The 70826-nt window shown below is 41.7% G+C and overlaps 6 protein-coding genes and 1 long non-coding RNA gene across 10 annotated transcripts in view; 3 read left to right on the top strand and 4 right to left on the bottom strand.

Annotated features, from left to right (window-relative positions):
- The window catches only part of ece2a (endothelin converting enzyme 2a), an 83839-nt gene extending 73911 nt beyond the window's left edge, over positions 1-9928 (top strand). Inside the window, exons 4-5 of one of the 2 annotated variants that reach the window (XR_004101854.2) lie at positions 8276-8634; positions 9683-9928. Coding sequence is in view for 1 of the 2 variants with exons in the window: in XM_031281246.2 (XP_031137106.1) it covers positions 8276-8572 (297 nt within the window). In the remaining variant the exon portion in view is untranslated. Of the gene's footprint in view, positions 1-8275; positions 8704-9682 lie in introns of those variants that run through there. The other variant, XM_031281246.2, reaches the window with a different exon arrangement.
- Positions 9929-19935: 10007 nt separating this feature from the next.
- On the bottom strand, positions 19936-23748 carry camk2n1a (calcium/calmodulin-dependent protein kinase II inhibitor 1a). Its single transcript, XM_031281264.2, has 2 exons — positions 23235-23748; positions 19936-22570 (listed from the first exon to the last, which is right to left on the bottom strand). The coding sequence occupies exons 1-2, from the start codon at positions 23401-23403 to the stop codon at positions 22500-22502; spliced, it is 240 nt and encodes a 79-aa protein (XP_031137124.1). The 5' UTR covers positions 23404-23748; the 3' UTR covers positions 19936-22499.
- A 5957-nt stretch (positions 23749-29705) lies between these two features.
- LOC118495884 lies at positions 29706-31274 on the bottom strand. Its single transcript, XR_004898324.1, has 2 exons — positions 31105-31274; positions 29706-31073 (listed from the first exon to the last, which is right to left on the bottom strand). It is a non-coding gene; the product is annotated as an uncharacterized LOC118495884 (long non-coding RNA).
- Positions 31275-31545: 271 nt separating this feature from the next.
- mul1a (mitochondrial E3 ubiquitin protein ligase 1a) lies at positions 31546-34038 on the bottom strand. The gene is given in 6 exon segments (XM_031281163.2): positions 31546-31813; positions 32274-32394; positions 32504-32591; positions 33155-33299; positions 33913-33936; positions 33938-34038. Coding segments are annotated over 6 exon segments (708 nt in total). The 5' UTR covers positions 34024-34038; the 3' UTR covers positions 31546-31569.
- On the top strand, positions 33969-38287 carry alg3 (ALG3 alpha-1,3- mannosyltransferase). Its single transcript, XM_031281162.1, has 9 exons — positions 33969-34245; positions 35026-35125; positions 35223-35370; positions 35479-35639; positions 35808-35928; positions 36049-36254; positions 36460-36536; positions 36723-36867; positions 37250-38287. The coding sequence occupies exons 1-9, from the start codon at positions 33984-33986 to the stop codon at positions 37428-37430; spliced, it is 1401 nt and encodes a 466-aa protein (XP_031137022.1). The 5' UTR covers positions 33969-33983; the 3' UTR covers positions 37431-38287.
- A 98-nt stretch (positions 38288-38385) lies between these two features.
- On the bottom strand, positions 38386-53270 carry vwa5b2 (von Willebrand factor A domain containing 5B2). Of its 2 annotated transcripts, XM_031281161.2 has the most exons (22): positions 53087-53270; positions 50835-51004; positions 49821-50036; positions 48645-48870; positions 48358-48515; positions 47461-47592; positions 47246-47370; positions 46945-47121; positions 46715-46825; positions 45852-46054; positions 44651-44765; positions 43925-44110; positions 43567-43783; positions 43129-43466; positions 42460-42697; positions 42022-42375; positions 41800-41937; positions 41147-41275; positions 41023-41073; positions 40502-40613; positions 40186-40309; positions 38386-39569 (listed from the first exon to the last, which is right to left on the bottom strand). In XM_031281161.2, the coding sequence occupies exons 2-22, from the start codon at positions 50971-50973 to the stop codon at positions 38814-38816; spliced, it is 4245 nt and encodes a 1414-aa protein (XP_031137021.2). In that variant the 5' UTR covers positions 50974-51004; positions 53087-53270; the 3' UTR covers positions 38386-38813. The 2 variants fall into 2 exon arrangements, with proteins under 2 accessions (XP_031137021.2, XP_035861156.1); XM_036005263.1 differs by lacking the exon at positions 41023-41073.
- A 14778-nt stretch (positions 53271-68048) lies between these two features.
- The window catches only part of prss56 (serine protease 56), a 7109-nt gene continuing 4331 nt past the window's right edge, over positions 68049-70826 (top strand). Inside the window, exons 1-3 of one of the 2 annotated variants that reach the window (XM_036005622.1) lie at positions 68049-68410; positions 70146-70304; positions 70425-70592. In XM_036005622.1, the coding sequence (XP_035861515.1) occupies positions 68308-68410; positions 70146-70304; positions 70425-70592 (430 nt within the window). In that variant the 5' untranslated portion in view covers positions 68049-68307. Of the gene's footprint in view, positions 68411-70145; positions 70305-70424; positions 70680-70826 lie in introns of both variants that reach the window. The other variant, XM_031281363.2, reaches the window with a different exon arrangement.

Here is a 70826-nt window from a genome sequence, read left to right as displayed (position 1 = left end):
ACGCTATACAGTAGCTTTAAAACAAGGAGAAACATGAGAAAGTGGAGACGCCGTGGTCTTCGAAAGCAAAGAGTTGAAGTTGAGATTAAGGCCGTGAAATGTGCTTTAAAGCTCAAATAAAAAGATGGTAAGTGAACCTTGAGTTATGATTTTTTATTTTTTTTTTACCTCCTCTAATACTTACTACCAAATTCCAGGTCATGAATGAACGCTCATGCTCAGTTTCTTATTAATGTTCTTTCTTTTTTTTCTCAAGCATCTGTGCCATTATGAATAGATCAGTGTTGATCAAACATACCTTTTCAATCTCAGATGAACCCAGATTGTGTAAACTGAAGGTCCTGCAGAGTGATATCACAGAGGAAGATGTGACCACCTGCCACCCTGTCCCTGTTGATAATCAGCCATCTCTCATGAACAGTATCCTGAGGCGAACCTGATCTCAGAGAGGAGAGAATGGAGATAAAAGAGGGATGAATATTATTATTGTAGTCCAGTGAGGACAGGAAGACAAAGCAATGAATAGGAGAAATTGAGGACACACACCTGGAGAATGAGAGCCTGCGGAGCAGAAGAAATGTCATTCTCCCTGGATCGACAACTTATCTTCTCTCCGAGTAAGGCGGAAAGGTCAGGCAGGGATTTGGACTGACATATACAAAGTTATTTCAAAGGTTTAGACAAGTTCATTTGTTTCTCCCTTGACAAAGACTGTTTTGGTCATGTCTACAAAATTAATTCTTAATGGGGTGATCACAAAAAGGGCTTGACATGAAGCTTACTTGTCCGAAATGGAAAATGTAGGCCTATTAAAAATAAATACAATCAACAGGGATTTGGACAATTATTATAATTGATTAATATACAAAACAATTACATAGCTTGGACGATTCTAAACAATATACAAAATGGACAATTAGCAGGTAACAATTACATAGCTGGGACAATTCTTACAACTTATTTCTTCAATTACTGGAGGAACAGGCACTTCTTGGCCTTTTCAGCTATTGTGCAGTGCTGGTGCCTTTTGCTGTTATCATGAGCCTCTAGAATGTTGTACTTTTACACCCCCCTCACCGACGAAAACTGTCTTGTTTAGTCTTTCCACTGTTCCAACAATCACTACCTCTGGTTTGGTCGAAATTAGTCTATATCCATAACATTCCACTTCGGGGATCGCTCCGTTGCCGTCGAAAATTCCTGCCGGATGTCCTTCTTTTCAGCCAGATGTCAGTTACCTTCCGTTTTCTTTGTGTTCTAATTTTAAACTCCGGTGGATTTATGAGGACTATGATCAACTGCTCCTCAGATCTCTGCAGGGTAAATCCAGACAGCTGTGTGGACTAGCCAGACCCCCCTCCAGAGTGCTGTGGAGGAAGGTCTGGCAAAGTTAGACAAGGTCAAAATTAACACGAAACTTGTCACTGCCAAGTGGGCAGTAATGCTAGATGCAGCGCCCTGGAACTTCCCATTTACCTGCCAGCATACAGTGGGGAAAATAAGTATTGAACAACCCAAGTAATCCACACATACAAGTAATCCACACATACATCAAAACAAATAAATCCATAAATTAAGTTGTGTGTAATAAAGTGAAATGACACAGGGGAAAAGTATTGAACACACTTGCTGAAATTAATTTAATACTTAGTAGAAAAGCCTTTGACAGCTTCAAGACGCCTCCTGTATGAAGAAACTAGTTGCACAAATGGCTCAGCTGTGATTTTTGCCCATTCTTCCACACAAACTGTTTTCAAATCTTGAAGGTTCCTGGGGCATCTTCTATGAACCTCTTCTTTCCAGAGGTTTTCAATTGGATTCAAGTCAGGATTGACTGGGCCATTCTAACAACTTGATTTTCTGTCTCTGAAACCAATAGAGTTTCCTTGGCTGTGTGTTTGGGATCATTGTCTTGCTGAAATGTCCACCCTCGTTTCATCTTCAGCATCCTTGTGGATGGCAGCAGATTCTTATCAAGAATGTCACGGTACATTTCTCCATTCATCCTTTCTTCAATTATATGAAGTCTGCCAGTGCCAGATGCTGAAAAACAGCCCAACACCATGATGCTCCCACCTCCAAACTTCACTGTTGGTATGGTGTTTTTTTAGGGTGATGTGCAGTGCCATTTCTCCTCCAAACATGGTGTACGCTATGACAGCCAAAGAGTTCAATTTTGGTCTCATCTGACCAGATTATATTCTCCCAGTATGTCATTGGCTTGTCCAGATGTTGTGCAGCAAACTTTAAGCGAGCTTCCACGTGTCTTTTCTTGAGCGGTGGTGTATAGAGGCCATGGCGGTTGAGTGCATTACTAATTGTTTTCTTTGAAACAACTGTACCTGCTTTTTCCAGGTCTTTCTGAAGATCTCTGTGAGTGGTCCTTGGTTCTTCGACAACTCTTCTAAGTATTCTATGGACTCCTCCGTCAGAAATCCTGCGAGGTGCACCTGGTCGTGGCCGGTTAATGGTGAAATGATGTTCTTTCCACTTCCAGATAATGGCCCCAACAGTGCTCACTGGAACTTTCAGAAGTTTAGATATTCGTCTGTAACCAATGCCATCCGTATGTTTTTCTACAATAAGCTTGCGAAGGTCTTGGGACAGCTCTTTGCTTTTACCCATCATGAAATGCTTCTTGAGTGACACCTTGGTAATGAGAAACCTTTTTATAGGCCATCAATTAGGAATAATCCAGTTGATATTAATTTGCACTAATAGGGGGCAGGATTGCTTCCTAAATACTGACAGATTTCAGCTGGTTTACTGGCTTCCCATGCCTTTTTACATCACTTTTTCTTCATGTGTTCAATATGTATTCCCATTATCATTCCACTTTATTACACATAACTTTTGTCATGGACATACATGTTTTGATTTCTTTGTATGTGTGGATTACTTGGGTTGTTACTGACATCTGGTGAAAATGGCATTCCAATAGCCCCATCGGAAATATATTTACTGGGAAAAATGTTAATATGTCAATGTCAATACTTATTTCCCCCGCTGTAAGTCCGCCGGATGGCACGCGTTGCAGACACAGAATTGGTTGACAAGTTTCCCTTTAACTCACTGCGTTAGATTTGAATAATTTGTGAATATATTCTGGCTCTACACGCTGTTTCCCCGTTGCCTTTCTCCTGTGCCGTTGCTGGCCTTTCTTTTTGTGCGACTAGGTTAGGACGCGTTACACGTCTGTCGCTGAGCAGCTGCTCTTACATTTATTTTTCACTTGTCCGATGGGACAACTGCATGAGGCATTCCACTTGCCCGAACACATAGTTTACTTGCCACAGGGCAAGCACTAATATCGAGCCCAGAAAAAGACAGGAGACAATATTCTGATAATTCACTAAAATCTTGATTGACCCATGGATTAATAGTATCACTCTTTCATATACAAATGAATAGAATGATTCATATCAAAATATTGTTAAACATCTTAAAATGGCAGTGGAATTACCTCAAATTCCTTGTGGGGGTCTGAACTCCAGATCTCTTTTTTTGTTTCAGTACACTCAAGACAGGTCAGCTCACTCTGACACCTGCTTCTGCCACGGCACTGAATAATTCAGGAGTGTGTGTGTGTGTGTGTGTGTGTGTGTGTGTGTGTGTGTGTGTGTGTGTGTGTGTGTGTGTGTGTGTGTGTGTGTGTGTGTGTGTGTGTGTGTGTGTGTGTGTGTGTGTGTGTGTGTGTGCGCGCGCGCGCGCGTGCGTGCGTGCGTGCGTGCATGTTGAGGAATGGTTTCAGTGGAGTGTGAGTGTGTGAAGATGGGCGCTAACAAAGTGGTTTCCTCTGTCATCTTGGAGAAGCCCTGTGGCCCACTTAGGATTGGCTTACAGATGTCAGACTCCGAGTGGATGTTGAAAACTGACTCAGTGTTTTGGGGATGCTGTTTCCTTACTCCAGTGTTTGGGTGTAACAGCCAGTGAGCCCTCCTCTACTTGTTGATTCAATTCAATTCAATTTTATTTATAGTATCAAATCATAACAAGAGTTTTCTCAGGACACTTTACAGATAGAGTAGGTCTAGACCACACTCTATTATTTACAAAGACCCAACAATTCCAGTAATTCCCCCAAGAGCAAGCATTTAGTGCGACAGTGGTGAGGAAAAACTCCTTTTAGGAAGAAACCTAGGGTGGTGAGAAAAACTTCCTTTTAGGGAGAAACCTCGGACAGACCCAGGCTCTTGGTAGGCGGTGTCTGACATTGGCAATTTTAGTCACAATAAAGATATGGAAAAATGACCAGAAATGATAGTTGTAGTCCTGGCATAGCAGGGCACTGCAGAGCGTTACAGGATGTAGTAGGGTACAGCAGAGCATAGCAGGGCGTAGCAGGACATAGCGGGGTATAACAGGGCATAGCAGGGCGCGGAGCAGGACCACTGGGACAGCTGCAACTATGATTTAGGTGCCACCCTAGTCCAGGGAAACATGCTGGGCAAAAGAAACACATAAGAACTCCGGGGAATAAGCTCCCCAGAGCTGCGTTAGTAACAAGCATTTTTTGGACAAGGATGCACACAGATGGAAAGAGAGAGGAAAGAGAAACTCAGTGTGTCAAAGGATGTCCCCCGACAGTCTAAAACTATAACAGCATAACTAGTCTGGCTAGAACTCTCTGATTCAGGTGAGAGACTCTACAATAGACACTAAATGAAACCCTTGTTTCAGAGCAGTGGGTGGAGGATTTACATCTGTTGTCGTAGTACGCCTGCTGATATACATTCAAAATGTGTATGAATATGACTCACCACACACAATGCATCATCCTCCTCCTCATGAGGATTTCCTGTGAAATGCATACATGCGTGCCCATGTTGAGCGTGAGAATCTCCGTCAGTAATGTATCCTGCAAACACACAAAGTGGGATGGGGTGATGTGTGACTCTGTGTCAGTTTGGTTAAAATGGTCTTAAGCATAACAGAATTTACAGTTCAAGCTGTCCTACAACGCCAGCCTAGCTTCCGAGCAGTCACGGCTATAGCCAAGCTGTTTGCTATACTTCAGCGTCGTCTTGGGTTGCAGTGACCTCAGTCCTCCGATCACCGGGGACATAAAGGCTCTGGAGTTACACTGCACCCATACATCTGAGTGTCATGAATAATGGCTGAAGGGGTGAAGTCAGAATGATGCACTTTGTTAGCTCCCACCCCTGCTTTACTCACTCACCAAAGCCTCCGGAGGGCTCCACCTGTAACCTTTCTTTGACTTTTTTAAGTTCCAGCAATCTGACATAAGACCTGGCCTTCTGAGGAAACTATCTTTTTTTTTTTTTTTTTTTAGGAAAAAGGGAACGATGCAATCACCTTTTTCATAGTTAGTTTTGAAATTGATGTGTTTTTTAACTGATATTGAAAAAAAAACTTAATGTAAGGGTAAAAAAAAAACAAGAAAAAGTCCCATCTATGCAGTTCTACTGAGCTACTAAGTATTTTGTTTTATAGCACAAATATGGTACTGGATGGTTTAATATAAAAAAGGGGGCAGTCCAGCACTTGTTTAGGCTACTTTAGCACAAACATTTGAAGTAGGGTAACACTTAGCCTAAAGCTGTCAAATAGAAAAGGAAAAGAAGGTATATGTACATATAGTTTCACTGTGGAGCTATTTCTTGACAAACAACACCTGGCTATATGATTTGGAACAGTAATCCGCTCCATTTTTTTGTGACTCATGGCTTCAACTCTTAATTCTTTCAACTCTGCCATGTTTTTGTCAGGTACTCCCTAATCTAAATCACCCAACGCCTTTTCCCACCATTGCTGTGCATTATATTACCCATTTCACCACACATTCACTGATCCCTCCACTCTTCCTCTTGCTTCTCCTCCATGTCACAGTGGAGAGTGAATAATTCATGTTCAGTCTACTTGCTGGTGGAGATGAATCATGTGAGAAGAGCCGAATACACGTGCTCGTCTCAGAGTGACTCCTCTCTCCAAAGACCCCAGGACAGTGTAGGGTGGAGGGGGGGGAGGGGCTTCACGGTACAGACCACAACTACTCTGTCCTGGCTGGATGAAATTACCATCCCAGCTTTCACCACAGTCACACGTGAGCTCAACACTAGTTCCCTTTGTGTTCAAAGCCCAGCCGTCCGTAGACACCATGCAGCAGCTTCTCATACATCCATGTCCTGTGTATGGCATTAGGGCCTCATGAATTAGCTTATAAATGATTACATTACATGTTATTTAGCTGACGCTTTTTATCCAAAGCGACTTACAATTGCTATGTATCAGAGATTGCATGCCTCTGGAGCAATTAGGGGTTAAGTGTCTTACTCAGGGACACATTGGTTGATGTATCACAGTGGGATTCGAACCCAGGTCTCCCACACTAAAGGCATGTGTCTTATCCACTGCACCATCAATGATGTCTCCAGAACAGTTTCTTACGTTTATATTTAGTTAACCGATCCCTTGGAACAATAATGTCGATATGGTGTTGATTGCTAATATAACATTTCAAAATTAAACAATCGCTTTGTTAGTCTCAAGTCTTAGCTGTAAAGTTCCAAGTCAAGTCCAACCAGTTCCAAGTCAAGTTCATTAGAAAACATTAGAAACATCTGATTTTAAAAGACAACATTTTCAGCTACCAAATCTTGAATACAACAATTTTTCTACCACAATAACAGTGTTGAAGGCTTATTCATTTTTTTTTTTTTTTATATTTTCAAATGGTACCACTAAATGCTACCTAATATTAGCTTAAGCCATAGCCGGTCAGAGAACATTGTTAGCCTCAACTCACATTGCCTCAAATGTTGAAAGTCATTACATCTTTGTCTGTGGTTTTTAAGCCGCACGTTGCCATATGTTTCTTTTTGTTGTCGGCCACAGTAAAGTAATTTTATCCGACCGTGATAATCCGAGGTATCACCTTTTGTCTCTCTGCTAATGTGCCCTGCCTGCCAATGACATCTGCAGTCATCCTCTAGCAATGCATTAGAACAATACGTTGATTCAGTTTGCATGTTTGAGGTATGAAATACAAAATATGTGTTGCTCACTGCTCTGCAAGACTCTGTCCCTTCACTCCCACACACACACACTTCTGTCTCTGGAGAAACTAAATGTGTCTCTGCATGCTTGTGTTTGTGTCAGTTTTCACATTGTGTGTGTGTGTGTGTGTGTATACTCTTGTTTGCCTGAGCACTGCATTCCTCTGAAGCTTATGTGTCCTGATGCACACGTGTATCTCACACGAAGGATCAACACACTGGAGTGTTAATGGACCCAAAACAACAATTATTCATATGAAGGGACCCTCACAGTTTTCGTGCTGTCAAACCGTGTTATCAGACTGCATGGCTGCACAGCCAGCTCTGTGGACTGAAAAGCTCGGTGCTTAACGTTTGCTCTGGCTTACAGTAATTCAATTCAATTTTATTTATAGTATCAAATCATAACGAGTTATCTCAGGACACTTTACAGGTAGAGTAGGTCTAGACCACACTTTATTATTTACAAAGACCCAACAATTTCAGTAATTCCCCCAAGAGCAAGCATTTAGTGCGACAGTGGCGAGGAAAAACTCCTTTTAGGAAGAAACCTCTGCGATGAGAAAAACTTCTTTTAGGGAGAAACCTCGGACAGACCCAGGCTCTTGGTCTGATGGTGCCGGTTGGGGGTGTGATAAACAGTGGCAATAATAGTCACAATAAAGATAATGGAACAATGACCAGAAATAGTAGTTGTAGTAGTTCATGGCATAGCAGGGTGTTACAGGACGTAGCAGGGCACAGCAGAGCATACCAGGACGTAGCAGGGCACTGCAGAGTGTAGCGGGGTATAACAGGGCATAGCAGGGCGTGGAGCAGGACCACCGGGACAGCTGCAGCTATGATTTAGGTGCCACCCTAAGCAAAGGAAACATGCTGGGCGAAAAAAATAAAAATTGGGGAGATGCCAATTTGAGAGAACTTGGTATTTGGCAGAAGTGTCCGTCTATCAGAGTTTTTGTGACTCAGATTTGGATTTAATTTGGAACATTGCATCTCCCACAGCACTGCCTTTCCTTAAGGAAAACTACCTAAAATGCCTAAAACCTTTGCTGCTGATGCGTTATCAGCTTTAAGTTATCAAGCGTATAATTGATCTTGGCGAAGATACTGTGATGATAACAAATGATTCAACAACTCTGGCTGCTCAGGTAGCGGTAGAAGTGGCTGCTATTGATGGTGGGAATTAAAATGGAGTGAGTCTTGGTGGTAAATACTTCTAATACTTTTCCTCTCCTAATTTCTTATTCTTCTCCCAGATCAGTCGCTGCCTGAAGCCTGGAGGACGGTTTGTCTCCGTAACCTTCGCCCAACCCTTCTTCAGGAAACGCCTCTATGCTCGCACAGAGTACAACTGGTCAATTAGGAAGTACAGCTATGGAGAAGGCTTTCAATATTTTGTGTATGTAATGACCAAAGGAGAGGAGCTTAGCCCAGAAGATGCAGCTCTGGAGAAAAAGCTACTGGAGGACACCAAATCCCCACCTACCAGGGTCGCCACAACACAAGATGATGATGATGAGGAAGACTTCCTGTCTAATATTGATTTAATTTAATAGTTAACTGGATTATCTGAAGGAATCTTAGGAATACACTAACCCTGAGATTTAAAAGTAAGCTCTATACTGCCAGAGGTGGAAAGTAACGAAATACATTTACTCACGTTGCAGTAGTTTTGTTGTGTATTTTGTATTTTTCAAGTAGTTTTTAAAATCGGTAATTTAAAATGTACTTGATTAAGTTTTGAGTGAAGTATTGTATTTCGCTACATTACAAATCCCGTCCGTTACTGAGTAAAAAAAACAACTTTGCCTAATGAAAACCAAAAGGAAGAAAAAAGATCGCGCCCGGAACCACTACAGTGACAAATAACCAGCATCTAGGCTGCCTACCAGGCGCCAAGTCTTTCTGTAGGAGAATGAGAACGAGATGGAGGTGGATCAGGCGAGCGACGACGGTTCAGAGACTGTTTCAGTAGAAATGCTAGCTGAAACATCGAATTCTGCTGCCCAAAACGACGACAATCCTTTGCCACATTTGAAAGACTGTTTTTCATTTAAATTCAAGAGGGCCAATAGTATTACCATGCAATGCCAGATGTTCCTGCCAAAGGTGACTGAACTGGCAGCATTCAATAACTCCACATCTAATCTGCGGAAGCATGTTTTGGAAAGTATTTGTGCATTGGTACTTCAAACAAATGACTAATAGCAAATTGCCAATTAGCAAAACAACATGTTTTGTGGCATTGCTAATTTTTGTCTAGCACTATCAACCCGTAGGACAATGTATGTAGGACACTGGCTGAATTAATTCACATACATCTAATGTCATGTGTGACGTGTGTTATGTTATTAAATGTGTATACATTTTTATAGATGTTTATACATTTGTATAGATTTTTCTTTAATTAAAAATAAAATAGTTTTGGATTTCTGACCCCTTGTCCTATTTTTACTACATGGGCGAGATCCCCTCGCCCCGTTTTACAGTTTTTTTTTTAATGTAACTAAGTAACTTTTACTTAAAGTACATTTTAAATGAATTACTTTTACTTGAGTAATTTTTCAGATAGGTAATTTCACTTGTACTTGAGTAATATTTCATCAAAGTATTGGTACTTTTACTTGAGTACAATATTTTAGTACTTTTTCCACCTCTGTATACTGCGATAATGACTTCAGAAACTCAAATTTCACCCTCGCGAATACAACAGAAACATCCCCTGTTACTCAAAATGTCTACTTCACCGTTTTTATGTGATTAGGTAAGAATTGGCTACTATGTATGTTATGGTTATGTTATGGTCTGGGCATAGATGTTCATTTAGGCTACGTTTACATTGCTACGTTTTGGTTTAAAAACGAATATCGGCGCCGGGGTGGCACACCTGGTGGAGAATATATATAGGTTTACTCCTTGACGCAGCAGCCGAGGGTTCGACTCCGACCTGCGGCCCTTTGCTGCATGTCATTCCCCCCATCTCTCTCCCCTTTCATGTCTTCAGCTGTCCTCTATAAATAAAGGCCTAAAAATGCCCAAAAAAAGAATCTAAAAAAAATAAAAACGAATATCTTTTGCTACGTTTACACCTCGCATTCACACTGCTCTGGAGTTTTAGAGCCCCTAAACCGGAGAAATTTGAAAACACTTCTGACCCGTTTTGGTTTGGAATCTCCGGGGTTGTGTTCAATTCAATTTTATTTATAGCGTCAAATCATAACAAGAGTTGTCTCAGGACACTTTACAGATAGAGTAGGTCTAGACCACACTCTATAATTTACAAAGACCCAACAATTCTAGTAATTCCCCCAAGGGCAAGCATTCAGTGCGACAGTGTTGCAGTCTCAACTGCCGCAGACGGAGACCTTTGGCAACACCGACATTAACGCCAATGTTTCGCTGCCTGATTGGGTCATGACGTCTCGTTCTCTGAGACTAAACTAATTACTAATGTTACCATGGCAACCACCAGTAACGGGCGGAGTATACATGCCCTCCTCCTGTTTACCCCGGCACGCGCATGCCCAGTATATGAGAATGTTAATGAGATATGCAGGTTAGGGGTGTTAGTTTAAACGGAGATTAGTTCTACTGGAGCTAAAGACACACAGATCGTTTTTTGGCTTGGTTAAAAAACCAAAACGTAGCAATGTAAATGTAGCCTTAGACCTCTTTGAGGAGTGATTATAGCAGATTTGTTTTAGAATGGATTTAGACTACGCACCACCAGGGACAATTACTACAAATAAAATCCAGAACGATATATATAATTTTCTGTCATGATATCAAAGAAGGTTGTTAATGTCTGTTTTTAACTTACCAGATGATTAAAAAATTCATGGTATGTCGCAATACTTGCAGTTGTTACATTCCCAAAGTAATACTTGAGACAGTAACGTACAACCTGGAACAAAATCATTTTTGAGACTAATCAAAAGAAAATGTGTGGTATTTATTTACATGAATAGACTATTTACAACATTGACATAGACACATTGTTTCTCTAAACAAGGGGGGGGAAGTGAACAAAGTGGTTGTGCCAAATAAAATAAATTAAGAAGACAAAACGTACCATACATAACCACATCTTTTGGAAAACAAAAAGTCAAGCAAAAGACCCATCTCACTTTTGCACTCTATTTAAAAAAAAAAACTATCTGTATTACAGTGGTGGCATCAGCCAATAATCCTAGTGTTTTTGACAAAAAGTCACCTACGTGTATGAAAATGTATAGATTACCCAAACTGGCCTGGTCCCTTTACCCACCACTTACCTCATAATGTTACAACAAAAAGGTCACTTCCAAAATACAGAGCCACGTCAACTCAACACAGAAAAATCTTACATAAACATTGTTTTCTATACGTTTTTATAGGATTGTATTAAAACAGTCAGTTTGTGATTGCAATGGAGTGATTTGTTGTCCTATTTAATTATGACTCATGTTTCTGTCTGTCATTTTCTGAAGCTGCTACTATTAGCTTCTGTTCTAGTGCAGTTCATATTAGAAACTTTCATCTTTTATAAATCAATTTTACACCCCAGTGTCCTTAACTGTTCTGTCTGACTGTATATCAGAAAGATTCAACAGTCTCACAAACTGGCATGTCTAGACAAGGTACACAACAGCAGCACTGGCCTGCATGTAAAATCAGTGTTAAAGTCTATTAATATGTCAGTCAGAGTCTTCCCTTCTGTTAGGGTTGTCTGCATCTGTCCCATGTGTGCTTTAGATTCCAGACAAAAGCTGCTAATGGAGATACGCATAGTTTGACACACCTGTCAAGCATGACTGCGCTGCGTGTGGGCACATACAGAGGCTTGCAAAAGTATTCATACCCCTTGAACTTTTCCACATTTTGTCACGTTACAACCACAAACGTACATGTATTTTATTGGGATTTAAGTGATAGACCAACACAAAGTGGCGCATAACTGTGAAGTGGAAGGAAAATGATACATGGTTTTCAAACTAAAAAAGTGTGGCATGCAAAAGTATTCAGCCCCCCTAAGTCAATACTTTGTAGAACCACCTTTCGCTGCAATTACAGCTGCAAGTCTCTTGGGGTATGTCTCTACCAGCTTTGCACATCTAGAGACTGAGACTTTTGCCCATTTTTCTTTGCAAAATAGCTCAAGCTCCGTTAGATTGGATGGATGAAGCGTCTGTGAACAGCAATTTTCAAGTCTTGCCAGAGATTCTCAATTGGATTTAGGTCTGGACTTTGACTGGGCCATTCTAACACATGAATATGCTTTGATCTAAACCATTCCATTGTAGCTCTGGCTGTATGTTTAAGGTCGTTGAACCTCCGCCCCAGTCTCAAGTCTTTTGCAGACTTCAACAGGTTTTTTTCTAAGATTGCCCTGTATTTGGCTCCATCCATCTTCCCATCAACCCAGCTTCCCTGTCCCTGCTGAAGAAAAGCATCCCCACAGCATGATGCTGCCACCACCATGTTTCAAGGTGGGGATGGTGTGTTCAGGGCGATGTACAGTGTTAGTTTTCCGCCACACATAGCGTTATGCATTTAGGCCAAAAACTTCAATTTTGGTCTCATCTGACCAGAGCACCTTCCTCCACATGTTTGCTGTGTCCCCCACATGGCTTGTGGCAAACTGCAAACGTGACTGCTTTGTTTCAACAATGGCTTTCTTCTTGCCACTATTCCATAAAGGACCGATTTGTGGAGTGCACAACTAATAGTTGTCCTGTGGACAGATTCTCCCACCTGAACTGTGGATCTCTGCAGCTCCTCCAGAGTTACCATGGGCCTCTTGGCTGCTTCTCTGATCAATGCTCTCCTTGCCCGGCCTGTCAGTTTAGGTGGACGGCCATGTCTTGGTAGGTTTACAGTTGTGCCATACTCTTTCCATTTTCGGATGATGGATTGAACAGTGCTCCGTAAAATGTTCAAAGCTTGGGATATTTTTTTATAACTTAACCCTGCTTTAAACTTCTCCACAACTTTATCTCTGACCTGTCTCATATGTTCCTTGGGCTACATGATGCTGTTTGTTCACTAATGTTCTCTAACAAACCTCTGAAGCCTTCACAGAACAGCTGTATTTATACTAAGATTAGCTCACACACAGGTGGACTCTATCTACTAATTAGGTGACTTCTGAAGGCAATTGGTTGCACTGGATTTTATTTAGGGGTATAAGAGTAAAGGGGGCTGAATACTTTTGCACGCCACCCTTTTCAGTTTTTTATTTGTAAAAAAAAATTGAAAACCATCAATCAAGTATCATTTTCCTTTCACTTCACAATAATGCACCGCTTTGTGTTGGTCTATCACATAAAATCCCAATGAAATACATTTACATTTGTGGTTGTAATGTGACAAAATGTGGAAAAGTTCAAGGGGTATGAATACTTTTGCAAGCCTCTGTACACATGTACATACAAGTAATAGCCCGCCCTGCGTGTTATTTGTTGAGGAAACATGAGATGAGTCTCGGGTCCTGTGCGTTCTGCTGCTTAAATTTAGACCAGAGAGAGAGAGAGAGAGAGAGCGAGCGCCAGGCATGCAGACAGGAAGGCTGGTGACTGGAGGGGGGGCACATTGATAAAGTAGAAATCATTTATTTTTAATTCTCCACTGAGATCTAATTACCGCCTATTTTTAAGACTTGGGGGGAAAAAAAGGTGTGTGATTTTTCAGATGGCTCTTCTTTCGTTCCATGATTGTCTGCTGGTGTAACGTGGTAGTTTGTTGAACTTGAACTTTGATGTTGACAAAAGTCACCACAAGCTCTATTTAGTAACTGTTCTGGAGCTTTTGACGTTTTCACATGGGCAGTTTTGTGGTGGGATTGTTTTATACTGGTTCCAAAGTCAAGAATGCACTTTTAATCTCAATCTGTTGTGCTCTAAACAATAGAATAATAAAAAAACAAACATTTTCAAATGTTCTTTTTGTGTCTTTTATACTTCGATCTAACTAAAAATCATGTGTGACATTACCGCACTCCTTTTGACTTTGACACGACTGACTGAAGCAATCGTATATTCTCCTGTTACGTAAAAATACACACTGCACATATTGAAATGTATCGCTATCAGACAGTGATGGTCTCAATCTCACCCACTCTGGCTATGATGTGGTTTCCATGGTGACAATTGGGTGCAATGCCCTGACTACCTGAACAAGAGGGTTAAAAACAGCCTGGCACCTATTTCAATATCGACAAAGGTGGTGCAGAACAGTTCCACTGCAGCAATGGGACATAAAAACATTTGATGGATGGAAGTTGGGTATGTCCCTGCACATGGAGAGAGTTATTTTGAGTGAGTTATTTTCCCCCCTCTTTTTCCTCAGTTGGACTTAGTTTAGTCCTGCATATTTTTCTGTCAATAACTGAGTATATTGAAATGTAGCAGCAGTTTTTATTTTGGTACATTTGGTTTTCAGCTCCCTTTGTCGGGCTGATTGACCTGCGATGGCAGAGCCTGACAGTGAGATTTGACTTGACTGGACTTAAGTTATATAACCACAGAGCAGGGCGTGGGCCTAATGCAGAGGTTTACTAATCATTCTCTCTTCAACACAAACCTTTTCGTCTTATGTGCAATTTTTTTGTTTCTTCAGCTGATTGACCTGAGTCATCCAGGTATCTGAAGCTATGACTTAATATAGAGTTGTGTGTGTGTGTGTGTGTGTGTGTGTGTGTGTGTGTGGCAGAGCCAAAATTTTCCCTCCTGCTGCTAATTGTCCTCCATGCTCTGTTGCCCAAGGGCAGCAACAACACTAATCTACTGCATGCTCAATGCCTTTCTCTCGGTTTTTCTGTCTCTTTTTCACTCTCTCAGTCACTCTTCTCACCACTCCACCACCCTGCCCTCTCTGTCTGCATCGATTGGCTCTGATGCTTTGATGTGTGGGTGTTTTGTGAGGGCACATGCAATTCAAAAGGTTTACTGCTTGCTTTAACCAAACATCTCTGGGTTTGATCTGCCTCATTGTGCTCTTGTTGAAACTGAATCACGACACAGAACTACTGCCTGTTTAAACCCAATTGAACTGCCTGCTATTCTGGTTTCTTACAACCAAGGTCCTGTTTTTGTAGTTTTGTTTTGTACTAACAAAGTTATTTTCAGAGATCTGGGAATGCAGCAATGTTAACTAGAATTATTGCCAACCAGTGAAGTTGCAGTTTACATCCATGTCTGTGCAGACTCGTTTAATATGTAGTGAAGACTACAGGCATATAAAGTGTATAATATATCATGTAAAAGGTATTAGGTGTATTTTCCTGTGAGATAGACTGGCGGACAACCCAAAAATATAATGCTATTACCGGCAAGTAGGCATAATAAAAACTAATCCCATGGGGCAAAAGAAATGAGCGTTCAGACGATTGTAGGTTTTAAACACCCCACTGGGTTGGTCAAACTTATTTGGAATATGAAACAAAGGCAAATGTAAAAATTATGAATCTGCGAGACACAAACTAAAGACTTGTGGCAAACTAATTTCCCTTGAAAATAGGACTGGTTATATACATTCGGAGTATTCATGAAAATAAAACTTACATTATTATACTTTATTTTAGGCCTGTCAATCGATTAAAAAAATTAATCTAATTAATTACAGACTCTGTGATTAATTAATCGAAATTAATCGCATACATAATTAACGGTGCCTGAACCGATACTTTTTAAGAAAGTAAAAAAAGAAAAGAAAACAAAGGGTACTAAACAACAGTTGGTGACATTAAAGAACAGCTTGTTTATTGTTAAGGCCATATGGTCAAAATTAAATGATTTAATAATAATGTATAACAATAACAATAACTTATTTCACTAGTAAATTGCTGTTGAACGACAAAAACAACCACCAGGACATTTACAATAACTTCAAATGCACCATGAAGCTGTAGTTTACCAGTTTCATTGAACGACGGCAGCTCGGCAGCTGCAGATTGTTACATCCCGCTGTTGAGTCACAGTCCTCTACCGTAAAACACAGTCAAACTTTACACTCTTCAGCGTTAGCTGTCAGCATTTTAACCGTGGTTAATCCAGCTACTAGCTAGCGGTAGGCTAACGTTAGCTGCTGTCGAGTATAGTGTTAACTAGCTAGCGGTAGGCTAATGTTAGCTGCTGTCGAGTATAGTGCTAACTAGCGTCACATGCAGTGGTGTTTGTGTTGCCTGTATCATCTTCAGAGCACCAGAGAGAAGAGCAGACATATCAGTGGCACCAGATTTCGGTAGCCAGGGTTGGCAGGAAGAAGATTTTTACAAGTAAATGTTCCCGTTAATGATTGAATGATGAATGGTGGCTAGAACGGCTCCGGGTCAAACGTCAATATGGAATGGATTAATCTGCGTTAATCTGCATTATTTTTTCTCAGATTAATTAATCGAAATTAACGCGTTATTTTGACAGCCCTATTATTAATAATTGTAAAATTTCACAAAGCCAATACCTGCAGTGATCAGGTGGCAGTCTACATGCTAGCAGATTAGCTCGCTAGCAGCGCTAATGCTAGCTTAGCTGCATTGGTCATTATGAGACCTTCACTTTGCAGGTTTTAACAGTTGGTCTCCCTCATCTTTACAAACCAGCTTCCTGGATCAACTTTAAACTAGCTCATTCAGTTTATTATTATTATTATTATTATTATTATTACCAGCATTCTAAGGTTGCTTGCTTTTAATTTTAACTCCAAACAAAGTGGTTTAGATCAATGGTCACCAACTTTATAAATCTGAGGTGATTAGGGAGAGAATGAAAAACCCTTCTTTTTTTGGGGGGGCATTTTAGGCCTTTAATTTCGCAGGACAGATGAAGACATGTAAGGGGAGAGTGAAAGGAAATGACATGCAGCAAAGGGCCGCAGGTCGGAGTCGAACCCGCGGCCACTGTGTCGAGGAGTAAACCTCTATATATGTGCGCCTGCACTACCAACTGAGCTAACCCGGCCACAAACCCATTTCTTGTACACAAATGTATGTTCACTTGTATGACTTTTCTCTAATAATTCCCTTTTCCTTGTTAAATACTACATACTTTAGGTTTACCCTTTCAGGTAGCCAAAAAATATGCAAATTTGAGATGGAAAAATAACTGCTGTAGAGATTTCGCTGCTTACTTAAGTACAACTTTATTGTAACAGATAAGAATAATGGAAGTAAGACCAAGCTGTAACCTACAGCCGGTGTAGCCAGGTGCTACAGACCAGCATAGATGGGATGGAGGGAATCAGCAGTTATTCTTGTCAGTGGAAACCAATCTGCAGTAGATTTAGTGAGAACTAAGAGAAAGCGCTGTATATCTGCCCATCTCCCTTGGGGCAGCATAATGGCATAATATACGGTATGGCAGGCTTATGTAACCAGAGGAGGAATATTAATGGACGTCCACTCGGGATCGGACAAAAGTGGAATCAGATCAAAGCTCTTTGTCCTCATTGCACACGCTCAGTTTGAACCTGTGCTGAGCGTTGCTGTGAGCTGTGTGTGTTTGTGTCTGTGAGAGATAACAGTACAATGGCACTTAGCATTTACGGTCTGCTTTAACATTTTGTTTGTCGTCCACATATCTATCATGCTTGTATTTCTATCCAGTCTTTTCAGTGACTGGGGAGGCATCTACAGCATGTCTGTGTTGGCCCAGTATGGCCTGTACTCCCAGCCCTTCTGCCAGGTCGGGACATAGAAGCCACCAGGGTTACATCTACAGCTCCAGCATACAGTCTACTCACCTCTGACCCTGGCATTTGCAAAATGATAGCTCATTAGTTGTTGCCTGAGATGTTTCAGTCAGACATCCCGCATTAGAATTTAAAATTCTGAAGTTACATTATCTTTGAAATATTGGTGACATTTTTTTGACTTTGTAGTTGAAGCCAAAGCCTGATACAGATGGGTGACAAATTAAAGGACAGATCTGAATAAATAAATTGTGAGTCATTACGTACAGTATGCAGATGCTAGTTTATTCTTCTTAGCTCCAACTAAATTTGCAAAGCAGTGTAAACACCAAACGGCATTCTTGAGATTCGTGTTCAGTGATGTCTGCCTGATACAGAGTTGCTCTCCAGAGATTGATAATGTGGTGGTGAAATTTGTTTTGATTACAATAGGGCCAATTTTCTTTTTTTTAAAGAATATAATATGCTGAGTTTAGTTGTAATGAATCAATATGTCATCCAATGCAATAGTCTTGTTTGTGGACAGCAGTGGAACACAGAGGCACTTTGGCAACACATACAATACCTGTCTGTAGGATAAATTGTTGCTGGTTTTGATCTCTTTAAGGGAGTTTTTTACCTCCACGCCGGCGTCAGTTTTCGGGCTGTATGTCCATCCGTCCCATTCTCGTGAATGCGATACTTTGGTGGTCAAACCATAACTCAAGAATTCCTTTGCTACTTATGACAAAGATTTCATACACATGTCTAACAGGATAAAATGAAGAAGTCATGACAACCAAAAGATCAAAGGTCAATCTCGCTGTGACACCATAATGCAAAAACGCTTTTCTGGCCATTTTTCAATACCATAACTCAGGAACAGAAGGGGAGATTGTGACCATATTTCACATTTGGTCGGATACTAAAATTGCTGACATTTATCATGGGTGCTCACCTTGAAACTGTGGTGATTGTACAGATCTTCTGTGCTGCCGGGTTTAAGATGTGTGTGAAGCATCCATGTTTAAAAATAAAACCAGAATTGTGACTTTAAATTAAAAAGTCAGAATTCTTAGATTGAAGTCAGAATTCAGAATTCTCTGACTCTGATGTTCCTATTGTTTGTCATCTTCCATTGACTTTAAACTCAGAATTGTGACTTTAATCTCAGAACTCAAATACATATTTCACATGTGGCCTTAATCCTCTTCCGTAGTTAAGCCTATTGTCTCTCAAATGTCTAGACATATTTTGGTTTAGGAATATCCTTAAGGATTCTTGAGCATAAGAAGATTTGAAAAATTGTAAAATACAATACAAATACAAATCAACTTGCAAAATGTATAACACAAGGGCGAGTAATGCTGCAGCATTATTGGTAGTAGGCCTTGAATGAATTAATTACTTTTAAGCTAACATGTACACAGTCACACTCATGACAGGAAGAGGCGTGGAGCAGAGCTTAAATAATTCAGTATTTGCCCAAAATATGTCGGCCCGGTTCCGGCCTTCCATTCACATTACTGTGAAAGGTGTAATTTTCCAGGACCGCAGACAGCCGCACACGCACACAGGCGACATCCACAACAACAACAACATGATCAATAGCACTATGTGTTCATTCAGTGCAATGCTGATGTTATCAGGACAGTCAATAATCTCTCTGATGGGAATGTGGTTGGTTAAACTGATGACGCTTTGTTGATGTTCTGTTATTAGAGTGAAGTGCAATCCAGATATAAGGATCAGTGTTAAGGCATTGTTGTCAGAACACGTACCTATTTATAGATGCATCCTGATACTGTACATGTTTTTTTTCCAAACGACAAACAAATTAGAGTGACTATCTGTCATATGTGTAGAGTGATTTCCAGGAAAATTCTCATAAGGAAATTAATTTCTATTGATGCTGTGCAGTTTTGTGTACAACCAGTGGAAGAGGCGGGGGGGGGGATATCAACTGACACCATTTTCTGACTGACACTGTTGGCAAATAGTGTAGTACAGTATTTATTTTCTTCACCTGACAGATTCACCTAATTTCACACATCTGTGGATGTAATGAACTAGTGATTTCTAGCCAGGGTACTTGCACCTCAGGGTTTTTTTTTTTTTTTTTTTTTCTGCAGTTACCAGCGGTTACTTGGAATGATTGTGGAGTCGCTCAGCTAATGTTAAAAAAAACTGAAATTGTGATTTGCTACAACAACAAAAAGATATAGCCACATATTTATGTTTAGAAAGATAGAATAACAAATGGCTGCAATGCTGATCTTTAGTAAGTTTATTGTCACAGAGACATATTACCTATAGGTACAGTATGTTAGTTTGACTGAAGTTTTCCATCGACCTGAATCGCTTAACACCTTCATACCATTTTTTTGTTTGATTGAGAGTATGTGGAAACTAGCGAGCAAAAAGCCAACAAAACGTCATAGAAAAATGGTTAAAATGTCCAGTTTCTGCCATTGTGTGTGGGTACGGTGGGCAAAACTTCACCACAGAACAGTTGATTTTTGTGCATGATATAGGTTTTTATGGCGAGAGTGTACAGGCCTGCTATAGGCTGTGTGTGAGAGCTACTGTATGAGAACACTGCACATGTAGACTTTGATAGATGACCATGTGGCCAGTTGTGGCTCCCCAGGGGTCTGTGGTTTAATACATTCACTAGTATAGGCCTGCATGGAGCTATTTAACAGCTTAACGGATGGATGACTGTTCCTTACCCGCTCTTTAATTAAGGATCAGTATTTACTGTCCCTGAGGTCATGGCTACCGAGTCCAAAAGCTGCAAATATATATATATATATATTTAAGACTTTTGCTTTCCAATGCTACATGTACAGTATGTTCTGTTGTTTCTCAATAAAAAAAAGGTATGCTACTCACAGTCACTGTGCTGAGGTGATGTGCTCTGTGTTGTTTTTTTTCTCCTTGACTTTTATTCACAGAACTAACTTTGATGTTCCAATTGTTTGTCATCTTCTATTGAATTGTTAATAAAAAAGAAATATCTTGGGACAAAAGCCATACCAAAGAATCACATTAACATGTTCTTTCACCATTTATTAATTCACCAAATACAGTGAAAATGGCATCATAATATACAATGACTCATTCTTAGAATGTCATGACATTTTTGCTGCTTTTTTGCTTCATAAAACGATGTTTCATTGTTGAAAATATTAAGGTTTCATGCACAACAAACCATATCCAGTTTCTTTAAAATAATGGTACAAAATAAACAAAATTAAAAAAAAAAAACTGTAATGTCCAAAATCGGTCAAATAACAACGTGTTATTTGAGGATACTCGTAAACAGTGCAATATACTCTAAAACTGCCATTTTCTAACAAATTCATCAACGAAGCTCAAGTCACAGTATACGATTTCTTAATAATAGTTTAACATTGATGTGTGCAAAAACCCCAGACACATTCAGTTAGTCTTTAAAAAACGCCCGACCTCTGATATAGAATGAAACCAGTCCACCAAAATCTTACGTAGCTTCGCCTCCATGAAGCCTCGTCTCATTCTGTATATCCTCTCTGAAGTAGAAATATTTTTGTTGATGAATTGTAAGACGATAGACTAGCATATCATTTAAATAACAAAGATTTAGATATAAAAATACAAATATGACTTTTGTTAAAAAGAAGCGTGCCAAGGTAAGAGAAGTGGCACCTGCGTTGGCACCGGAGTGAAAGTTCATGCAAAGAGATGGAGAAAAAAACGTATAGAGGACAAAACACGAATGATTGCAAAATTGAAATAACCAAATAATGGAAATATAATTTTTTCCCATCAATTTCATGACTATTATTTTAAACATTTACTATAATCTCCACAACTGTGCTGGCCTCTGTAGATATCTGAGCATTTGAAAATGCAAAAAAAAAATTTAAAAAAAGAAGAAATAGAGAGGGGGAAAAAAGACATGTGCAGGTGTAAATCAGCCACATGAAGGTGCCAAGCTGCACCTTTAACCCCACTGATGGGTAATGCAAGAAGAAGAAGAAGAAGAAGAATGTGGCCTGTGGTTCAGGTTTAATCTGTGGCCTAATGCTCTTTAAGGGCCAAAAACAAACAGGGCTTCTACTACAGAACATATTAACATTGCACCATCCTCGGATATATATGTTTTACATACAATGGGTCTCCTCTATTCAGCAGACTCAAGAGTTTGGTTGGTCTGTTTTTTGAAAAAGCGTTAGCAGCAACAGGAATGCATTGGACCAGTGCTGAAAGGACAGCTCCCTTGAATGCACCGTCGCTGACTGAATCAACAAAGCGAAGCCTAAAGGAAGGGGAAGGGGGGGCATCTGAGAGCTTAGCCTACCTACTGTACTGTACAACTTATTGAAATAGTGCTGGGATTTAGCTTCAGCCTCCAGTTGCAGTATGGTGTTGCTTACAGCGCTGTTGGAAAGGAACAAGAGATGGTCGTGAAGTAATGACAAGTTCATCCATCATTAAAGTCAGCAGAGGTTGAGATACAGAGCGGTGTCCGCCATCTCAACATCTTGCTGCGCAACAGTAGTTACAATCGGGATTCGTTTGGAGAATTGCCAGCAATCCCATGATAAATCTTGGTCTTTTCCAGAGTCTCTCTCTCTCCACTTCTTTCTTCATCACTTTCTTCCACATTTCTCTTCCATTAGCCTTCTCCATTTCCCCTCTTCGTTGCCTTTTTTTTTCGTTGCCTTTCGTCAGTCACCCCAGCTTCGCTTCGTGCCGTCGTTTCTCTCCTGCAATCCTCGAACATGCACAGCCGACAAGTGCTTCAAATCGGTCATCAAAATGAAAAAGTCCGCAAGGCGTCGGTCACGTTTAAACGCCGGGTGAAGACTTGTCTGTCATCCCCTTCAGGACCTCGTCTATTCGGTCATCCTCGATGACCACTGTGGAGAGACAAGCGGAGAGGGTGTTTACTGAGACCGGGACAGCAGGGCATTTCTATAGCCTAATATCCCAGTCAAATAGTGAGTTCATTGTGTTTTATTATAAGGTCAATTGATTCTTATGTATGGCCTATAGTAGAAGGGGAAATTGCGCACTAAATAAAGCTTTTGCAAGTGAGAGAAAATGTGACTGTAGTGCGGGTTGCAGGTGAATAAATTAATAAATTAAAGCACTATTGCAAATCCCCGACCTCGAGTACGCGCACTCATTCCCGGTAATGGCGACGAGCCAGGCTTTTCATCCTTACGGTTTAAACCTATTGTTTGGTTTGGATTGGTACAGCATGGGGTGTGTCCTTACATGGAGAACATGTCTCGTGAATGTATGTAAACAATTGAAATGTCGTCGTCGACAGCAAGACTCGTGTAATAAAGAAGTATCCTATCCTGTGGTGCATTTTCAAATATCAAAAATTGTGTATAATATTCTAGAAACATCACTATAAATGAAAAGATATTATATGAATAACAATGTGTAGAGCATCACAACAAACTCACTATAGTTCCCAAAATATTTAGCACATTTTCTATCACGTAAATCATTCTGCCCAATGTATCAGTTATTGTGACAACATGCCAAGTTCTTTATTTAACCATCCTTTACCTCGCTTGGCTCGGCCGATCTGTCCCAGCTTTGGGGGTCTTTTCGCCTGCGACGCAGCGAAAAAGGCGCTTGAGTCCTGCAGTCCGCAACTAAAGGACATCTGGCTGACCTCGCTGTCCGCCCCGTAGCCGCTCATTTTCCCCTCGTTGTATGGCAGCACCTCGGACATGGTGGCACGACGGAGAAGGATCACCAGCGTAGATTAAAAAGTAGATAAAAGTCTTCCTCAGTGGCTTTATATGCGCAATAAAGCCGTAGATCCCCTTTTTTGTGTGTGTGTGTGTGCAAGCTGCAGCGGTTGGTGTGTTGCTCCTGCTGGGATCCTTTAGGGGCCACCAGCGTCTCAGGTCCGGGTGTTGTTGGGGTCTCTCTGTGCTCTCTGGATGTGTTGCAGCTGCAGGGAGAGACGGCGTGTGAGCGAGAGAGAGGCGGAGAGTGTTGTGTTCGCCTGTGTTGCTGGCTGATGTCTGGTGAGGGAAGTGGGAGATCCCGGGATCATAAAGGAAACCCAGGCAGAACGGTGAAGTCATCCATCCGGGTTTGAAGCGCGCGCGCGTGTGTGTGTGTGTGTGTGTGTGTGTGTGTGTGTGTGTGTGTGTGTGTGTGTGTGTGTGTGTGTGTGTGTTGGGGGAGGGGGGGGGAGTGGTAGAGGAGCAAGAGTGACATCAACAGGCGAGAGATGAAATTACACAAGTGAAGGCCCCATACTGAGGCAGGTTTCAGGCTTGGCTGTTCTTTACGATTTCTAAGGAAAATGCACCATTATGTAGAAACGTGGTGTGTATGGTAAAATAAATGGATACCTCAGAGTTATATTTCCGATTGTAGCGTACAAAATAGCCCCATTATCATTTTCTTTCCAAGATATACCATAGGACTATAAAGTCAAGTCATAAACAGACTCTCAGGCTATTTCTTTGCATGGTACTGGTGTAAGTACGAAGTACATTTACCCAATACTGTACAATTTTCAGGTACTTGTACTAGAGTATTTCTATTTTATGTAACTTTATACTTGTTTTTTTAATATTGTACTTTTTACTTATCGTACAGCTACTTTACAGATTAAGGTTTTACAGACTAAACGTGATGATCTTATAAAATATGTACTTCTTCCACCATTGATAGTAGTACAGCATACAGACATGTGTAGGCTCAAACAGAATCAGAGACAAGGACACCAGTTACTGTCTATTTTATAAGATAAGATAACAAAATGTTAAAAAAATAAGATACGGTCAAATGTATGCAGGAAAGATAAAATAATACTTCATTAATCTCACACAGGAAAATTAAAGGGGTGCTCCACTCTACTGATTATGCACATAATGTACAGTAGAGGTCAGTTTACTAATGTTGAGTATGTAGTTGTATATAATGTCCTCTGTGGGTCTGGAGGAGCGTTCCAAAGTAAATTAACCCTGATGATGTCATTGTCTCAGTTTGGTTTTAGAAACTACAAAGTTGGCTGCATTATGGGAAACGTAAGATTTAGGCTTTTTAACTAAAACTTTTTAGCACCTTCCGAGTCTCCCAAACATTATGAAAGTGAAATACTAAATGACTGGAGTGGCCCTTCAAAGTGTCACAGCAGCGAAAGAACATGCAAGGACAGATGCATAATTGTATTGATAAGAGAAGTAACCCTCAAAAAATAGAGACATTAAAATACAATAGATCGATAGATTTTGATTATTTATTATACACAATAAGAAGCATGAAAAATAAACTTCCTAGATTTTACATTATGACACTAGAAAATAGAGAAATACTGTATATAATATGGTCCTGGTTGTGTCAGCAGAACATATGTGAATATCTCATTTCAGCACCATGGACAGAGCCAGTATAATTTATACATTAGCTGCACTTGAAATTACGTCATTCTTCCCTGCGTTAGTTTTGTTGCAGCCTGTGTTACATCCCTGCTCACAGCATATGGTGTCTCATAAAAATCTAAAACAATGAGCTGAGTGAAAGCCTATTTTTGGACCGAACCTGTTTTAACAACTCGGGCCAGCTGACCTGTCTATAAACATGTAATAACCTTGCCATTGAAGCAGTGTCCCTCTGCTTTAGCAGCAAGTCTGCATGGCTGACTGGTGAAAGCGACCAGCTGACAGTTTTTGAGATCAGTGCTGTTGGAAATGCTTTTGGATTTCCTGCGGTGATAAGATGCTGGGCGGACGCAGAGTCAAAGCGAAAGCCTGCTGGCTGGCTTCCCACAGAAACATGGCCCATACAACCCTCTGTAAAACACATTACTGAGTCTCGAGAGCCTTTCTGTGAACCACTAGTTTACTAGGAAGACAAGCATGTTGGCTGCATGTTTTATTTGGAGGCAGGTTGACCCAAAATGTTTGTTTCCATGCATGGAAAAAGCAGTCACAGAACTATTTCCAATTCAGATTTTTCTCTCATGGATCCACACTCAATGTATAAAGCTATATAATGCAATAGAGATCGTTAAATCTGCCTTTCTATCCAAATTTAATTCCCCAGGGCTTTTCACTCACAAAGCTCCTCCTGCCCAATAAACTGGAGCCTCTAGCTGTCAACAAGCGCAGCAGTTGATTCATGCAGTCGTTTCACATGACGTCATCAGTCAGCGACACAGTTGGAGGCTGTGGGGAAAAATCTGACCTGCTGCCCTACATGGTACCAGGTGCTGCTTCATGTTTACTATTTAGGAAAAAAAAATAAGCATGTGTTATACCAACTGGATGCCACTCTTTCTTACCCCTTCCCCTAACAATACAACGCCTCATACATAATGTTAAACCCAGTCCGCTTAAGTGCAAGGACTCCTCATTTTGTTGCCTCTGTTTAGTTCAATTGATCTCTCTCAGTCCACATGCTGTGATTTCTCCTTCTCTGTCCCATTCTTTCTCTTTCTCCATCTCTGCCTCTTTAGCAGGCAGCAGTTCTTAATGATCAGGCTCACTCAATCAGTCACATCATCTCTGACAAGGGCCCCCACCCTTAAGAAGAGTGTGTCTGTGTGTGTGTGTGTGTGTGTGTGTGTGTGCTCTCGAAGCACTGCCTCCAATTATAAATTAATCACTATGCTGAGTCACTCACCTTCTCCCCTCGAGCAGACCAGGCTCTGCTGAACTTAACACACACACACACACACACACACACACACACACACACACACACACACACACACATCGTGTAGGCTATACGCACTAGCTTAGGAAAAACCCAATAACAAGCGTAGAGCTAAACGTCAGGATCAATCCCCCTGAGTATTAGCTCTTAGGGTGTGTGTGTGTGTGTGTATGTGTGTGTGTCTGTGTGTGTGTGTGTCTGTGTGTGTGTGTGTGTGTGTGTGTGTGTGTGTGTATGTATTTCAGGAAAACTAAAAATGTAAGTGAGAGGGCAAAGAGAAAGAGGAGAGACACACACCATATGCAGTCATGGACTAAATAAAAGTACCGTGTAGGCCTATTATTTGCTCTCCATATCATGAACATGATGTTGTTTGTTCTCTTTCGCATAAACATCCTCCAATGGATTATGGAAACATTTGCAGAGCTCCTACCCTTGGACCAGTGAGCACACAGCTGAGATAGAAATGATCACAGCTGTAGTCTGCAGACCAGCGGGATCGCTGTACAGCCCGCCTCCCGCACCTCTGTCACAGGGGACGCCAAAGCTGGGATCATAGGTTGGTCAAAGTGTTCCGTGTTCTTTAATTAAAACTTGTCACCAAGTTCTGTTCTAAGAATCAAGTTCCTACATTTCTTAATTTGTTGTATTTGGAAGTGTAAGGACTGTTAAAGGATAGCTTTTACTCAAATACTGTATTTACAATGTTAAGGTAGCCTAGTTCTTTACTTTATATATTACTTTATACCTATACTTTACTACATTTTGGAGAGAATATTGTACATATTACCACTATTTTTCATACAAAACAATGATCAGTTTATAAAATGTAATGCATTGTTACAGTTTAAACTACACACATGTATCTGAAGCAGTTAATATTAGCTTCACCTTGATGAGCCACAACATTAAAAATCTGCTTACATGTTAATGCACAATAATAATTATCCAATAACATCATGATATAACGCTGACAGGCCATACTGCATAATGAGTACCTTTTACTTGACAATATGTCTGGATCTCTACTTAAGTGTCATTGCTGCTTTATCTTAAGTAAAGGATCTAAATCTGTGTCCATGTGTCCTAGATTTTATAGGTGTGAAGTGTAGGCTATTAAAAAAGAATGGAATAGAGTTGAAATACATCTTCTACCTTCTACCTACAATTTGGATGGGTTCCCTTTCTTCCGTTAGATTTACAGTACTGCTGTATTCAGAACCCTAGGTTGGGTGAATGAGCTCTGTAAAAACACTGCACCCTGCTCAAACTGAAGGGCCAAACAGATTTATTTTAATATCTAAGCAGGGTGTATTTCCGTATGATACCATCCATGTCTGCCTCTCCTCAGCGCTGGGTTTGTTGATGAGAGGAGAAGCACTGCAGTCACACTACTGTCACAAAGTAGGTCACTTATCCCACGTTTCACTGCATGCCCAAAGCAGATGGGTGACAGCGGTAATTGGCATCAGGGACTATAGCACGCTGGGATGGCTCTCTCTCCTGAGATGCCGCATCTCTACCTTTCCTCCTGCTGTCTGTCGAGTGTCTGCTAATGCCAAAGTTACAAAAGCCCCCTCCACTCCGCCGCTCCCTGTCAGGAGCACAAGCACAAAGGTCATGGTGTGTCAGAATTTCAAAGATTTATCAAAACTTTTTGTGCAGATCTGGAGCTATGCCATTTTCATTTTACACTCTATATCTGCTGTAGTTTGTCTGGGCTTACTGACGTAAGGCTTACTGAAGAAATAAATAAAGTACAATGAAATAAATTATAATATAACAATAAAAACAAAACAGGATAATACTACATTTGTACATTTTGTACCACAAAAAAATCAATTACTATTACTAAAACCATTGCTCCGTCTGACTACATAATTTGAGACAAAACTACAGATTCTACAACCATACTAGCAGCTCTATGAGGCTGTACAGTACTGTTAAATGCTAACACTAGTATGCTAACATGCTCACAATTACATGGTAAAGATGCTCATGTTTAGCATGTATGTTTACCATGTTCACCACTTTAGTTTAGCTTTTTAGCATGCACTTGATAATTAACACTAAACACGACTCAAATTTGACAATATAAAAATATGATAATTACTAGCCAATCTAATGCTGCCATTAAATCAATAAATACGATTTTACTGAAATTAACCACCTCTGCCTGCACCCTCATCACCACTAATCAGGGTCTACACCCATGAAGCACAGCCAATTAGAGAATAATCATATCATCTAAATTGTTTGTCAGCTTTCAGAATGGATTAAACAGGGTATCACAGTGCACATTAATTGCATGTGACTTAGAAACTGTCTACTGGAGCCAATGTCCTCCTTCACTGTCAGCCAGTACAGTGTGTATCTCACTACCTCAAGTGAAGAAAGATGGACACCTAGTGGTAGAGGCACCAATTTTTTTTATCATAATTCAGATCTACTGAAATAGGCTTAAATTAAGCCTAAAGTAATTGTGGCAATGGACAAAGACAGTGAAGGAAAAAACAATTACTTATATTTCAGAGCTTTTATCTCTATATGAACTGTGCATAAATTAGTTTTTTTCCCCATTGCACTCACTTTCTCCAAATGCCCATGTAAAATTATCTCTTGTGTCTTTTTACTCTCTCAATTATTAGTTAAACATATCAAATGCCCCCATGCCCTAAGAGGTCTGTGAGTGCTACAGTAATAGTCTGTTCCTCGAGAGCCACAGCTGCTGTTCTGCTGAGAGAGCTCATGAAGAATTTGTCAAAGTGAACCCTTGTGACAGCAGAGGAAGATTTATGACATCCGGTGTCCCCCACCTGCTCCTTTTTCACGCCCACTCAGGCCTTATGCCCCACTCTTCACCTTGCACCACCTCCCACACCTATTAGTTTTTCCCTTTCTGTGCTAAAGATTTCATCTATCCACCCTTCTCCATATCTCCTCACTGCTTGCTAGAGATGACACAAATAGTAAGCTTGATGACTAACTACACCCAAGTCTTTTCAGACCCCAGGTGCTGTCAACAAGGATTTGTGCCTATGGAAAAATAAGATCAATCATGAATTCATATCATCTTGAAAGTCCTGTGAAACGTGTATCTATTCAGACCTGAACTCCATTCCTAATGTTTTAAGAGGAGCAGCAGCCATTTGATGTAACAGCTGCAGTTCAGATGTCTGTGGATCATTAAGAGATGCTAAACCTTTGAATCATATAAGATCTGTACATACAGACCGATCATACCGCAGTATTTCATGATAGCCCCAACCAAATCTGTATTCTAACGTTTGAAGTTGTATTACCGCTCCATTTCTAAAAACAAAGTGGGTGATGTGAGTACAGCTATACATGACAAAATTGGTTCAAAGAGTGATGCTTTATTGTTTTGTTTCAACTATCCAACATTTCACACTCTCACCTGTTTTTAGTACATTAATAACTCGTTAATGAATCACTTCGTCTTGGCAATAAATGTATCTTTGCTTCAATAACTTCCTGTGACTCAAATATGTAACTGAAAGACGTTGAAATCTTCTGACCAGACTTAAGTTATTCAGATACACAGTTTAATCACACTAAGACAGTAGCAGCAATATAAATTACCATAAGGCACAGAACTAACAGGTAGGAAAATAAACATCTCTGTACACCTTTTTCTAATTACTTCATCTCCCTGTATTTCTTAAATACAATTACAGATAAAATACCTCACTGAAACTCTGTAGTGAACAAAGTGTTTGCACATTATCCTTACAATTCACATTATTTTATACATACAGTATGTTCTTGAAAGAAAATCTTTATTCTTTACAGCAGTAAGATTGCAGACTGGGTGGACCAAGCACCAGGATGCTACAGCCCAGGCGGATGAAAGCGACCAAAGTAAAAAGCCGGAATGGCCGGTGGTAGAGGCCAGTCTTTCTGGCTGTCCCATGCAGGGCTGTCCGCCTGACGACATCCCCTGCCTGTCCAGCTAGAGTGACAGAAGGCGGGGTCAGCAAAAACTCAACCTGCACCAAGTACCAGGAAGGTAACGTCAGAGGGCTTGAACTGTTTTCTATAGACCCAATCCATGGATGTATAATAATAAAAGAATCGCAATGTTTGTTTACAATACCTGCATCTACAGTATTCCATAGAATGACCAATCAGGGACGAGGAACAATTGGATGTTACTCATCTCATTCACCTAAAACGCATGTTTGATGCTTTCATATGTCAACACTAAACAAACAGTCAGTCTGACCGGCGGTGAGATGTTGCTGTTCGTGACGTTAGATTTGGTTTATCAAAGATGCTAGCAAAGCAACACAGTACAGAAAATAAACACATCAGAAACGTCAAACCTCCGTGTTTTACAATATATATCTTTAAATGTTACAGTTACGGTTGAAAATGACAACAGAAATAAACAAGTTTGCCGATTTCGCCTAAAAATTCAAATCAGCAGCCAGTTGTCTACTTGGAAGTGATTGATGTGTTTGCGCGACGTCACAGTGATTAGGTCTATAGAGACTGAGGGTGAGGACACTGGTTCTGACATGATGCAGAAATTGAGAAACCCTTCTATGTGTATGTAAAAGTTAAACGAGGAAAGGGCTACTGTAAAAATGGTAGTAGACAAAGGAGCAGCAGTATCTGTCGTATCAGAAAAAGCTGTACTGTAGGTTTGAGAAGGTTAAGTGAATGCCTACAAATTGTCTGTTGAAAAACCTACAGTAATCACTTAGACTGCAGGGGGAGAATTTCTCTAGACCTTTGAGGTGTAACGCTGGTACAGTTTGTATGGCGTTGAAGCCCCACAGGGGCCTTAGACGTGGTAGAGAGGCACCACTCTGCTGATATCCTGTCTGCATATAGGGCATCGGCGGTGTGGAAGAGCCTGGTAGCAGCTGTGGCAGCAGCACACATGCCCACAGTCTAACAGAAAAACACAGAAAAAAAGGGGAAAATTTGTAAAAATGTATCATTAAGATCCATTTCTGTTAATATTTGCCCTTGTGGTTTGCAAAAAAATGTTTATATTTTGTCAAAAGAAAATTAATAATTAATTAATAAAATCAATCATCCAATCATTTGTCACATGAAATCATATAAAATACAATTCCAGTGAAATGTTATCCTGTCAGTTCCTACATGCATTAAAACAGTAATAACAATAAATGTATATGTTTATGATGTTATAATTATAGAGCTATAGAAGTTAACATTAGTTTCTCATCTAAAAACTGACTTTGAGCATTTCCTCGGTCTCCAGTTGCCCTTTAAGCTTCTCCCCACTGAGGTATTGTCCTATGATGTCACCCAAGCCGTAGTTGACCTGGTGGAACTTCTCATGGGTAGTCTCCATGTGCACTCCAGAGGCCTGCAGAGGGCACAGGACTTTGACTGCGGTCTCATTTGATCCCACTAACACAAAGGGCACTGCATTCACTCTTTGGTGCAAGACTCGTTCACTGTCCGTCCTGCAACAGGTAAAGGGAGGAACAACGGGTCTTTTTAGTCCACAGATATGATGACAAAGACAAAATATCATATACGGTATATTGAAACTTTGGGGTTCGCCTCATTGTTTTATGTATACATAAATATACAAAACACCTGAGAAAACTAGTGACATAATTGAATATTTTTCACATTGAATAATCTCACACTGGGCTAACAGAAAGCCTGCATTACAAACTGCTTTGTGGAAGTTTGAAAGTTGAAGTCTGAAAGGGTCTAAAGCCCAGTCAGCCTATTCTACTTTAGTTCATGTAACTCTTATTTATTTATATCTGTTACTTTCTATACTTATCTGTATTTATCTCTAATGTTTCTGTTATACTGCTACAACAACCGATTCCCCCCTGCTGGGAATCAATAATGGTATATCTTATCTTATCATAATGCTACACTGTATTATTGTCTTGATAGAGTTCTCACCAAGTGCGTGAAAGCCCATTCCACACCAGCCTGTGTTCTCTCAACATGAATTTCTGCAACACCCCGACAAAGTCTTTTTGGAAGGGACTTGTCAGAGGCTCGCCTACTGGGTGCACAGCACCTACAGTATATATACACACGATAGAAAATGACATACCCATTTTTTAGTGAAAAAAAAATAACATGCTTTCAGATCTTGCCTGTATCAGACACAGTGAGATGCTGTTTACCTTCAATGACAGCATACTGTAGACACGCTCCTGGAGTAACTTTCAAAATGTCTTTGAGTTTTCCATCTATGGTGAAGTGTGGAGCATCCTGACAACACGAGACACAGACTGTTTGTATATGCTGTATACATACAGTAGTACTGCAGACAGCCTTCAGGTTTTACAATACTGCACAGTGCACAGCATACTGTAACTGTCACCTAAGGGTTCACAAGATGGGAAAGAAAAAGAAAAAAAAAGTGTTTCTGCCACATAAAATCCAGCTTATTTATGTTACTGTTCTCCAGCTTTTGCTTTTTCCTTCTGAACTTTTGCATGGTCTACTTCTTCAGTCCTCTAAAAAAATAATAGAAACACTCATGTAACTTGTGACAAGGGGTTGCAAGTAGACACTGCTTCAGTCACAAGCCCAATAGTTTGAAAACAACTGGACTAAAAGATTGGCCTCTGCTGTAAACACACGTAAAGAGGATTTCCAGCAGTATGTGAAAGCTGAAGATTGTTTACATGGTTGCATAACTAATCCTGCTCCTTTCAATGGCTTAGACAGCATTAAAAAAAAAAAAAAGAAAACAGAAAATGAGAAATTCCAAAATATAACAATGTAAAGTTATGTCATATTATGTTACTTGCACATGAATCTCAACTAACATCCAGTTTATCTAGTGTTGTCCGGCTCTTCCTATAGAGATAGTAGCAGATGCCTGAGAGGGTAAGGCTGGCCCCAAGACACACTGCCTCTGTCATCTTCACAGGAAATCCATCCATTCTCTCTGAGTCTCCTGTCACTGCAGACCTGCACAAACACATGATATGTAACAAGGTCAACAAATCAACTGTCGTGTTTTCTTTATATCAATAATGACAAAACAAGTGCATTTTGCTGTGCCTATTTAAAAAAAAAAGCGTCATCTCAGTGCTGTATAATTCTACTAAACTGACAGCACTTTATTGTGCTTTCAGAGTTTTGTACATTGTGTATGTTGTGTATGGAGTGGGTAAGCTGCAGATGAAGTTGTCTGCCGGTCATTTGTTTTTTATGAAAAATCGGATGCTTAGTTTTGCGACTCGAATGTACGTTGGATAATGTAATGATTATTCTGGCTTTGTTAATATCGCCATACAAAATGTGTAACAATATACTGAAAGCCAATTTTCTATCCTGTCAGCGTGCCACATAACCTATTTCAGTGAGATTATTTTCTTTAAAATATGAGTTAGCTAACGTTGGAAGTTAGCTGCTAGCCAGCTAACGTTGTTTAGGCAGCAGGGGAACCAGCAGTGACCTCTAAACGTTTTTCTTTAACAACATTAGCGTTAGCTAACTTTGTGAACAACTATAATTAATGTATACAAATATATATGTCTTAATTGTCAAGTACGATTAATAATAAATCTGTTTTTTTTACCTGTCAGAGAAAAGAATGCTCTCAAGTTGACATACTCGGTTGTTGAACAGTGTTGTCCACGTGACGTGGTGATGAAAACATTGCGTGATGACGTACAACGGCGCACGACATTGTCGGCCTCTTTCCGCTCTGTCAGTATACACGCAGCAAAGATGGCAGGAGGTGTGCGGAAAAAGTCTCCTGGTTCCCCGTCCCCACTGTGGGGGAAACTTCACACACTGTGGCAGGACAAACATTTGGTCCTGTTCAAGACGGAATACACGTTACTGGTCGTTTCAGTTTTGTGGTTCCTGGAGATCGGGATCAATGTGTGGGTCATACAGAAAGTAGCATGTAAGTAGCTGCGCGGCTAGTTAGCATGCTATGGTGCTTTGCCATTTTTTGAACGTATCTGAACGCTAAGTAGCTAGCATTAGCTAGCATACTAACTTACACTGCCACCTGTCAAAGGGAATTTGCTGCCCTTGCATGGCCATATACAATCGTCTGTTCTCTTCTAATGTTACATGACATGTCATTATTTTCAGCAACTGCTGGCTAAAACTTTATGCAGCTAAAGTTATGATTTTTACTGACAATACTCTCAACTTGTAGAGGCATGATGATAACGTGAACTGCCCACTGATAACGCAACTTATATTCCAAACATTAACTTTAGTATGTCATCCATGTTATTTTGACAAATCTACTTCTTTGTCTGATGTAAGGCTGTGGCAGTTGCCATTAAAAATAATGCAATCATCAATTAATGTTTCTGTTAGTTTTCTGATTGATCAATAAAGTGTTTATTCTATAAAATGACAGAAAATAGTGAAACATGCCCATCAACATCTTCCAAAGCCGAGTTGAGGTCTTCAGTTTTCTTTGTTTGTCTTACCAACCGTCCAAAAGCCTTAAGATATGGGTTTTTGGTTGTTGTGTCAAATAATCATAGGACACAACTTTAGACACAGAGAAGTTGTGATGGGAATTTGTTTTAGTTTTAATAATGTATAACATTAGACAAAGACGTTATTTACATTATTATCAGTTGAAACATTACATATATAATAGGATATACAAAGATAACCTTCCCCATCAATCATGATCACTAATTTATGCTCTTTATTGCAGACACTGAGATAGACTGGAAAGCTTACATGGATGAAGTAGAGGGAGTCATCAATGGTACCTACGACTACACCGAGCTTAAAGGAGACACCGGCCCCTTGGTGTGAGTTTTTTAAAAGGTTTTTGGTGATGTAGGTCTCTCCATCCTGTAGTTAGATGTAGTTTTCAGTGCAGGATGAATTAGCACCTTGTTGTTGCAGGTACCCGGCTGGCTTTGTCTACATCTTTACAGCTCTCTACTACATCACCAGCCGTGGGGTGAACATCCGTCTGGCCCAGTACCTTTTTGCTGTTTTTTACCTCATCACGCTGCTGCTCGTCTTCAGGATTTACAACCGCACTAAGAAGGTCAGTCTGTGTGACAAAAGCCTATGTTACTATGTGGCATTATAAAATGTAATAATAATAATTTCCCTTGACATAATTATATTTGTTTATTTCTTCTAATTTCTCCAGGTTCCTCCCTATGTGTTCTTCTTTGTGTGCTGTGCTTCTTATCGGATCCACTCCATCTTTGTGTTGCGTCTCTTTAATGATCCAGTGGCCATGATGCTGCTGTTTGCAGCTGTCAACCTCTTCATGGATGGATACTGGACTCTGGGCTGCGGCCTTTACAGGCAAGAATAGACTCCTTAACAGCAAAATGCAGATTTTCATCTGGCTTTTCATGTAATGGAGAAATATGTATTGTGTCATATGTATATTTGTAAAGTTACACCATATCAGTTTTTTTGCCATGCGTTACATGATGAAATTACAACTCAATCTTCCTCTCTTTCTGACAGTTTAGCAGTGTCTGTGAAAATGAATGTGCTCCTTTTTGCTCCGGGACTACTTTTCCTCCTCCTGTCTGAGTTTGGTCTAATCAGGACAATCCCCAAACTTTCTCTGTGTGCGGGCATACAGGTAAAATATTCCTTATAACATAAAACCAGGCACAGTTTTACTGGCATACTCACATATTTTTTCAATGTTGTCCAGTATTGCCAAGCATCGTGTCTAAATGATTCTGTCTTGATATTGCAGCTTTTGATGGGTCTGCCTTTCCTCCTGGAGAATCCCATGGGTTATATAAGCCGGGCGTTTGATCTTGGCCGCCAGTTTATGTTTAAGTGGACGGTCAACTGGCGCTTCCTGCCAGAATGGTTCTTCTTGAATCGGTACTTCCACTTACTCCTGCTGGCTGCCCACCTGCTCACCCTGCTGCTCTTTGCTCTCCGCCGTTGGAAGAGGTGAGACAGACTTTGGCTGTGCCAAGGTTACTGTTGGCATTATAGTTTGACATGAGCTGGAATAAAACAGGGGTTAAAGTCGTGCCAGCTTTTTTGTTCAACGAAACGGCAGGCGTTGGCTCAGTCAGTAGTTGAACTCATCTATATATTCCAGATATTAGAAGAAGCATGAGTATGAATAAGTAACTATTTTCTCTCTTACCAGGCCAGGAGAAAGCATCTTTGAACTCCTCAAAGAGCCAAGCAAGAGGAAAACCCCTGCTCAGAAAAACACTGTTGATCATATCCTTTTGTTCCATTTGAATCTACTCCTATCTGCAGAATACTGTTCCTTAAAGGACGAATTAGTATTGTCGGGAACACGATGACTTTTACTGCTAGGTGTCAAATATAAATTGGCTAAACACGTAAATGAATGATGTTCCTAGTATTCACCAGCTTTTGTGTCAAACCTTAACAGAATATCACAGATGGTGCTGATTCTCTTCACCTCTAACTTCATTGGCATGTGCTTCAGTCGTTCGTTGCACTACCAGTTCTACGTCTGGTACTTCCACACGCTGCCTTACCTGCTCTGGAGTGGAGGAGTCAAGAAGCTGGCCCACCTGCTCAGGTAAGAGGGAGTCTAAATACTAAACTATAAGTTATTTTATTGATTAGTTTCGTAAGTCTGACATTTATTTCATTTGTAAAGAAGTACATGACATGTATTTTTTGCATTTTCTGCTTTCGGCCTGTTTTGTTGGAAACAGATATGATGTAGTCGCCGTCAGCGGTACCGTATAAATAGAACATTTTTAGGTGATTCATTGGTAAAAATAAATAAATCAAAAATATCCATTCTAGGGGAAAGAATTGATTTTTAAAAAAAACGTCGCAAAAAAAAATCATGACACATACGGCTCCGCTCCCCCCTCACCCCTAGAAAATAGGGTGTAGGTTAAAAAAAAAAACCGAAATGACCCTTTAAGGCTATTTTTTCTCCTTGTGTTCAGGGTCCTGATCCTGGGTCTGGTCGAGCTTTCATGGAACACCTACCCTTCTACTAACAGCAGCTCAGCCGCCCTCCACGTCTGTCACCTCATCATCCTCCTGTGTCTGTGGCTGGCTCCACCGCTGCCTTCAGCCCCAGCAGAAACACAAGAACACACAACCGTCAAGGACAAAAGCCAGTGAGCCACAGCATGATTGAACCGGACGTTGTATTTTAGTCTAATCAGCTGCCGAACAGCCTCCATCACCCACCTCTCTTTGATCCTCACAACACCGGTGCAGAGGGAGGTCACTGGGATAGACTTGTTTTTTATGAGTGAATACAAGGAGCCATTTAATGCTTCTCATCTCAGCTCACTGCTAAAAGTGAAGGAAGCTAACGTGTGTGGGTGGAGTCTGCAGACAGATACCTACATGATGAAGTAGTCCCTTGCAGTTGAAGCGATAAAAAGAGAAAGAAAATATGGATTCTCAGGTTTCATTTTCAGATACAGTACATGATAGGAAGAGTAGCATGCTAGATGAAATTGTGAATATTATGCTGTTTTGAGAGCATTTGTTACATAGGCTATATTTCTCTATCTGCCCATATTTCAACTGGCCTAATCATTTACCCTTGCTTGATATTCTGATATTTTCAAAAACTAATTTAGTGGTGCACAAATTATCTTGTACATTGTGTTAAGAAGGCAGAATATTAAGGAATATCATTAATATGATACAGAACTTGGAACGCAGCACCAAAAGCTTTAAATAATTGCATATCTTTTAATACTCTGCGGTATTTCCACTTGTACAGTAGGTGCATTATTCTCCAATACAAAGCCAAAAATCTTTTCCAGTAGTTAGTATAATTCTACACAAATGTGTAAAACGAAGCTGCGGACAATCATGGCTATTTTTCTGATTTGTTACATAATTCATTCATCTTCTATTGTGAGTGGCTCACTATACTCATAAGCACATAAGTAATGTGAAAAGTTTGCAGTAGACTGAGACAGCAAAAGTGTTCATTTTATATTAAACAGAGATGCCACTTTGATGTTTTTTCTTCTTTTTGCATGTATGGTTTTGTTACACGTTACAACAAATGTCTAAGTTCCACTGTTTTATTTTTTTATTTTCCCAACAATAATTTCATTAATTAAAGTAAGGTTTATCAAATAATCATCCTGATAATCAAAATCATTCCCATTCAATACAGATTCAATGTGATTATACACTTGGCAAAGTAATTGACTATATACAGTATAGACTACGAAGAGCCCATTCAGGTGGTCAAGACATTCTTGTGATTGCATAAAGCAATATATAGATTTATGATAAAAGGCCACTTGGTATTTCTGTCACATACATATAAAGTCTTACATCAGTAGAAATTTGCATGTGCAACTTATTAAAATGAACTTGGCACTAGGTTATGTTATTAGTTGATCCTGCAGATAAAATACAGGATTTACTTTTCCATGTAAAGGTGTCACTACTTACAGTAGGAATCACTATCATTGGTAACAAGTGATTATGCTAATCAGTAGGTGTGGCTCAGTTTCCTTAGAGATCATTGTCTCACATATTATTGGGGTTATAGCACAGCATGTTGAGCTTGATGTTCTCGTCCCAGTGGCGCAGCAGCAGGAACAGCTGTCTGGCCGCTCCCTTCAGCCCTGCCAGGTCCACTCCCTCGGGCAGCTCCTGACCGCGCAGCCAGAAGTCTGCTTTTGCTGCCATCAGCTCCCACTCCATGAAGTAGCCGGCACAGCGGTGCTCGAGCCAGGCTAGAGCCACAGCTGTGGCCCAGCTAGTGCCCTCCAGGTCCTCTTGAGCCAACTGGCTGCTTCCCTGGAGGTCAGCTGGCTCTATTGAAGAGCCTTCACATACATCTGTCTCTGATCCACGACCACTGTCTGCCTGGCCGGGGATCTGGCTCTGAGAGGGGCCGACAGATAACTCCAGGGAGCCCTCCTCAGAGCTGGGGAGGTCAGGGGGCGAGGTGGCAGGGTCTCGGTCAGACAGGTGTCTTCGACGTGGTTCCAGCATCAGGGGAGTGTCGTCTGGAGTGTGGTGGAAGGGAGGAGCGGTTGGTTTGGCGAGGGAGCAGGAAGAAGGAGAAAAGGTAACATGGTGGCTACTGGTAGCACCGGGAGGCTTGGTAGAGGTGGATAAAGATGGAGCACTGGGATATGTGCAGCGGAAGGGTGGGCTGAGGCTGCGGCGGTGGAGGCTGTAGGGTGAAGCCCTCTTCAGGCGGTCCAGGGGGATCTGGACACAGTCAGAGTAGATCTCTGTCAGAAGAAAAGCTCCTGATGCCAGTTGCAGACGCACCTGATTAGACACCAAATATACACAAATTATTAGGGCTGGGACGATATGCTTTTGTCCTGATTTGATTCTTTCATGATACGTAGGTGCTGATTGGATTTGTATTGTCATTTTCTTTTATTGCAAATTCTAGAAGTATTGCCATTCGATAGCTTGGAGTATTGCGATTTTCTTTTCCTTCTTTAACAACAAGTACACTTGAATAATACACTTCTAGAGACAATATATCATGACACATTTCTAAAAACTAACTGCTTTCTAAGAAGAATGCACATCACGTGTCAGTCAGTCTGTGATTTATTTCATTTGTAAAGAAGTAGATAACATGTATTTTCTGCATTTTCTGCTTTCGCTCTGTTTTGCTGGAAACGCATATGATGTAGTCGCTGTCAGCTGTACCGTATAAACAGAAAATATTTAGGTGAATCATTGGCAAAATTAAATAAATGAAAAATATTGATTCTAGGGAAAAGAATCGATTTTTAAAATCGTCGCAAAGAAAATCACGATACATACGATTTTCGATTTTTCTTCCCCCCCCCTACAAATAATAATTGTGCATGCATGCTTGTGTGTAGTTAAGTATATACAGTATGTTGTAAGTGCCTGCACAGCTCACCAGGGGCAGGTAGTCTGGAGCTTCCGTTTCAGGTTGTTTCTCATTTTCTGCAGACAGACAGTGGGACTTGAGAGGAACCTGTTTTCCTGATGAAATAGAGGACCTGAGTCTGCCCAGTGGAGATCTGGAATTTACAAAAAAAGGTGGTTTTTGGGCCTTTGAATATCTATACATTTGGATGTAGACATAATACACACCCCTCACAGAAAAGAGGCTTACTCTCTGAAGTAACCTGAGCACAAACGCTGCTACAATGGTCCCCTTTACAGTGTAATGCCACCTTCACAAGAAATATAATTTAATGTAAAAGTCTTACCTGGCGCCAAAGAAGCTCTCCATTGACTTGCTCTCTATAGAACGCTGTGAACGAGTGCATGAGGCGCCTGTTATTGCTGGGGCTGTAGCAGAGTATGCACTGCCCCCTATACCTGAGACAGAATAAAACAAACAGTATTATGTCATCAGTACAGGGATAAAGTGATGTTTCTGACTGTGTTCAATGGCTCACTTCACCCTTTACATGACATAGAACAAATTGTTCTTGCTGTAAATTAATTTTCTGCCCAAAACATAGTCCCTTTTTTTTAGAGGGAAAAATGTTTTACGGTGTATTTTGTAGTAGTAGAGGCAGACATCTTTTTTCCTCTCGTAATTTTGGTGAATTGAACCTCAGGGGTTGCTTATGTGCAAAATCAAGTCAGGGGAGAGCAGTTCAGATTTTTCTCCTTCAATACAGACTCACCTTAAGTTTTGAACTGGCTTTCTGGTCAGACGCCTTTAACCTCGAGACTACACTGACTCTAGAATGTTTTCACTGATCGAGTCGACAATACTTACTAGAGTCCCAGGATGTAAGGCTACAGGGTGAGGCAGGGGTGTCATCTCTGTCTGAGAGATACAAAGATTGTTGATGACCTAAAGTCTTGACAACAGAAATGGGTGCTGGTATCATTCTGTCTACCTGTAGAGTTCCAGGTCTCCTCGATCTCTTCACTGTCTCTGCTGGTGCGCCGTCTGCCCAAACCAACAGAATACGCCCTCTGTCTGCGACTACCTGACTGGGAACTCCGCTTGTTCCCCAAATGGAACCCTACACACACACACACACACACACACACACACACACACACACCATAAATACAAAACTGGTCCACATCCCTGTACCGATATCTTAGTAAATGAAATTAAATCCGTATGTTCCTCATAACACATTGTAAGAACCGGCATGGCAAACTAACTAACTATAAATGATATTGTTTATATGGTGCTGGTTAAACTACAGTATGTACTTGTCCCCAATAAAATAAATATTAAAGGTGCACTCCAGTGATTTAGCATTATTATTATTATTATTATTATTATTATTATTATTATTATTATTATTATTATTATTATATCATTAAGATAGGGGAATCGCAAGGAACAGATTAAAAAAGAATTGTAAAAACTAAGCAAGAGTGAATGCCAACATCTTTCTTATTCTCAACTTATTTTGTCTGACATTATACAATTATTTTCACAGGCTGGATAGTACTCGTGTAAAATGAATGTGCCTTTCTAAAATATATGAAATAATTTTTGTCTGAGTGTGTGTGAGTTGGTAGTAAGCCACACCTGTGTTTTGGATCTCCGTGCTGTCTGGCAAGCCTTTGTTGGGGTTGCTATCAGTGGTAGTGAAGGCTGTGTACATGCAGATGATGTTACAATGCTTACTGGTCTGGATAGCCTTCATGCGGTATCGCTTAGCTGAACCTGAAAAAAAGTAAGTGTAGACAATACGTATACCGTATCACTTAAGATAATGTGAGATAAACGTTTGAAGTAGTTTAGCCTCACCATGTCCAATGTCGCTCTCCTTCTCTGCCATTTTCTCAAAGTCCCTGATAACTGAGCGAGCAGTCAGTTGGTGAATGATCTCCTCCCACGGTCCCTTTCCTTTTCCTTCCTCCCCTCCTCCTTTACCTCCTCCTCCACATCCCTCAACTCCTGGTGTCTCTTGGCCGTCAGGGGTCCAGAGGTGCCCCAGGTCCACAGTGACCTCCCAGGACACAGGTCTGCCGCTCAGCAGGCCGTGAATGAGCGAACGGCACTGACCTGGTGGAGGGTCCTCTGGTGCAACAGCAGTAAAGAGGTACTCTGGGTCTGTGAAGCTGTCCCAGTCCAGAGGGGAGGCGGGGAACAGGAGTCCATCTGAGGGTCAGAGTGAGAAAGAGAGAGATAAAAATGTGTTGGAGGTGAAATAGGAAGGCTGCTGTTCTAAGTACTATAGCTTACTGGAGTCAGTAAGGCTTCTGCGGGACAGTGTGCTTCCTGATGGGGGCTTTGTCTCCCCATCGCTTTCGTCCAGCCTCCCTCCCAGCGTTTGGTCGAAGGAGACCCTTTCCAGAGCTCTCCTCAGGCGATGCATCTCCAGCTCACCCTGGGGTGACGAGAAACTCCTTGCTGCCATGGTTGAGTGGGCCAGTGATTTGTGCCTCCTATGAGACTCCTCACCTCCATCCAGACGCCCACTCTGGTTGTGTAAGAGGGGAAATCAAACAGGTTCAAAAAGTTGGTTAGACTGCTGTGAGGGTTATCTGTTTGTACAGTATCTATTTGTGACACGTTGTACATTGCAGTACTTCTGTGGTGTGCCTACAGTACTTTTCCTCAAGTACTACATTGGTTAGGGATGTACAATCTTTTTCAGAACACCTTTCAATAACCCTCAAGTAAGAGCTAGAAAGCAAAACACAACATATTCTGGCTTTATTATATTCTGGTTTACTTTGTTGGTGGATAAATTAATTCATTTGATCAAGATTTGATTAAGATTTGTCACAAAGTAGTGGGTAGAGAGAGAAAAGAATTGTGGTAAAAGTATGTTTTCATGTCATGTTTTGCCAATAACTTACAGCACTACAGAAAACTGCTTTTAGGTGAATCACTTACAATCAATCGTACCTTTTCTGCCCGATTATCAGGGGCTTCCACTGAGAGGTTTCGCTGCCATGCAGAGTCTGCCCAGCGAGACAGTGATGATCTCTGTTCTGGAGTGGCCATCTTTTCAAGACCTTGGGGCAGAGACCCTGTATCCAGCACTAAACCAGTGGAGTGAGGGTCGGGCAGAAAGACCCCGCCTGCAGAGTCAGAGTTGGACGAGGTGTGTACGTGTGAGTGGGACTGTGTTTGTAGACTCCACTCACTACTGAGGGAGCAGCGAGTAAGGACATACTGCTCCTGGATATAAGATCTCTCCTGGATCCTCCTCATCACATCACTGGACCAGTCTAGCTCCACATCTAAAGTGGATAAAATCCCAACGTTAACCACTACAGTATGAGGTGTCCGGTCTTGATTTATATATCTATTCACTACAAGACACATTGATGAGTGACTGACCTGGGCTGGTTCCGAGATCTGTGTTTCTGGCACAGGAGAACTCAGAGGAGATTTCTCTGGAAATCTCCCTCAGTGCCTTCTCCAAGTCAGTGCCATCTGCACACGTCACCACAGGCATTAACTCGGACGCAGGGGGAGGTGAAAGCTCATCATTTGATTGTCCAAAAACTGAACCCGTGGAGCCACGATGTACACCTTTATAGCCCCGTCCTTGAGACTATAAAGTAGTTAGATTAGAGATCTGTTTTTCTATGTGCGCGCACACACACACACACACACACACACACACACACACACACACACACACACACACACACACACAGACAGATGTACTTTTAAAGAATGTAGTGATGTATACCTCTGTCTTTTTTGCTTTGAGATTCGTCATATCGTATAGAGTGCAATATCCAATTAGACGATTTCCAGGGTAGAGCGGAGGGATTTCATTGGGTGATAGAAAAGCCTCCATGTTTTCTGGCAGATACCAGTCAATCCGTACGTCAGTCAGCACAGGTTCAAAGGCCTTTTTCAGAGACTTTATTAACTGAGGAGATAGATTGATCACAATATTTCTAAATTCAAGGCTTTACAATTAACTTTTACAACTGAATAGTGGTGGAAGAAGTTGTCAGATTCTTTCCTTAAGTAAAAGTACCAATACATTCATGTAAAAATACTCCAGTCTAGCATTCAAAATCTTAATCAAGTAAAAGTACAGAAGTATTATTAGCTAAATGTACTGAAATTGCCCCTGTGATATTACGTTATTAATACTGATTCATCAGTGTACTAAAAGTAGTATTTTAATGCTGTAGCTGGTCGAGGTGGAACTGGTTTTAACTGCTTTATATACAGTTAGTTAGTCCCGTGGATCACAAGATAAATCTGACATAAAAAGAAAATGCTCAAGTAGAACATTTTACTTGAGTAAGGGTACTTGTCACCACTGCTAATGGCTTGTGATATGCAAATGTGAAGAACTAAAGCTATATGTATTTATCTCGTAAGAAAGTGAGATCATGCTTATAATTGTTCTGCAATTGATATTTTCTCCAATAGGTGGCAGTGTTGCAGTGCTGCTGACCTTGGGCTGGAGTCTCTCTTCATCATCCAAGAACTCTGTAGTCCCTCCTGTCAGTTTGGCAACGCCCTGCAGGAGTCTCCTGCAGGCTCGGGGACCAAGGCCCAGGCCAAAGCATCTGCAAAGAGATACAGTATTACATTTTTACCACATCCCCTGAGAAAATTAAATTATCATACCACAATTATTATGTGAGAATTGTCTTCACTTTCTACTATTACAGAGTGGTACATATACGTGCAATGTGTTCTGTCACCTGGTTTTCCCATCTGAACAAATTAACTACTAGCCTCTTGCAACAAATCAGACTTACGTAAGTATATATTTTTGAAACCCTAATGGCATACAGAGGCTTACATGTGTCTAAGGAAAGAGAAAATCTGGAGTCATCAAACAGACAGAGCTGTTATTTGGGCACACAGAGGGATCACAAGCCATTTGGCTAATTGAGAGTTTGAAAAGAGCAGGGGACAGAATAATTGAAAAGACTGAAATCTTGCTTGTGTGCTGTCTTTTAAAACAGCAAGTCTGTCTGCTTGGTTAGATACTGTTAGCACTACCAAAATTATATAAATACAATACCTATTTTTTAGGACTATGAATACAGATATTAGTTAGTTAGTTAGAGTTAGACTGGAATGTAATTAACATTCACTGAACTGAGATGTATTGGGAACAAAGAAATATTCACATAGTGTGCAAAGGGACATCCAAAATACAGTGTAGAAAGTCAGTCCAGCAGGAGAATACTAATGAAAGATAAATTTGTTTTGTGCATTGCTGAAGGGCCCAAGGAAAACCAGAGGGGCGTGACTCTTACTGCAGAGAAGAGCACTTAACGGGATTACTGGGCGGGACAGAAAAATACCTCAGCCCTTTCTTTTCTTTCTTTCGCAGTGCTTTGGTCTCAGTTCTTCAAGATCGCTGTTTGCATTGTCCCCTCTCTTCCTCTCTTTCCTCCCCCACATGGTGTCTCTGTCATTTTTATCACCTCATTCTGCCTGCACTCACTGCACTCCATTCCTATCGGCTTCCTTGTCACCCACAGTGATTTAATGTCCTATCACACAATAGCCATAGATTCAATCTTTGTTAGCGTTTTTGCCTCATATTGGATGTCCACTTGATACCTCTATGTACAATTCTTCACACATGATTCCCATGGGTTAAACATCTGATTGGCAGTTAAGTTTTAGTTCAGTACCTGCCAGCGCATGTGTTTCTGCGGACCAGCTCCAGCACTTTAGCCACATTGCTGATGGATCCATCTGTGATGATGAAGACCTGGCGAGGATATGAACGTTGCATGGGCTGCTGGTACATCCAGGACAGCGCCCCCAAAAGGTTGGTGCCTCGCATGTCGGCTCTCATCCTCTGGACGTACTCGTATGCCTGCATCAGAGTGACCTGTATGCATACGCAGGGACAAATAAAAGGAAAGATGTTATCAGAGAGTAAAGGTGGGAGAAGTGAGCATCAAACAACAACACCTGTCGAACTGCATGAAGTTGCCTGTGCAAACATCACCTACATTGTCGAGATAAATTCACAGTCTGATATCAGATTCCCCAATTACCCTGTAAGGGTGGCAAAGAATTGAATCGGCACATCTCTAATAAAGAGAGAGCAAACATACACACATTAGCACCTGCCTTAAAACCACTTCAACTCACACTGTGGACAAACATGCCTGACAGGAGAGGAGATGGAAGGACATCTTGTGCAAAATGCATGAAAGGTCACCATATGGTCGGTAGTATGTGCGAAGACTGTTAGTCCTTGCAGCCCCTGGTCTGGATAAAACCTGATACTCTGCTACTAAGGCAACCCAAGGAACTGACCTATTGCCTGATTAGAGAGTAGAGAAAATGGAACAGATAGTCCTATGTGGTCGAAAAACATCTGCTTTCAGGAAACATGATCCAAATGCTCCATGTATTGTATTTCACTGAAAATAATGTATATGTAATTAAGAATAATATATGATTTGTTTTACTTAAAAACGTAATTAACAAGACAGATTCAGATGAATGTCTAATTAAAGCAAGGTTATTGAGTAAAACTAACATCAGTGCAGAGCTTGCTGGAGGTGAACAGAGGCTTGATGGTGGTGCCGAAGCCCACAATGTTGAGCACTGTGCCAGAAGGGAGACTCTTCAATGCAACCACCATGGCATCCTGTGGAAACAAGAAGGGGCAGACAGGCATGGGCCAGATCAATGTATGTGCCTAAATCTAATAACTAAACTTTAGTTAGTTTCATGCATTCGTATGTTTTCATCCTGCCTGCAGCTCACCTTCACTCGATGGATGTTTGCACCACTCATGCTGCCACTGCGATCGACAAGGAACAGCAGTTCTCTGGTGGCTTTGTGCAGCTCCAGAGGTTCTCGCAGCAAGTTCGGACAGAAATTGAGCATCAAGACGGGGCTGCTCAGAATGTCCTTGTGGTGTCGCTTCCTCACAAACTCCAGCTGCAGGCCAAGTGGAACATCAGCATGGTTTTACGCAGTAACACAGTCCAGGTACATGAATTGGGACACATGTAAGATTTAAAAGGCAAATAAAGAGAGCAAAGCAGAGTGAGTAACTACCAACCTTCCTCTCAGGTTCTGAATCTTTTCGAGTGTAGCGAATGAAATCACGGCGGGAACAGATCTGCTGTTCATACTGGCTAAATGACAGCCTGCCTCTCTCTAATATGACCAATGGGCTGTGAGGTTCTGTGAAAGAGGTAATAGGAAATATCTGTTGGAAAAACTGACATAACAAAGAAAGAAAGAAAAAAATAGGGACAGTTTTCAACTGCTCACCACTGAGGTGCAGAATGATCTCTATGTGTCTGTCATATGGATGCTCCTGTGCCAGGGTGATGTAGGTTGCAGAGGCACTTTGGGCACTGGGGTCTGCATCTGCCCTGAGAGCGTGAGTGGGGCTCTCCAGTCCTACAAATCAGTTTAGGAAGAAATAAAGACTGGCAAATCATAGGTTTTAAAGCTATAGTGCGTGGTTTCTGACGCACCCATGAGGAATTCTAAGTAATGACAACAACACTGTCAGCGCATCCGCATGACACAAGCCTTCAGTGATCGCGCACCACCCCTCCTCTATGCAGTTGCTAGTAGGATTTACCCAGTCAAATCAAAGAGGACATGATGGACTCTTCAGAAGGGGTAATTATCATGTAATTTTTATGTCCTCTTCGTCTCCAAAGCTGAACATTGCTGTTGTCCTTTCTCACTCAAGCTGCTGTGTGTGAAAGATTACACCATTTTGTAAACATAGCCATACTGAGAAATCCAGAGAGAGTTTTGTGGAGCTGATAGGCTTAATAATCTTTGTATCAACTCATTTGACAATGGGTTGAATGTAACGGACGTTCATTAATATAAAATACTTGCACACTATGGCTTTAATGTGTTTTTGATAAGTAATGATTCCTTTTTTAAATTTAAGATATATAAACACCAGTCATGCATATTACATATTCATTTAAGTGTGCTTTTCTATTTCTACAGCACACACCAGTAGGGGAGATTAAGTCCTCTGTCTATATCCTTTGGATTTTGTGTTCTGGCTGTGTTTGGATTCAGGCCCTCTCTGTAAACCCATTCATTTTATGTGTAATAAGATTGCCCACTATTCCAATATTTCACAATGACTGAGTCAAGAACCACTGAATCAAAAATATTTGAGAAGAAAGGCAGTACCGGCCAGTAGGCAGGCCCCTCTGACCAAAAGCTGAAAGTTGAGTTCATAAGGTGCCAGGTTGGCAGCTGGATTGGTGAAGATGGCATGGGCACACTGCTGCTCCGAGTCTAGGGCCCGGTCTTGTTTTCCTGAGGTGGCACCGAAACAGCTGGTTGGTCTGAGGAGGAGTGAAAAGTAGAGTATTTAGGAAAACAAAATACAGCAGTCAGTTACATGTAATTCATTGAGATGTACTGCACAATGTTTGGTAAAATAGTGTTGCCACAGTTGTTTGCGACATGAATACCCAGTTTCTTCAGATTTCCCCCCATTTTCACTCTTGCTTGGAGTCATCTGGCCAGTGACGATCGGAGTAAGCAATGTGGGGTAGACGATGCGGATTGCTCCATTTTCTAATGTGGGGAGTTCTAGTGTGGTGCTTATGATAACGGACACTATGTCCATTGGGCCAATGACGCCTGTACCCACAATGAAGGTGGATCTTTCAAGGTCTTCATCCAGGATGAGATGTCCTAAAGCAGAAATACAGCAGTTACTCACATCATACAACAATTCAAACAGACATAGTGGACTGGGATGGGGAGGGACAGCTGGATCTCATCTTTGATTTTATAAAAAAGAATAACAAGGCCCTCCCGTTATCAATATTTTTTGGATCCTCTTCTTGACACTGTAATGCTCTCTCCCAATATCTCAAAAATAATAAATGTATGGCAAACACATCAACAAAACATATCATAATCAAAATATCAAAAGGCATTTGCTACAGGCGGCTCTTCTAAAAAGCACACTGTTAAATACCAAAAATCGCATTAATTACCTTGTTAATTACTTTACTATGTAAATTAAAGTCCAGTTCTCACTGACATGGATCTTTTATCAAATGAATCCCACCAGAGATAAATGAAATAAAATGTAAATCTGGGATAAGAAAAGTTAAAAGGACCCTACGCTGCTCGCCAAATGTTTTTGACTACCCTCCCTTCAATAAAAAAAACTAATAAATAAAAAACCTAACCTGCTTTTCTGAACCCCTAATCATTTTTGTACAGTCCCAAATATAAAATCATTCATCATTGAAATCAAAATAATCTAAAGTCTGCAAAAGGTTACTTGAATTTGTGTGGTGTTGGCTGTATTAAGAGAAATTATTCTGTGCACATGATATCACCGTTTCCAATAAAATACTACACACTTCAAGTTGATTTATGTTTGTACTAAGTAAACGCCATTTCACCATTAGGCAGGCAGCCAAATCTATTTGCCTCCCTCCTTGTCTGTCCTTGGTCTATCCTCACAGAGGCTAAAACAAGACAGAGAAGGGACTTACTGTGGCCATATTTGTATTCATGCAGAAACCAGATCATTACAGCAGTGAGCCACAACGAGACACACTACATTATAGTACAAATGACCATTTTTATCTTTAAGTAAAATACAGGAAGTCTCCTCCCCTCCTCACCGTTGGTGCATTGCATGTCGAGGCTGGAGCTCCCACAGCAGCCCCACTCCCGGCCATTCCCACAGTGGCCTTGAAGACAAGATCCAGGGCAGCAATCCAAACAGCAGTCCTTCAGCTTCCCTCGGCTCTGGATCTGGACCCCCATCAACCGACCTGCAATCACTGCCTCAAAGCCCACCACAACCTCCTTTTCCCCGAGAGGGTACACAAACACACCTAGATGACCAAAAAATGTTTGACAAACAAACAATGATTTCAGACTTTTGCATCAATTTAGAAAGCAATTACACTACAAAGTTTACACACCTTAACATTTAAAGTTTGTTTTCAAATCACTGATGAGTTTTCCTTGCTATTTGTCCTATATCAGACTGTCCTCCTCAGAAAGTTCCTGAGACTGAACGATTTTGGTACTGTTGGACTTATTTATTGGACTTGTAACTTTGAAGCATAGATTGACTTAAGGTGCTTTGCGCTTAATTTAAAAAGTGTTATTACTTCTACAATGCAACTTTTGTTGTTGAAGGAGACAGATCTTCATCTACAGTTCAAAATATCTGTGGTGTTCCTCAAGGGTCAATCCTTATCCCTCAACTGTTTTCTGTTTACAGCATATTTTTTCTCTGAGTCACAAAATTTGTTTTTGATGAATTTTGTTACTGCTACGCCGACAACACCCAATTGTATGTCTCAATAAAGCCACTAATGCTAAGCCCACATTAAATCCATGTCTCATGATGTCTTATACTAAAACCAGACATCACAACATTTTATGATGATAAATCTAAGTTCAGTCCATTTCAACCAATATTTATCTCGTCCTTTAACTGAGAAACATTGCAGTATATTAGAAAAAAATTGAGCTGGCTGCTAGAAATATTGAGCTGTTATTTGCTGTTTTGAGGCTTGAGTAAAGTAGGCTGTCTACTTATTTTTCTTCCAACTCGGAACAATCTTGTGTACTTCTTCTGGAGTCAAAATACAGTTTATTACTGATGCTAAGAGTGTACTCACCTTCTACAGACTCTATGTCAGCATTAGCGTAGGTAAGGTGTGCAGTGATGCCCAGGGAGCAGCCGTTGGCACAGGACTTGATGCAGGAGGCCTTGAGTAGCAATGGTTCCCATGTAGAGCAGTTTCTCAGTCCCACCATCTTTTCCAGGCAGCAACACGCCTCTGTTGTGCTGGATGCATGAAAACGCAGGTAAGTGAAATGGTGTGGGCAGTCAGGAAGAGGATATGTGAGTGTGCATTTAAATTCTCTCATTTTCCATTTATAGAGCAATCACAGTGATCAGATCAGATTTTTGCTGCATTGATTAAAAACATCTAAACTGTCTACTGGTTTCAAATGTTTCTATGTATATTCTATATGACTGCCAGATATCTATTTATGTACAACATATCAGCTCTTAGACATGTAACCAAGCTATCTCCTCTCCTCAGGCTCCTAGCAACCAACTGTGATGGTTTAAGTGTAAGAGGCTTGGTTAATCATTAACGTTGCAGGTCAGTATACTACACTATGCATCACGCCTATCACATAATCAGTGGCCAACCTGTATGCAAATCCATGTAAATGTATGACTACTGTCTCACTCTTACTTAACGGCACGCTTAGCTAACTGCAAGGACTTGGATAGTAAGAGATGGTAGTCCATACTCTTCTTCTTTTTAACAGAAACTTGGTAATGAAGAGGGATAAAATATGACCTGGAATCCCCAGGCACTTAGGCCCCAGATTCTGATTCCAATTGCCTTACACTCTAAACTCTAAACCATCCCTCTTAAGCGTATTCGTTTTGATGATCACTTAACCAGTGGACTGAAATAAATTACTGAGACGATAGAATAAAGTCAACACTTCTTTAGTAACAGCATTTTCAGGCCTACATGCGGGTTACACAACTGACACCTCCCTGTGCCTCCCAGTTATGCGCAATAGTTACAAAGTTCCACTCCTTTTAATTCTCTCTGGGTGTAGTCCTTGCTCTGTGTCCTCAGCATGTGGGGGATGCTTCATACACCCCAGGATGGCAACTCCTCTCTCCCCGTCATGACCTTTTTGACCAAACGCCTGAACATGCATCTTTACTATTTCCTGCCATAAAACTCCTCATACAGAAACACACAATCTTTGGGTAAACTTTTTACCATATGGTACCCCCTGCAACCTTAAGTGTCCCTGCTTATATCATACCCCCAATTTATAAAAGCCTAAACTGAGTTTATGACTTAACAGCTGAACATTTTATGCAACAGAGTAGAATGACCATTCTAACTACTTCCTCAATGATTTGCTCACAGCTCTTTTGCAACATGGACAAATATAACTTTACCTGCTAATATTCTATAATCATGTCTACAATAATAGAAATATCTTTTCAGTAACACACCACCAACTAATCCCAATTCCTCAGAGTTTCCATTTATATGACTCAAGGTGTAAGCAATTCTTCATGACTGACCACTTAATAACTTTAAGTGCAGCAGTGCAGCAGGTGCAGAGACCAGTGTGCAGATTACAGTTTAGCGAATGGTAGACTGCACAAAACTCTGTGTGTGTGTGTGTGTGTGTGTGTGTGTGTGTGTGTGTGTGTGTGTGCAGTTGTGCGCGTGTGTGTTTGCTGTGGTCCAGGTAATGGTTTTTTCACATCTACCTTTCTAACAAGATCAACAGCCTCCATCTGGCTACCGTGCTCTCAGCTCATAACAGGCAAACAATAAATGCCCGGTTTGTTAAAGTAGGACAAACTGATGCTGTCACATTACACACAAAAATAAGTCTGTAGACTGCTGAGAGTCAGAGCTGTGGCAAAGCTGATAAATAAGCCTGACAGTCCGGTCAGCTTTATCAGTGGGGAAAAACCAGATAATGACGTATACATATTATGAGTTGGTGTGTGGTTTTAATGAAAGGGTATATAAACACATGGTACCGAATAAATTATGTAAACAGTACATACATGCAGCACATACTAACCTTGAAACTCAAATGCAAATATTTACCAAAAAAAATATTACATCCAGTAACACATTTGGCAAGTAGCTATAGCAACTGTTATCTTGTAAAATAAAGTGTTCTAAGTAAATCCAAATCTTACAATGTAAAAATTCTACATTATGTGAGGTTTAATTATTCTGTCTGGGTGTTTGCAGTAGCATACTGTAGCTGACCAAGAGTTGGCTCTCGGCGATACTGCAGTCCCCTTATGGCAGTTACAAGCTCCAGATAACAAGCAAATTAATCATCAAGGAACACTTACTGTACTGTTTAGTGCAGTGTCTGATAATCGGTCTCTGTATCCAGTGTCTGCATCACTCCACCATCTGCTCGCAGGTTTCCCAGTGATTCAAAGGTAGGAGTTTTCCTGGTAGCAGATACTGCTCTCTTCTCTTCCTCTCTCTCTCTCTTTCCCTCTCTCTCTCTTTCTTTCTCTCGGTCCACAAATCCACCAGTTGCCCTATAAGGAAACCATTCAGTTCACAGAGTAAAGTCAAATATAGTACAAAACAGTATGATATGAATATGAATATCATTTGTATGCACTAAACGGTTATTGCTTGTATAACCTACTATGAGACAAAAGTCAAAATCTGGAGTAACTACAGTATATAAAATGTACTTTCAGTACCGGGCAATCAGTTTATGTATGAATTAAAATGTCCCTTTCAGAAGACCTGGAATTCTCACTGCTGTAATTAATCACCAACACGCAGCTCTGCTCTAACCTACATTTCCTGTTAAGGGAAATGTCATCTGCTTACCTGCTGTGACCTCAACCACAGAGCTGATCAGAAACTATGATCCTTAACCTGCTGTTCAGTCACAATCTAACACACAACTGTAGGTGAAGCAGAGCCTGCTTTTCATCCAGACAATTGGCTGTGATGGTAGCAGCACCATTATTCATGGCTAATGGCTTGGCCAGAGAAGGGGGGGGGGCGATGATGTGTTTTGCCTCTTCCAACAGGTCAGTCAGACAGCAAAAGCAGGCGTGGGTAGGTGAGACCAAAGACTCAGCAGCTTTTTGTCTTCTTTTCTGCAGTTGGGTCCAATGCTACTTACTTGGAAAAAGAACAAACAGTAAAGTTACATTTTAAAAAGAAATATGGATAGAAATATGGAATGGCAAGCAAGTAATAGATACATAAGACCACAACAAAATAGTTTGCTGTGTTTATTTGTATCTATTTATTTCTTTTTTAAAGAAACAGCATAAAGCAAATATTTTTCTTATGTTATTGTTTGCTTCTTAATATCCATTATTTAATCTACTGTATATAGTCTTTATTATAGACCATTGATTGCAATATCAGAATAACAAGATTGAGAGATAGTAAGATTGTTTGTTCTTGTGTGTGTGTGTGTGTGTGTGTGTGTGTGTGTGTGTGTGTGAGTGAGTGAGTGAGTGAGTGAGAGAGAGAGAGAGAGGGGGGGGGGGGGGTTAGTCACCTTATTTCCATCCATCTGTGTCCCCTACTGCCTCCATGTGGCCTTTTCATTTTCTCCATCTCTAGTCTTGCATTGCCAGACATATCTCTACAGCGCTACTCTATCTCTATCTATTTATGTGGTCTCAATCTGGATTCTGGAGGAAGAAATTCAAGTCAATCACAGTCTCCACATTTTAAATAATGTCTCTGATGAAATGCTAAATTTCCCAAACATGCTCAAGTGGCTAGTAGCATATAACATAATCTTGTGTGTGTCAAACTCAGTCTATGGTCAAACTCCAGGTTGCACTTTTTGGCAATTTCATAAAGTTATTTCAAATTGGGTGGGGTGGTTTACTTGCTCTGCATGCTGAAAAGCCATTACAATAACGTTACCTGTGTTAAAAAGACCTATCGTTAATTATAAGTAACATTAATGTACAATTACTCATCATTTTTATTATTGTAGTTTAAACAATGTGCATTCCGCTAATAAAGTAACGTTAACTAGCCAGGCAAGTGTGGAAGACTAGGGTGAGCCCATTTTAAATTAGCTAACCTTAGCTAAATAACTAACTAACGTAACCATATTTTAGATTATAACCTGGTAACGTTAGTTAATTAGCTAGCTAGCGTTAGTTAGCTACCACGCTTCAGTAACGGTTTCCGACTACATTCGACTGAATTCAATTTGAACTGTTTCTCTGAATAGATACACAGAGTAGAATAAGCTATGTATTCCGGGGGTAGCTAACGTTACCTGTGTTTATTAACATTTGTGTTGTGTTGTGTAGCCATAAACTAGTTTAGTAGCTACTGTTGTTAGCTGTGCTACTGCTCCATTATAACCAAGTCTGGTTAATAAGCTAGTAATAGAACTAGAACTAGCTAACATTACTTTGTATGGAAGTCCATTCCCGCCAATGTGATGGGAAAAAAAGTTCTGTAAATCATTATTATGAGAGACTTTCTCAAAATAATGACTAAGTATCTCACAATAACTCATTCATTATTTTGAGATACTAACTTATTCTTTTGAGGTTTCTCATTAAAATGACTTACAGGATCTTTTTTCGTTACATTGATGAGAATGGACTTCCATGACTTAACATTAAAAAAAAAAAATCATATAGTACAAATACAGTTAAATTAGCCTACCACAGTTTAAATTCAGCAGACTGTGCAAGGGTCTAATAAAGGTTTTACTGATCTAGCAGAAGCAAAGCCAAGTAGAGAGCTTGAGCACATGTTGGAACCGAAGGTGTTATCCATAAAACCCCTGTTACCATTTTTACTTGAACATCCATGCTGCCAATCACTTGCTAATGTCAAGTCAACTTTATTTACTGTATATAGCACATTTAATACATAATAAAAATGCAACACAATGTGCTTTACATTAAAATGACATTAACTCATACACACACACACACACACACACACACACACACACACACACACACACACACACACACACACACAGCGCAAAAAAGTTAGCCATAGACTGTTTTGAAGAGAAATTTTTTAACCTGGTTTTAGTGTGGACTCCTCTCAGGTCCTCAGACAGGGCGTTCCATCTACTTGGGGCATAAATACAGAAGGCAGCCTCTCCTGCTTTAGAGTTAGTACGAGGGATGGTAAAAGACCTCTGCCTGTGGACCTGAAGGTTCTTGCTGGCTTGTATCTAATTGGCATGTTTTATATACTGAGGTGCAAGGCCATTTAGAGCTTTGTATACTACAGTAAATAGCAGAGTTTTATAATCAATTCTAGTGTTGACGGGGACCCAATGCAGAGATCTAAGAACAGGTGTAATGTACTCCTACGTTTTAGTTCCGGTAAGAACATGTGCAGCCGCATTTTGAATTAACTGTAGTAAGGTACAGCTGATTTTGGGAGGCCGGTGAATAGACCAATGCAGTAGTCTACTCTGCTTGTTATTAATGTATGTATTCTTTTTCCGGAGTCTGAGTCTATTAACCTCAAATAATGCAGAACATTGCAGTTCCAGCAGAGGAGAAGGATAACTGCCAGAATGAAATAAAAATAAGTTTCAATATTGTGACACTAGATGTCAGCCTTTTCAAGTCAGCTGTAACATGTCAGAAGTGGACTGAAATCAGTAGTTTCTTCTTTTTCTCCCTTTTTTTTTAGCTGTTTGGTGCTCCAAACAGGTGCTATATTCAACTTTTAGTTTTGTCTATGACACACACCAAGAACAACAGAGTGATTTTCATCTTTTCTCTGCTTACAATCTGCAGTTTCCTCTGTTAGACCAGAATTACAACTGTTTTCTGTTATTTGCAGCTTTCAAAGATGTGGAATTGCCAGCTTGGCTGTAAGGGTAGAACTACAAATAATGACATAATTTAATGTATTTCTCAGTACAGACATATTAACATATATATACTATTTATTTATAGTACATAAATTGATTTTACAGAAAGAGTTTTCACGCTTAAAATTCTTTCTACCTTTGCTTTTATACTGCCTAACCAGACTGTTCTCATGAAGTGACGTATGTATGACATGCCAATTGGTATGGCTTTATTGGGGTGTTATGAAGACGCTCACTCGCTTTTCAGCGTGTTTATCAACGCCGTTTGTCCTCCATTGACTTACATTACCTTGCGTTTGCGTGTGAATTGACGCCCCGCGCGTCCCGCGTGTGTTGTTTCCTTACCACGTTTTTCTTTTCCTAAACCCAACCCAGTTCTTCTTTTTCTAATTCTTTTCCCCCGCATGTGATGTTAAATCCAACCGTAGGCCACGTGGCTTTAGAAAGTGGTGTGTATGTTTACGCTGTATACAGCGTAGATATACGCGCGGATAGCTCAAAATGCGTACAGATAACACGCCACTTCACTTTAGGAAAGTGGCGTGTATGTTTACGCGAAGTCATGATGTCACATTGGCCTGACATACAAATTCTTTATTCTCAGGTTGTCCCATAATACATCTAACATATGACATGGAGCTGGTCAGTGTTTGGAAGCTGAGGGAATTGTTGAGTGGGTTGGTGTATGCTCATGGAAGCTGGACAAGGGAAAACAACAACTGGACATACTGTCATAGCAGGGACATTGCACCAGAGGGAACCCACAGGATCACACAATGTTAAACAGTATCTTTTCTTACCTAATCTCAATTTGCAGTTTGCACTTAATATTTAAGTAACACTATTTTTTCTGTACTTGTAGCATATTGTTGACTGGTTTTTAGTAGTAGACAATTTTAGTTGGCAATGCAACAGTGTTCCACAGTTAATTTGTTGCAATATAAAGTGTGATTATATATATTATATATTTGCGCACTGCAACCCTGCTATAAAGTACATCTGTGTATAACAAATAAATGGTTTCATGGTGACTTCAGTTTTCCATCCGTGATATTGTGCTTCAGTAGCTAGTTTAGCATAGCGTAGTTGTTTTTGCTCGTATGCCTCGTCCACTGAGTCCTCCCAGGGTACAGTGAGTTCGATGATGAAGACCTTCTTCAGAGAGGGGGACCAGAGAACTATGTCAGACCTAAGTGTGGTGATTGATGACTGATGGTGGTAGGGAGTTGGAAGCAGTCCGTTTGTTTTCCAGGGTGGCTGCGAGGATCTTAAGGACTTGGTTATGACGCCAGGTGTAACGGCCCTGGGTGAGGGTGAGGCTGACTCTACACCCGGTCAGCATGTGCTTGAGAGAACCTGGCCTAGAGCAGAGGGCACATCCTGGATCTTCACCCAACCACTGATGGAGATTGCTAGGTGTTGGAAGAACATTGTATGTAGCCCTGATGATGAAGCTGATTTGCTTCGCTTCCATGCTCCACAACTCCTTCCAGCTGATTCTCCTTCTCTCCACACTCTCCCAACGTGTCCACTGTCCCTGTTTACCAAGGGAAACTGCCTTGGCCCACCTTGCTGCTTCCTCCTGCCGGTGTATTTCCTCCACCACCAATTTTCTCCGTTCTGGTGCCGTGGGTGTATTCCAGGCTGGCAGCCTAGTTGTTAGCCCAAGGCCTCACCTTCCCTGCTGGACATGCCCCACTATGTCCGCAAGTCTGAGAGCGGCTGCTGCCTCCTCCACCACACTGGCTGGTCTCCATTTGCGGCCTGCCACCAAGGTTGGTGCGTTGTTACTCACCATTGCATCACAAGATTCAATCAGTGTTATCTGGAGTCTTACTTTAGCACACTTGAATGCACACTAGAGACTGGTGAGGGGCAGTTTGAGGGCACAATCTCCATAGAGGCCTATGGTGGCAAGGCATCGAGGCACTCCAAGCCATTTCTTGATGTAGCCTGTGATTCCTCTTTCCAACTTCTCCACTGTTGAGATTGGGACCTCAAAAAATGGTAAGGGGCCACAGCACTCGGCGAAGAAGGCCAAACTGTAAACACCAGGCCTTCAATCTTCCAGCCAGCTGAGTGTTGTCGATGGCCTGGAGCCCACTTCTGATTTCCTTCCACTGCTGTACTTGATCTTTATCCTTCAGGCTGGCATCATAGCACTGTCCGAGGCTCTTAACAGGCTGGTCCGGTGTATTTCCTCCACCACCAATTTTCTCCGTTCTGGTGCCGTGGGTGTATTCCAGGCTGGCAGCCTAGTTGTTAGCCCGAGGCCTCACCTTCCCTGCTGGACATGCCCCACTATGTCCGCAAGTCTGAGAGCGGCTGCTGCCTCCTCCACCACACTGGCTGGTCTCCATTTGCGGCCTGCCACCAAGGTTGGTGCGTTGTTACTCACCATTGCATCACAAGATTCAATCAGTGTTATCTGGAGTCTTACTTTAGCACACTTGAATGCACACTTGAGACTGGTGAGGGGCAGTTTGAGGGCACAATCTCCATAGAGGCCTATGGTGGCAAGGCATCGAGGCACTCCAAGCCATTTCTTGATGTAGCCTGTGATTCCTCTTTCCAACTTCTCCACTGTTGAGATTGGGACCTCAAAAAATGGTAAGGGGCCACAGCACTCGGCGAAGAAGGCCAAACTGTAAACACCAGGCCTTCAATCTTCCAGCCAGCTGAGTGTTGTCGATGGCCTGGAGCCCACTTCTGATTTCCTTCCACTGCTGTACTTGATCTTTATCCTTCAGGCTGGCATCATAGCACTGTCCGAGGCTCTTAACAGGCTGGTCTGGTGTATTTCCTCCACCACCAATTTTCTCCGTTCTGGTGCCGTGGGTGTATTCCAGGCTGGCAGCCTAGTTGTTAGCCCGAGGCCTCACCTTCCCTGCTGGACATGCCCCATTATGTCCGCAAGTCTGAGAGCGGCTGCTGCCTCCTCCACCACACTGGCTGGTCTCCATTTGCGGCCTGCCACCAAGGTTGGTGCGTTGTTACTCACCATTGCATCACAAGATTCAATCAGTGTTATCTGGAGTCTTACTTTAGCACACTTGAATGCACACTTGAGACTGGTGAGGGGCAGTTTGAGGGCACAATCTCCATAGAGGCCTATGGTGGCAAGGCATCGAGGCACTCCAAGCCATTTCTTGATGTAGCCTGTGATTCCTCTTTCCAACTTCTCCACTGTTGAGATTGGGACCTCAAAAAATGGTAAGGGGCCACAGCACTCGGCGAAGAAGGCCAAACTGTAAACACCAGGCCTTCAATCTTCCAGCCAGCTGAGTGTTGTCGATGGCCTGGAGCCCACTTCTGATTTCCTTCCACTGCTGTACTTGATCTTTATCCTTCAGGCTGGCATCATAGCACTGTCCGAGGCTCTTAACAGGCTGGTCCGGTGTATTTCCTCCACCACCAATTTTCTCCGTTCTGGTGCCGTGGGTGTATTCCAGGCTGGCAGCCTAGTTGTTAGCCCGAGGCCTCACCTTCCCTGCTGGACATGCCCCACTATGTCCGCAAGTCTGAGAGCGGCTGCTGCCTCCTCCACCACACTGGCTGGTCTCCATTTGCGGCCTGCCACCAAGGTTGGTGCGTTGTTACTCACCATTGCATCACAAGATTCAATCAGTGTTATCTGGAGTCTTACTTTAGCACACTTGAATGCACACTTGAGACTGGTGAGGGGCAGTTTGAGGGCACAATCTCCATAGAGGCCTATGGTGGCAAGGCATCGAGGCACTCCAAGCCATTTCTTGATGTAGCCTGTGATTCCTCTTTCCAACTTCTCCACTGTTGAGATTGGGACCTCAAAAAATGGTAAGGGGCCACAGCACTCGGCGAAGAAGGCCAAACTGTAAACACCAGGCCTTCAATCTTCCAGCCAGCTGAGTGTTGTCGATGGCCTGGAGCCCACTTCTGATTTCCTTCCACTGCTGTACTTGATCTTTATCCTTCAGGCTGGCATCATAGCACTGTCCGAGGCTCTTAACAGGCTGGTCTGGTGTATTTCCTCCACCACCAATTTTCTCCGTTCTGGTGCCGTGGGTGTATTCCAGGCTGGCAGCCTAGTTGTTAGCCCGAGGCCTCACCTTCCCTGCTGGACATGCCCCATTATGTCCGCAAGTCTGAGAGCGGCTGCTGCCTCCTCCACCACACTGGCTGGTCTCCATTTGCGGCCTGCCACCAAGGTTGGTGCGTTGTTACTCACCATTGCATCACAAGATTCAATCAGTGTTATCTGGAGTCTTACTTTAGCACACTTGAATGCACACTTGAGACTGGTGAGGGGCAGTTTGAGGGCACAATCTCCATAGAGGCCTATGGTGGCAAGGCATCGAGGCACTCCAAGCCATTTCTTGATGTAGCCTGTGATTCCTCTTTCCAACTTCTCCACTGTTGAGATTGGGACCTCAAAAAATGGTAAGGGGCCACAGCACTCGGCGAAGAAGGCCAAACTGTAAACACCAGGCCTTCAATCTTCCAGCCAGCTGAGTGTTGTCGATGGCCTGGAGCCCACTTCTGATTTCCTTCCACTGCTGTACTTGATCTTTATCCTTCAGGCTGGCATCATAGCACTGTCCGAGGCTCTTAACAGGCTGGTCCGGTGTATTTCCTCCACCACCAATTTTCTCCGTTCTGGTGCCGTGGGTGTATTCCAGGCTGGCAGCCTAGTTGTTAGCCCGAGGCCTCACCTTCCCTGCTGGACATGCCCCACTATGTCCGCAAGTCTGAGAGCGGCTGCTGCCTCCTCCACCACACTGGCTGGTCTCCATTTGCGGCCTGCCACCAAGGTTGGTGCGTTGTTACTCACCATTGCATCACAAGATTCAATCAGTGTTATCTGGAGTCTTACTTTAGCACACTTGAATGCACACTTGAGACTGGTGAGGGGCAGTTTGAGGGCACAATCTCCGTAGAGGCCTATGGTGGCAAGGCATCGAGGCACTCCAAGCCATTTCTTGATGTAGCCTGTGATTCCTCTTTCCAACTTCTCCACTGTTGAGATTGGGACCTCAAAAAATGGTAAGGGGCCACAGCACACGGCGAAGAAGGCCAAACTGTAAACACCAGGCCTTCAATCTTCCAGGCATCCTTCAGGCTGGCATCATAGCACTGTCCGAGGCTCTTAACAGGCTGGTCAGACACTGTTGGGATGGGCTCCTCTCCAATGAAGAATCTGCAGTCAGAGAGCACTCCCTTGACAATGGAGATGCTGCGTGACTTTGATGGCTTTATCTTCATGCGAGCCCAGCTGATGTTCTCCTCCAGTTTTTACGAGCAGTTTCCTGGTACATGGAGCAGTGGTGGTCAGAGTAGTGATGTCATCCATAAAGGCTCTGAGGGGAGGAAAGCGTGTGCCCGAATTAAGCCGCTGCCCACCCACTACCCATTTTGACGCCCGAATGATGACCTCCATTGCCATTGTAAAGGCCAGGGGTGAGATGGTGCATCCTGCCATGATGCCAACTTCCAAGGATTGCCAAGACGTGGTAAAATTAGCCGTGGTAAAGCAGAACTGCAGGTCTTGGAAGTGGGATTTAACCAGGGTTGTAATGGTGTGTAATGTGAAAGAAGGTGAAGAAGGCCCACAGGAGTTCATGGGGCACTGACCCAAAGGCATTGGCAAGGTCCAAAAAGACGACATGGAGGTCCTTTTTTCTCGCCTTTGTGGTCTGGATCTGGTGTCAGATCATGCTAGAGTGTTCCAAGCATCCAGAAAAACCTGAGAGTCCTGCTTTCTGTACCGATGTATCTATGTACTTATTTCTTTGAAGGTATTCGGACATCCTTTTAGCAATGACGCTGAAGAAGATTTTACCCTCTACATTTAGTAAGGATATTGGCTGAAACTGGCTGATGTTCTCTACCTTCTTCTCCTTTGGGATCAGGACCCCTCCTGCCCTACGCCACATTTTGGGCACCATCTTCCTCTGCCACACTGTTCTCATGAGCTTCCAAAGAAACCTCAGGACATCCGGTGCGTTCTTGTACACCTTGTATGGGACTCCATTAGGTCCTGAGGCTGATGCCGCCCCTGCCCGTTGTACTGCCTTTTCCACTTCTCTCCAGGTCGGAGAGAGGACCAGTCTCCATCTGATGATCTGGAGAGTTGATTGGTGGGATGTCTGGTGGAATGGTCATCTGTTCATGCCATCTTGGATCAGAGTGTGTCGCTTTCAGGTGATCTTCCAGGTCTTTCCTTGGTGCCTTCAGATATCCACTTTTCACAAACTTGAAGGGGTCTTTGTAGAACTGTGTTCTAGATCTTTCTTTTTTTCTTCTGCGTTTCCGTAGGTTTTCTGCTCTGCAGAGGGATGCCAATCGGTTTTTGATGTCAGCTTGAGGCACCTCAATGCCTTCCTTTTCCCCCTGCAAGGCTTTCTTCCACTGCTCCCGAAGTTGCCTCCTCTGTTGGATGAGGCACTTGATCGCTTGTTGCCTTCTGGAGGTTGGCGCAGATGGAGACTTTTTCTGGCCTTTCCCTTCTTGTATACCAAAGCGTTCTGCTCCATACCGGTGGATGATGTCCCCCATACTCTCCAACTTCTTTTCCGTTGTGCCTTTACGTTGCTCTAGGGTCAGGGACAAATTGCTGTTGATTGCTTCCCACTGTTTCTTGTCGGCAGCAGCTCACCATTTCACATGTAGTCTGTGCCCGACCTGTTTCCTCTCGATCGCGGGTCTGGAAAGTTGGGTGGGATTCTCTGATGTTGCCATCTCTGTGCTTGAGGGTACTTCCTCCATGACAGTGGTGCTGACGCACTGCAAGCTGTGGTTTAGGTCCAGTTGCTGTGCTTCATTCGACTGACTTGACTCCTTTGGCAGAAGGTAGTCAATGCGAGGCCCCTGTCTCTGGTTTCCCAAACACTTTCTCTCCCCCTGATTAATCCTCAACCCATGGTATGACGTAACTTTCCTCCATCCGCAGGCACATAGCTGAAGTGTGCGGTGCGCTGCTGCAGATGTAGCTACGACAGTTCTTGTGGTGCTCTCCTGGTCTGCGCTTTTTCTACTCGTAGTCGATTCCGGTCCAGGGTCTGTTACCATAGTGTCAGCCGATGAGTCTTCTTGCGCCCTCGCTCTCGCAGACTTTTTGGGTATTCTCTTCTGTTGTGTTTTCGTAGCCATAGGGGGTGTTTCTATATGCTAAAAAGCTCTGGAAACTGCAGCCATGGGTAGCTAGCCCATGACCGTCCCCATGGGGTCTGTTCCCTCCTGCCAGCTGTCTCTCCATGCCGTGCTTTTATTTAATAAAAAATATGACATTGAATGACAATTTTGTTTTTAAATTATATTTGCCTTTTTAAATGTATTTTTTTTGTTTTAACTGTAAGGTGTCCTTGAGTGCTATGAAAGGCGCCCATAAATAAAATGCATTATTATTGTATTATAAGGGGGGCCTACAAAGGGCCTGTGTAATTTAATTATTATCAGGAAAAAAAAATATGAGCACTGTTTCCACATACACCAATCAACCACATCATCATTATCACTCCTATTTAGATAAAGTGGATATTTCATTATTGAACAGTTGGTGGTTAATATGCATTTAATGGCAGTTAATGTGATTGTTGAGGTCATAATAGATCTAATTAACAACATGTCTGACAATGACCCAACACAGGCCTGTTCAGACGAGCTGCTTCTGCTTGACTATTGTCAGGGGGTTCAAGTGTCTGTCTGTGTTGAAATGTTGGGAACCTCTTCTCCGTTGCGTACCCCACTGACCTAGATTTCAATTGTTTTCTGCCTGAGACAATGGGAGAAATGGTTTCATAATGGACACAATACCTGGGTGTTATTCAACACGATTGTTGTTAAGGTTCGCATTGTGGTGTGATTTTGTACTGAGCATTATGTGTTTTCTTTATGTAACCTGCTAAAGCAGCCAGCCAGTGAAGAGCCTGTGCACCCCACAGTAAATCACTTCTAGACGGTTCAACAGATGATTGTACGTTCACATGAATTTCTGCAGCCCAGCTAGTCCAATCACTGCTGTGTCAAACACAAACACACTTTTACTATTTTTTTAATTTATTTTTTGTCTTTCTTGCATAAAATCTTATGTTTCCAAGCAATTTGATACTGAACAGTTATAACCTGAGAGACAAATGAGTATTTTAGTGGCTCAGTAAAAATTGAGGACAAGCCAATAGACATCAAGTTAAGCCGTCACCTAGGCAAAAAACAAAATTATCTTTGGTATGAGTTTTTCATTCGTCACTGCCAACTTAATCTGGAATTGAGGATGAGTTTGTGCACCATGCTTAGACAGCAAAAAACATTTTCATTTACTGTTAAGCAATGCAATTGTAATTGTCTTACAAACCCTAAAAAGCTGTCTTTGCACCAGTTACACCTGTGTGCTTCACAGGACACTTTAATTCAAATGAAAGTAACACATTTCACAATTTCTTGCTTGCTGCTAGGCTCTGCAATTTTCAGTTTAGGCAGGGCAAGGCAACTTTATTTGTAAAGCACCTTTCAGACAAAGGGCAATTCAAAGTGCTTTACATTAGGCAAAACATACCTACTTACATTATGAGATGCCCTAAATTCAATAAAGGAAATAAAAGTACATTAGAGAAATGAATCAATCAAAGGCCCGGGAGAGGAGAGCAGAGGATTTATTAGATTTGGAATTGACTAAAGTTGGTCAGGAAGTTGGTTCCAACGATGTTCAGCACAGTAGCTAAAAGCAGCTTTACCCTCCTAAGGATCTAAGAGACCTGCTTGGTATATATTCATGTTTTTTTGGTACATGAGGTCCCTAAGTTAGTGCTTTATTAAAGGCAGATGCACTGGAAAACTCAACTAGTCACAGAAAAACATATAAACTGCCATTAATTAAAAGAACAAATTTATGTTGGTCCAGGTCCTGTTTGTTGCCACTTTATAAAAGTATCTTGATAGAGATCTAGCCCATTTCAAATAAAACAAGTGATTACCCAATCGATAATGCATCAAGTTTAGATCATATAATAAAGTATAAATTTAAAGTGTAAATCTTTTGACTAGCAGTATTAATGGTTGAATGTAGCCACCGTTGGACAAGGTAGAACATCACCATTTGTGGAGATAGAGATGGGCAGGCGGAGGAGAAAAAAGAGACAGAGTGCTCCATGCTTGGTGGATAGATGAAGGAAGAGTGAGCAAAAGGCAAATTAATCAAAGGACATCAAAGGCAAACGGATTGAGGGAGCGAAGGAATGAAAGAGTGCCGCCCGTTTGTCCCATGCTGTTCCCGCTTCGCTCCGCCTGAGCCTGCTCTCAGATCTCAGGGCCATTGTGTTGCACGGGTGCATGGAGGGGGCTGGGGCACAATGCACACAACAAAACATATGCACACACACGCACACACACACACACACACACACACACACACACACACACACACACACACACACACACACACACACATACATACACACACACACACACACACACACACACACACACACACACACACACACACACACACTAACAAACGTCTGAAAGCAAGGCTTGGAAAGGAAGAAACGAAGAACTCTGCCTCCTCACCCTCTTTTTTCTCCCTGAAGCCTGTTTTTGTTTCTTATCCTTGCATATGTGTTGGTTGCTTGCAGTTTCTTCACCATGAAAGTATTTGAATTAACCAGAGTTGGCTGCACAAACTTTGAGTGAAACATCAACACAGTCTCACACTCTCTAACACGTACTGTATGTTGTTGTCAGCGTGCACTCAGTGCTGGCTTGTGGCAGCAGTGGACTGCTCTCTTTGATAATGTCCTGCTAGATTCGGCCGCCACTCTTTTTATCGTTCAGCCAGTTAGTTGGCTCAAAGTTGACTCCAATTTGTGCATCTTGTTTGGGTTTCTGGTCGGCAAAGACTCCTTTCTGTATCCATGTAGACTGTGACTGTGACCATGCCCCTGTCTGTTGACTGTAATGCACAAAACATTTTGTTGATATCAGTTTTATACTCAGATCACTCTATGGAAAAATGTTTACCGTCCAATGTGGTAGCATACTGTAACAGAAATATGTGCAGTGAATTCCTTAGAATTTAATAATAAGGATCACACCTGGTTTTTGTGTTGTGGAAGGGAAAAATGTGTCCTTAAATATGAAGATGCTTTAACGTACAGAGTTATAGTGGCAGGATCTGGACTAAGCAAACTTGTATGTCTGATTTTGACGCATTACGTATTGGCATATCTTGCATCCTCCAGCACAGACACACACACAACACACTGTTTTGGTTCAATAAACAGTGACTATACAAAATAAAAATAAATTGAGCTTCCTCAATGCAGAATTGCGCCTTGAATGCCCATAAGATTTAAAATATAAAGTTTTACTTTGTCTCTCCTCCTAAATCTCAATTTCTATAATATTTTTCCAGAGGTAGATCTATCTCACATAATGTTATTGTTTGAGCTGTAAAAAGATGACTAGCCACAGTAACTACACACCTTTATCTTTTTCAAATGTAAGGATTTAGACACATTATGAGATCATGTGTTCTGTGGCACTTTAACTTTTTCTATTAAAACTTTATAAATATGTTATTCAATCCGAAGGATATACTATATCTTCCTGATTAAATCAACATTTTGTCTGAAAGTCAGTATGTCAGTATTACTTGTGTTTCAACAGGTACAGTGACCAGACACAACCAAAACTTTTGACAATAAATGCAAGAAGCTGAAAATTTGTTCAATGAATGATTTCTTTTGGAATAAAAACACATCATGCTTATAATGCACTTTTTTTTTTTACTGTATCTTTATGTAACAAAAGTAAAGTTCAGCAGAGAAAGACAAAAGTGATGTGAACTGACAATATTTTAATGGGGGGGATAAAAGACTGTAAGTGATCAATGGAGGCGGCGGCCAAGTGATGCCCGGGGGACGGCTTTGATGTGGGCATCCTCAGAGGGACGCTGGGGACAATGCTCTCTTTGAGGGGCATGCAGAATGGCAGACACTTCCCTCTCTCTCTCTCTCTCGCTCTCTCACTCTCTTCTCTGTCACTCAACCTCTCTCCATCTCCTCCTCGCTCCGCTCACGCTGTGACTCTTCGGTTCAGACGTCTCTCTCGCTCTACATTCCTCTCCCCCAGTGTCACATCAGCCCATATCCTTATCTGCATAGCGTTCTCCCTCTTCCTCTCACATTAATTAATTCAAACAACACCCCCTTTCCTGCCGCCCAGCCAATCACTCCGCCTTCCCCTTCTCCCCCCCTCCCTATGTGCATCTCTCTCTCCCTCCCTCTGTCTCTTTTCATAGAACCAAACCTCTTTGTAATGTCCAGCCTTGGCAAGTTGCACCCGATTTGCTGTCACAGTCTTAATGAATTCATCTGTTTGTGTATTGGCCATGGGAGCATTTCTCCCTCCCTCTCCCTCTCTCTTTCCTATCCTCACCCCCTCCCTCTTACTGGTGTTCCCCTGGGGACTCTATATATACCAGGGACCACTCCAGGCACCTATTGTTCCTCTAAGTAAACTTACAGACAGATGCCCTGCACCACAGTGTGGGAGAGAGTCCAAAGAATCAGGAGGACGGAGCCAGTTAAGGATTGCAGAGAACAACCAGACAACAAGGACCTGGAAACACTGCAGCCTAGCCTCAGCTCCAGCATCTCTGCATCCTTTTTGGTCGTTCAGCGTGTCTCCTGCCTGTCTGCTTGTTGTCACTGTGGAGTGGAGGTCTGATGCTCTGACACCATGCTGCTGCTGATATCACTGCTGCTTATGGGACTCGACTGCTTGCCCTTGGGAGCCCCGACAGGTCGAGAGGTCTACAGGATGCCCCAGAGTGCACTCAAAGGTAATTTTTCTAAACTTACACAAGTTTTGTATTGTTTTTTTTTTTTCAATTATGGTAATATATGTGAAGATCAGTTTCAGTTTCAAGATCATTGACAGGTATAGTTTGGAAATCTGATTACTGCATTTTAAACTTCTACGTCTTGCTGATATCCTGGTTGGGTGGAGCTAACTAAGTTGAAATTACTTAAGGATATATACAGTACTTTGAAATGTCTTATAGACTAATCTTTATCTTTTTTTATTTAATGCATCATAGTGAGAACCCTGCAAACCAAACACTGGTGATGCTGTGATGCTTCAAAGGCATTAATATCTCTGTAGCGAGTAGTGAGCGGACAAAACATCTGGTGATACTTCCAATCCTGATGAGATAGCCAGTATTATTAGCTTAAAATTGAATTATATGCACACATCTGGTGCGTGTAGATACTTTTTGGCCAAGCAGCTGACACACAAGAAATATAGAAATGTTTTGTTTTGCTGTAGGCTTACTTTGTTATTTAAGTTGGGAGATTGCTGATATTCTTGGATACATACAGTATGCTTTAGTTTTTTACTGATGAGCAGCAGGTGTCTAACCTTAAAATAAATAATACAACACAGTTCATTAGACTGGTTTTCAGCACTCATCTTCATATGTTTTGTTCGGTGATCAAAGCAGTAAAGAATAGAAATATTATTATCCGTTGTGTGTTTTTGTCTTTAGCCTACATTTGTCATTTTTGCACTTTCTTGGACAGGAGAGCTACTGCAGAGAAACGTAACTCCTGCAGTAAAGCACAGTAGTGAGGGACCTCTGGTTGAAGTGCTGAGTACAGCAGAGCCTTCATACAAACGTCTGGTGATGGCAATGTGTGTTTAGAGTGTTTAGAACAAGGGGACTCGGGGTCCCAGCCACCCCAGGGCTGCCAGCCCGTGCCCCTAGAGCCTGTCCCTGCCTGCCAGCCTCTGCCAGCTCAGCCCTGGCCTTCTAATTAAGTCTTCAATCAGCATTGTTGTTGTTAGTGGCCTATCCTGTGATGTGGTGCGGCACAGAGGGGGGCTGCCGGGTCGGCGGCCTGATTGATGTGTGTCTGCAGAAGCCTCACCAGCGCGCTGAGCGTGAGCTAGCTTCTCTAACACGCTGCCAATGACTCAAAGAGCAGCATGAGAAAAACGGGGCTACTCACACACATACCATAAAGCAGCACCAGTTTATACTAATGCTCAACCAGAAAGCAGCACCAGTTTATACTAATGCTCACATATACACGTAACGTTCGCACAGAAAACGACGGTGTTCCATGTAACGACCTAGATGTCTGTCCTATCTTGTTCAGAATTCAGTAAATGTACATGCATTCATCAAAAATCTATTACTCTGAAAAGCCTCCATTATGCACTGGAGCCCAACCAGGCCACTACTGATTGAATGTTAATATGTATTTCATACACAAACATTTTTATAAGAATTCCTTAAATTGGTTTATTAAGCAGTTGTTACCAAGATATTTACTGACCAGGACAGTTGTAATGGAGGCATTATCACATACTTGTCTATGCTATTGTACTGCAATTTCGTGAATTGGCCGACATACACTATATCTGCATATCAGCCTGACCATTGCAGTATATATCGTTCTGGCTCTTGTGTCTGTGTCTTTGTCTCTCTCACGATACCTCCTCTTCTTATTCCCTAGCTTGTCTCACATTTTTGCCCTTTCTTTTCTATTTCTTCCTGTCCTCTCCTGCAGCTCTGTCTGATCGTGGCACCGTGGTTCTAGAGGCGGCCATGACTAGTGCCTTGTCCTCTCTTGAGCGTGCATCATCTGAGAGAAGTCAGGCTGAAGCAGGCTGCCGAGGCTGTGCTCCCTGTTTGTTTCAGGACTGTGGACAGCTGTCTGGGTCCTGTTGTAAGTAAAATATTACTCTTCTTGCCCTTTCCATTCTTGAGCATCTTGAGCGTCACGTTGTCCTCTATTACCAATAAATGCTTTCTCAGTACGTCCATAACTCTCCTTCTTGCCCAACAGCGTCTCCTGCCAATGCCTTATCAGAACCTATCTGTGATGTCATCAGTAAAGCCCAGAAGCTTCAGGATGAAGCTGAGCGGAGTTGGGCTCTGAGCCAGGCCTGTGCATACTATCAGCATCGCTGCCCACCTGGTGAACTGGACAAAGAGACCTGCATCAGGATCATGGGTGAGAGTTGCAGCGCCCGTGTCCTCCAGTGCAGCCTGCTTAACACAATGCAGAACCTGGAACCTGCTACACAGACGCATGCACAGGGTGAGGGTATACATGTATTCACAAAGAAGTATTCATGCATTCATACAGATAATCTCTGTCAGTGAAGAGGCGTGAGGCTCATTTGCAAAACTCCAGTATTCAAAGTTTCTTCACAAAAAGCAGATTTTGCTGCAGTTTTTGAACCAT

This window comes from Sander lucioperca, chromosome 9, assembly GCF_008315115.2.
Source record: "Sander lucioperca isolate FBNREF2018 chromosome 9, SLUC_FBN_1.2, whole genome shotgun sequence".
In the NCBI taxonomy this organism is placed as follows: Eukaryota; Metazoa; Chordata; class Actinopteri; order Perciformes; family Percidae; genus Sander; species Sander lucioperca.
The sequence above is the reverse complement of the archived record's forward strand: the minus strand, read 5'-3'. Positions and strand labels throughout refer to the sequence as shown.

Coding starts and splice junctions, on each gene's coding strand:
- alg3 (XM_031281162.1), top strand. CDS start 33,984: ATGAAAACATTGCGTGATGACGTACAACGGCGCACGACATTGTCGGCC. Junction 35,929..36,048: donor CTCTGTGTGCGGGCATACAG/GTAAAATATTCC, acceptor TTGATATTGCAG/CTTTTGATGGGTCTGCCTTT. Junction 36,255..36,459: donor GCTCTCCGCCGTTGGAAGAG/GTGAGACAGACT, acceptor CTCTCTTACCAG/GCCAGGAGAAAGCATCTTTG.
- camk2n1a (XM_031281264.2), bottom strand. CDS start 23,403: ATGTCCGAGGTGCTGCCATACAACGAGGGGAAAATGAGCGGCTACGGG. Junction 22,571..23,234: donor GATCGGCCGAGCCAAGCGAG/GTAAAGGATGGT, acceptor GTCTCTCCACAG/TGGTCATCGAGGATGACCGA.
- vwa5b2 (XM_031281161.2), bottom strand. CDS start 50,973: ATGGTGGGACTGAGAAACTGCTCTACATGGGAACCATTGCTACTCAAG. Junction 43,784..43,924: donor TCAAAGCAAAAAAGACAGAG/GTATACATCACT, acceptor ACTACTTTATAG/TCTCAAGGACGGGGCTATAA. Junction 43,467..43,566: donor AGATCTCGGAACCAGCCCAG/GTCAGTCACTCA, acceptor TATCCACTTTAG/ATGTGGAGCTAGACTGGTCC.